General features: G+C 53.6%; 2 protein-coding genes across 2 annotated transcripts; both read right to left on the reverse strand.

Annotated features, from left to right (window-relative positions):
• Positions 1-4286: 4286 nt before the first annotated feature.
• LOC127587180 (protein FAM187B-like) lies at positions 4287-5513 on the reverse strand. The gene has a single exon (XM_052045373.1). The coding sequence runs from the start codon at positions 5511-5513 to the stop codon at positions 4287-4289; it is 1227 nt and encodes a 408-aa protein (XP_051901333.1).
• A 23778-nt stretch (positions 5514-29291) lies between these two features.
• On the reverse strand, positions 29292-59324 carry lsr (lipolysis stimulated lipoprotein receptor). The gene is made up of 9 exons (XM_052045374.1): positions 58949-59324; positions 49735-49854; positions 46606-46662; positions 43214-43360; positions 42662-42841; positions 36889-36942; positions 33577-33705; positions 31595-32253; positions 29292-29728 (listed from the first exon to the last, which is right to left on the reverse strand). Exons 1-9 carry the CDS (start codon positions 59322-59324, stop codon positions 29693-29695), a joined length of 1758 nt encoding a protein of 585 aa, XP_051901334.1. The 3' UTR covers positions 29292-29692.
• Between the last annotated feature and the right edge of the window lie 8779 nt (positions 59325-68103).

A 68103-nucleotide genomic window follows, 5' to 3' on the forward strand; every position in this document is an offset into this window, starting at 1 on the left:
AGATTTCCAGCGGCCAATTAACCCACCGACCCCGTTCGTCTTTTTCCAGGATGTGGGAGGGAACTGAAACACCCCCGGGGGGGGATCCCGTGGGGTCACGGGGGAGCGTGCAGACTCCACACACACACACACACACACACACACACACACACAGAGCTCCAGAGACCTGGATTCAATCCTAAGCGCAGGAGGTCAGGATCGAACCCCCGTCTCCAGAGCTGGGAGGCAGCGGCCCTACTCGCTGCGCCACTGGGCCACCCAGAATAGAATAGGCCAAGTCCCATCATGGGCACACCTCTCCCCAACGCTGAGAACGTCTTCAAGAGGCGGTGCCTCAAGAAGGCGGCATCCATCACTGAGGACACTCACCACCCGGGACACGTCCTCTTCTCATTACCACCACTGGGGAGGAGGTACAGGAGCCTGAAGACCCACACTCAACGATTCAGGAACAGCTTCTTCCCCTCCGCCATCAGATTCCTGAACGGTCCATGAACCCATGAACCCTCCCTCGTTTTTGCACAATTTACTTATTTTTGTAATTGATAGTGATTTTTATGTCTTGAGCTGTACTGCGGCCGCAAAACAACACATTTCACGTCATCTAAGTCGGTGATAATAAACCTGATTCCGATTCCGATTATGATCGAATGAGTATGTCAAGGGGAAACTGGCTTATGCTGCAGTTCGTATGATTTCTTTTGTTACATTAATGGCCAAGCGATCCATCCTATTTAAATGGAAGGACCCTACACCCCGTACTACATTTCAATGGTTCTCTCAAACTATAACATGTTTAAACTTTGAAAAAATTAGGAGGGCACTGTTGATCCTTCGCTTAAATTTGAGGAAGTTTGGAGTCCATTTATTCAATATTTCCATACGATGTGAGCAGACCTTTTTCAAATCCCCTTCAATAAACTTTGAATACAGAGGAGCGCAGCTGACAACATAAGAATGTTTTTCTTTAACCAAAGAAAGATGTCCAGTTTTTTTTTCAAGTTTTTGGTTTGCTTTGGTTATTAGTATATTTTTTTTGATTTGGGGGTTTTCTTTTCATATAATCAAATTTCTTTTGAATTTCTTTTTTTCTCTGTATCATGTTCACTTAGCAAGAGAGCGGGAGGTCCAGATTACATGTTTTACTCCTTGTGAGTACAAATCAAGTTATGATTGCTATCCTGATCTCTCTGCACCATAATTACTAATGTCGTGTATATTAATTTGATATTCAATAAAAAGAATTAAAAAAGAAAGACATGTTGCAGCTGTACAAGGCATTGGTGAGGCTGCACTTGGAGTATTGTGTTCAGTTTTGGCTGCCCTGTTATAGGAAAGATGTCACTGAGCTGGAACGAGAGCGGAGGAAATTTCTGAGGATGTTTCCAGGAATCAAGGGACAGTTACAGAGAGAGGTCGGGCAGGTTGGGACTTTATTGCTTAGAGCGTAAGAACCATAGAACCATAGAAAGCTACAGCACAGGAAACAGGCCATTCGGCCCTTCTAGTCTATGCCGAAACATTATTCTGCTGGTCCCATTTACCCCAGCCCATACCCCTCCAGACCTCTCTCATCCATGTATCTATCCAATTTACTCTTAAAAGTCAAGAGCGAGCCCACATTTACCACGTCAGACGGCAGCCCCTTCCACACTCCCACCGATCTCTGAGTGAAGAAGTTCCCCCTAATGTTCCCCCTAAACCTTTCCCCTTTCACCCTAAAGCCGTGTCCTCTCGTACTTATCTCTCCTAATCTAGGTGGAAAGAGCCTGCTTGCATTAACTCTGTCTATGCCCCTCATCATTTTGTAAACCTCTATCAAATCTCCCCTCATTCTTCTACGCTCCAGGGAATAAAGTCCTAACATGCTCAGTCTTTCCCTGTAACTCAACTCCTGAAGACCCGGCAACATTCTTGTAAATCTCCTCTGAACTCTTTCAATCTTACTGACATCCTTCCTGTAGTTCGGCGACCAGAACTGCACACAATATTCTAAATTTGGTCTCACCAGTGACTTACACAACCTCACCAAAACATTCCAACTCCTATACTCAATACTTTGATTTGTAAATGCCAGGTTGCCAAAAGCCATTTTTACAACCCTGTCTACCTGTGACGCCTCTTTCAGGGAATTATGTATCTGAACTCTCAGATCCCTTTGTTCCTCCGCACTCCTCAGTGCCCTACCATTTACTGTGTATGTCCTACCTTGATTTGTCCTTCCAAAATGCAACACCTCACACTTATGGAGGTGACATTGATAATGTTATCAGACTGAGGGGTGAGCTTATCGAGGTGTATAAAATCACGAGGGGCATCGATAATGTGAATGCACACAGTCTTTCTCCCCCAGGGGTTGTGGAATCAAGAACCAGAGGGCACAGGTTTAAGTTGAGAGGGGGGAAAGAGATTTAAAAGGAACCTGAAGGGGCAACTTCTTCACCCAGAGGGTGGTCCGTGTGTGGAACGAGCTGCCAGAGGCAGTAGGTGAGGCAGGTACATTAACGACATTTAAAAGACACTCGGACAGGTACAGGGAGCACGGTAGTGTAGCGGTTAGTGCGACATTATTACAGCGCCAGCGATCGGGGTTCGATTCCCGTCGCTGTCTGTAAGGAGTTTGTACGTTCTCTTGTGTCTGCGTGGGTTTCCTCCGGGTGCCCCGGTTTCCTCCCACATTCCAAAATAAATGTACGGGTAGGTTAATTTGGGTTTAAAATGGGTGGCACGGACTCATTGGGCCAGAAGGGCCTGTTACTACACAGTAAGTAAAATTTGAAAATATAAGGTTCAGGGGGATATGGGCCAAACACGGGCAAATGGGGCTGGCTTGGATGGGAATCTTGGTCGGCAGGGACCAGTCGGGCTGAAGGGTCTGTTTCTGTGCTGTGTGACTCTGTGACATTTATATTCCCTGATTCCTTGCTGTACCTGCTCACTAGCTTCTGGTGAATTATGCACTGGGACACCCAAACATCACTCATATCCCATGCCGTCTGAAAAGTTTATCATTAACAACTTTCCCTACCGAAATGGCTCATCACACCTTTTCCAGCATTATCCTCCACTTGCTGGATCTTTGCCCACTTGCTTATCCCATCCATGTGTAGTTGTGAAACGTCATGGCTGTCATATGAGAGCAACACCACTGTCAAGCAGGGTTTTGCTCCACCCCTGCCCCTCTGAGCACACCTCACCATTGGCTTTTGTCAAACACCTTTGCACCTGGCCCCGAGCGAATGGCTTGTAAATCACCTGGATGGATCCACCCCACCAGCCCTCCAGCAGTTTAAAAAGTGCCGCAGGTTGGCTTGCTGCCTCTTTGTCTCTGAGGATGTGGAGGTAAGCTGTGCACTACATAAGGGTAATTAGTTAAGGATTCTTGGGACCACCAAAGAGCCGATGCTTGCACTGAGTCAAGGAGAGTGGCAGGGGTCGTATTGTTTCATCCTTGATTTGTTTGTACCCAGTTTGGGGTGTGTGCGTGTGTGTGTGTGTGTGTGCGTGCGTGCGTGCTTGCATGCGTATGCGCGTATCTCACCCCTGTTGTGATTTCCACCATGTTTCGCGATCACCCGTGTGCGTACGTGTGCGTACGCATCCGTTCCCTTTCATTCTGTTCTGGCATTTATCTTTGTGAATGAATCATTTTTAAAATTCCAAGGACATGTCCAGAGTCCTCTACTTTTAAGACCTCAAAGAAGCTTTTCTCACAACACCACATCCCCCATCTTGACTGGCAGGGACCAGTTGGGCCGAAGGGCCTGTTTCCTTGCTGTGTGACTCTGTGGTCCTGAAGGGTGAATGCCTTCCTTCTGACTTATTTCTTAGTTTCATGCAGTGAATAGAAGAGTAAATTCTCTATTAACCACGTAAGACAACTTTAATAAAAAATAGAGAGCACTAATTCTTAAATAAGACCATCCTGGGACAAGAGTTGAACGTGGTCTGTAAAATCCCCACACATTGAGTTCATGGCTCTTCAAAAGAAGGAAGGGGTTTGACGTGGTAGAGCAGTGGGTAGGGTCGCTGCCTCTCAGCCCCAGAGACCTGGGTTCAATCCTGACAAGGGGCACCGCGTTCCCTCCCCCTCTCCCCCCCCTCCGTTTCCCCCCACGTCCCAGTGACAGGTGACTTGTCCTCTGTATGTTACCCCTCGGGGTATGTGAGTGAGTGGGGTAGGTGTGTGTGTGAGTGAGTAAAAAAAAAGTTTATTGGGTGTCGCTGCCCTGAGGGCGAGCAGGAACTCAAATGGGCCGAATTCCTCCCCTGTTCGCGGGTGGCTGCTACCAGTGCACGACCTGGTGCCGCCGCACTTGGCTGCAGTAAGTGTACAGGAAACTTAAGAAAACAAGAACCGCTGAGGTTATGGAGATGGCAGCCAAGAGATCCCACACCGCGCCCATGGCATTGCTCCCCGCCGCCGCCGCTCCTCCTCTCCCGTAAGGGTCCAAGACCCTCAAGTGGAAAGATCCGGCCAGTCCCTGAGCCACGTAGCACCTGTAGACCCCCTGGTCACTCTTCTGCACCCCGGCGATTCTGTAGACGCTGCCCCCGGTGAGATCGTCCAAGGAGTGAGCGCTCCCCCGCCGTGCGGACAGTTCCCCCCGCGTCACGTAAGTGGAGTTTCTTTGCCAGGACACCGGGGTGTAGACCGAGGCGCCGGGACACTTGAGACTCACGTTGCCGTTGACGTTCACCAAGTAGGTCTCGATCAAGAGCGTCCCGGGATTGTCCAACGGGACGAATTTTCGACCCGGGTATTCCAAGAGCCGGGGGTGCTTTCCGTAAGGCGAGTCGGTGGGACACGGGACCCGGCAGGACTCCAGTGCGATCTCGGGACCCCGGGCGGGGTGTTGCTGGCCCCTGGCAGCCGAGAGGCCACAGGGCGCGGGTGGCTGGTATCCCGAGACGGGACGGGCGTAGCAGAAACCCAAGCGCCTCCTCTCTCCCGGGACCCCGCACCGATTGCAACCTTCCCAAGCATTCCAGAGGGTGAAGAGTTCCCAGTGCTGGCCTCCTACTTCTTGGAAGGCGCTGGGCAGGGGGGAGACGCCGATGGACTTGCCGGAGAGGTGAGCCTTGTCTACAGCTTGGACGTCCGCCTCGTAGTACGCCAGGGTGTTGTGACCCACTTGGCAGATATAGACGCCGGAGTCCCGCACGGTGGCGGGTCGGATGGAGAGGTGCGGCGGGGACAAGCCGCAACGCGACTGCAGGTCGCCCAGGGACCCTCCGCTGAGCGGGACGGCTCCTCGTCCCACCAACAGAACCGCTTTGGAACCGGGCTCCGAGCTGTTGATGTAGGTCCAGGTCACCCGGCCGGGCTGGGACGGGGCGTTAGGACAGATCAGTGTGGCCGGATTGCGGCTCAGGAGTGGGATCTGGCACGGCCGGTTGGGGTAACAAGCGACTGGGGTCCCAGGAGACGCCGGGTAGACGCAACTCAACAGCGGGGCGAGGAGAAGAATCGTGGCCAATTCCAAAGGCGCCCAGGAGGAGCGAGGCTCCATCGACCCGGTGTCCAAAAGAGAGAGAGAGAGGGGGTCTAGTTTTACTTGCCCCCCCCCCTCCCCTCCCCTCCCCTCCCCTCCCAACCCATCTCCTAGAGACGGCAGTAAGGTGAACAATGGTCCGTCAACTCAACAATAGAACCGGGGCGCACGGTTCTACGAGGTCCCAGGACGGTACCAGAGGCAGGAAACTTGCCCTGCACATGTCCCGAACGGGGAGGGTGGGGGAGGGGCTAAATCTGCCCCGTTTTCGGCCTGCCCCTTCCAAATTTACAGTGGGGAACATTTGGAACATACCACACACAACTCGACCTATATATAGAAAAACAGGTCCCAGGGAGTGGGTTACAGGCTGGGATCTAATCCAGGGGTCGGGGGGATGGTTTATATATAGAATAACAGATCCCTGGGAGTGGGTTACAGGGTAGGATCTAATCCGGGGGTTCTGGGGGTTTATATATAGAATAACAGATCCCCGGGAGTGTTACAGGCTGGGATCTAATCCAGGGGTTTGGGGGATTTATATATAGAATAACAGATTCCTGGGAGTGGGTTACAGGCTGGGATCTAATCCAGGGGTTCGGGGGATTTATATATAGAATAACAGATTCCTGGGAGTGGGTTACAGGCTGGGATCTAATCCAGGGGTTGATATATAGAATAGCAGATCCCTGGTAGTGGGTTACAGGCTGGGATCTAATCCAGGGGTTCGGGGGTTTTATGTATAGAATAACATTTCCCCAGGAGTGATTTGCAAGCTGGAATCTAAACTGGGAGTTTGGGTGGGTATATACATACATATATAGAATAACAGGCTCCTGGGAGTGGGTTACAGGCTGGGATCTAATCCAGGGGTTTGGGGGGGTTTATATATAGAATAACAGATCCCCAGGAGTGGGTTACAGGCTGGGATCTAATCCAGGGGTTCGGGGAGGTTTATATATAGAATAACAGATCCCTGGGAGTGGGTTACAGGCTGGGATCTAATCCAGGGGTTCGGGGGTTTTATGTATAGAATAACATTTCCCCAGGAGTGATTTGCAAGCTGGAATCTAAACTGGGAGTTTGGGTGGGTATATACATACATATATAGAATAACAGGCTCCTGGGAGTGGGTTACGGGCTGGGATCTAATCCAGGGGTTTGGGGGGTTTATATATAGAATAACAGATCCCCAGGAGTGGGTTACAGGCTGGGATCTAATCCAGGGGTTTGGGGGGTTTATATATAGAATAACAGATCCCCAGGAGTGGGTTACAGGCTGGGATCTAATCCAGGGGTTCGGGGAGTTTATATATAGAATAACAGGTCCCCGGGAGTGGGTTACAGGCTGGGATCTAATCCAGGCGTTTGGGGGGTTTATATATAGAATAACAGATCCCCAGGAGTGGGTTACAGGCTGGGATCTAATCCAGGGGTTTGGGGGGTTTATATATAGAATAACAGATCCCCAGGAGTGGGTTACAGGCTGGGATCTAATCCAGGGGTTCGGGGGGTTTATATATAGAATAACAGATCCCTGGGAGTGGGTTACAGGCTGGGATCTAATCCAGGGGTTCAGGGTTATATATATGTACGGAATAGCAGGCAACCCCATTTCTAGAGGTTAATGTGTGGAGTTTCAGATACTGGGACTGAGTCCCGGGCTGGAATCTAATTTTGGGAAGTCGGGGAGGTGTGACCCTGGTGCTGTCACTCAGGAACATATCTCCAGCAGTGGGAAACTGGAACCTGAGATGTTTCGCTTGGTCTAGGTAGTGTTGTGGAGGAGAAATCTTCTGACTGCTGGCAATACTTCCGTGAGTCTGCTGCCTGCCGCTGTCTCCTCCCACTGAAATCTCGGGCTTGTGGGGTATTCGAGGCATCTCCTCGAGTTCCAGGTCTATTTCACTACAGCGCAGACAGGGGCATTGAAATAGCAATCGATCCACCACAACCTCTCTGGACATCCGTTCCGATGATTAGATATCTGAGGGGGTTGTGAGGTTCCGAGGGGCTTTATTTTGAATCACTCTATTTCCGTCTAAAAATATCTAACTCAGCTCAATATCCAGAACCAAATACTCGTAACTTGACTGTTGAGCATAGAATACCACATGTCATCACTCTGGGAGATCTCTCTCTTGTCACCGAACACTCTAACAAATTTCTGCAGATGTGCTGTTGGAAGTGTACTGACCGGTTGCGTCACGGTCTGGGACGGCGATTCGAATGCGCAGGAACTTAAGAGGCTGCAGGGAGTAGTGGACTCAGCCCCAATATATCACGGGCACATCCCTCCCCACCGTCGGTGGTATCTACAGGAGGTGCTGCCTCAAGAAGGCAACGTCCGTCGTCAAAGATCCCCCCACCATCTGGGCCGTGCCGTCTTCTCGCAGCTCCCATCGGGCAGGAGGTACAGAAGCCTGAAGTCCCCACACCACCAGGTTCAGGGACGGCGACTTCCCTTCAACCATTCGGTTCTTGAACCGACCGGCACAACCCTAATCACTGCCTCAGTACAGCAACACTGGGAGCACTTTGCACTACAGTGGACTTATTTTGGTTCTAATTGTGTTCTTGTAAAAATTTTGTATAATTTATGTTTAATTTATGTTTTTCTTGTGAATGTTGTGTCTCTGAGGCTCTGTGCCTGTGATGCTGCTGCAAGTAAGTTTTTCATTGCAACCGTGCACACACGGACTTGTGCGTCTGACAGTAAACTTGACTTTGACTTTCTCTCCTATATGCCTCATCGCACACCTTCTGTGCATGAGTTGCAAAAACAGCCAGCCAGTCAACACCAATGAGTTTCCAAAGATATTAAAGAGGTATCTGGTTTACTATTGTAACTTGTACTAAGGTACAGTGAAAAACTTGTCTTGCATACCGTCTGTACAGGTCAATTCATCACACAGTGCATCAAGGTTGTACAGGGTAAAACAATAACAGAATGTGGAATAAAGTGTTGCAGTGACAGAGAAAATGCAGTGCAGGCTCTCTCCTCAAAAACTCTGGGACAAGAACTGGGAAATAAGACCAACCAAATGCCTGTTCTTGGCTGGCACATACGATGGTGCAGTGGGTATAGCCGATGCCTCCTTGCCCCAGTGACCCAGGTTCGATTCCAACCTCCGGCACTGTGTGTGTGTGTGTGTGTGTGTGTGTGTGTGTGTGTGTGTGTGTGTGTGTGTGTGTGTGTGTGCGGAGGGGGTGGGTCTGTGTGTGTGTGTGGGGAGGGGTGGGTCTGTGTGTGTGTGTGTGTGTGTGTGCACGCATGGGGATGTGTGTGTTAGTGGGGGGTGGGTCTGTGTGTGTGTGTGTGTGTGTGGGGGGGGTGGGTCTGTGGGTCTGTGTGTGTGGGGGGGTGGGTGTGTGTGTGCGCATGGGAGTGTGTGTTGGGGGGGTGTCTGTGTGTGTGTGTTGGGGGGGGTGGGTCTGTGTGTGTGTGTGTGTGTGTGTGCGTGCGCATGGGTGTGTGTGTGTGTGGGGGGGTGGGTCTGTGTGTGTGTGTGTGTGTGTGTGTGTGTTTGTGTGTATGCGCACGTCCCGTGTGGATGTATGTGTGGGGGTGGGTCTGTGTTTGCGTGTGCGTGTCCCGTGTGGATGCGTGTATGAGTGTGGCGTTTGCACCCTCTCCCTGTGACCGCATGGGTTTCCCCCGGGTGCTCCGGTTTCCTCCTGCATCCCGAATCAAGACTTGCGGGGATGGACGAGTTAACCGTCTGCTGTGAATTGCCCCCCCCCCCCCGGTATGTGGGTGAGGGGTAGAATCTGGAGGCGGAGGAGGGAGGGTAGTCGGTGGGAACGTGGGGGAGTATGAAATGGGACGGATGTAAATGGGTGGTTGGCGGACAGCAGGAACTCGATGGGCCGATGGGGCTGTTTGCATGCTGCATGCTCCAGAACATTGCATTAAATAATGCAAAGGCAAAAACAGGCCATTCAGCCCCTCTGCTTCCTTGCCTCCATTCACCCTTTCCACTTTGATCATTTTTGTCCCTCCTCAGCCCATCCCAATCACTTCCCGACAGGAGTATGTTCCGCCTTCTCCTGACTGGTATTGGTATTGGTTTATTATTGTCACTTGTACCGAGGTACAGTGAAAAACGTGTCTTGCAAACCGATCGTACAGGTCAATTCATTACACAGTGCAGTTACATTGGGTTAGTACAGAGTGCATTGAGGTAGTACAGGTAAAAACAATAACAGTACAGAGTAAAGTGTCACAGCTACAGAGAAAGTGCAGTGCAATAAGGTGCAAGGTCACAACAAGGTAGATCCTGAGGTCAGAGTCCATCTCATCGTATAAGGGAACCGTTCAATAGTCTTATCACAGTGGGGTAGAAGCTGTCCTTGAGTCTGGTGGTACGTGCCCTCAGGCTCCTGTATCTTCTGCCTGATGGGAGAGGAGAGGAGAGAGAACGTCCGGGGTGGGTGGGGTCTTTGATTATTCTGGCTGCTACACCAAGGCAGCGAGAGGTAAAGACAGAGTCCAAGGAGGGGAGGCTGGTGTCCGTGATGCGCTGGGCTGTGTCTGCAACTCTCTGCAGTTTCTTGCGGTCCTGGGCAGAGCAGTTGCTGTACCAAGCCGCGATACATCCAGATCGGATGCTTTCTATGGTGCATCGATAAAAGTTGGTGAGGGTCGACGGGGGCGTGCGAATTTCTTTAGCCTCCTGAGGAAGTAGAGGCGCTGGTGAGCTTTCTTGGCCATGGCGTCTATGTGTTTGGACCAGGACAGGCTGTTGGTGATGTTCACTCCCAGGAACTTGAAGCTCTCAACCCTCTCGACCTCAGCACCGTTGATGTAGCCAGGTGCATGTACACCGCCCCCTGGGCAGGATGGGGCAGTTCTTCCTGAAATCCGGATGGGAGACACTGTCCAGAGCTACACTGCATAGAAACAGGCCCTTCGGCCCAAACTGTACGTGCTAACCTCTGCCCACCTGCACTAATCCCATTTCCTGGCACTCGGTCCGTACCCTTCCCTACCTCGGCCGTTCAAGTGCCCATCCGGATACTCCTTCAGCGCTGTGAGAGTCTCTACCTCCCCCACCCCTCAGACAGTCTGTTCCAGATCCCACCCTCCCCCCCACCCCGCCCCAGGGAAAAGAATTCCCCCCTCAGCCCCCCTCCACTCCAGGAAGAACAGACCCAGACGCTCCAGTCTCTCCTCGTACCTGGAACGCTCCGTCCCAGGCCAACTCTCTGGTGTCACAGAGTCCCACAGCACGGAAGCAGGCCCTTCGGCCCAACTGGTCCGTGCCGACCAAGCTTCCCATCCAAGTTAGTTCCATTGGCCCACATCCCTCTGAACCTTTCCCATCAGTGGACCTGTCCTAGTGTCTTTAATGTACCTGCCTCACCCACTTCCTCTGGCAGCTCGTTCCACACACGGACCACCCTCTGGGTGAAAAATTGGCCTCCTCAGGTTCCTATTAAATCTCTCCCCTCTCACTCTAAACCTGTGCCCTCTTGATTCCCCAACACTGGGGAAAAGACTGTACGCATTCACCCTATCGATACCCCACATGATTTTATACACCTCTATAAGGTCACCCTTATGCTCCAAGGAATAAGGTCCCAACCTGCCCAACCTCTCTCCATAACTCAGTCCCTCGAGTCCCGGCAACATCCTCGTAAATCTCCCTCTGCGCTCTTTCCGGCTTAACGGCATCTTTCCCACAGCAGGGTCACAACATAACGTCCAAACTCCTGTACTCAGTGCCAGCGTGTTGAACGCCTTCTGCGACACCACTTTCAGGGGACCACGTACCTATACTCCTCTGCAGACTCCCTTCTCCCCTCTCCCATCAGGCAGAAGATACGAAAGCCTGAAAGCACGTACCACCAGGTTCAAGGACAGCTTCTGTCCCGCTGTTATCAGAATCTTGAATGGACCTGTCATACGCTAAAAGATGAACTGTTGATCTCCCAATCTACCTCGTCGTGGCCCTTGAACTTTATTGTCTACTCTGCACTTCACCTTCTGAATACTCTTGCAACAGTGGATTCTGTTTCTCTCTTTCCGACCTCGATGTACTTATGTACGGAATGATCTGTCTGGATGGTACGCAAACAAAAGCTTTTCACGGAACAGGTGACAATAACAAAGCAATATCAAAATAATCAATGGATTGGTGTACAAAACCTGTGACACTTTACTCTGTATTCTGTTATTGGTTTTACCCTGCACTACCTCAATGCACTGTGTAATGAATTGACCTGTATGATCGGTACGCAAGACAAGTTTTTCACTGTACCTCGGTACAAGTGACAATAATAAACCAATTCCAATTCCAAGACCAAATCCCTGAAGAAGAGAGCGCAGATAGATAGGGTTGTAAGGACGGCATGTGGTGTGCTTGCCTCCAGTACCTAGACCATAGAACAGTACAGCACTGAACAGACCATTCGGCCCACAATGTTGTGCCGATCTTGATGCCGATTTATACTATATGTCCTCCTCCTGTTTATCGATGCGCCACAGAAAGCATCCTATCCGGATGCACCCCGGCTTGGTACGGGAACTGCTCTGCCCGGGACCGCAAGAAACCGCAGAGAGTTGTGGACACAGCCCAGCGTGTCACGGAAACCAGCTTCTCCTCCGTGGACTCTGTCTATACCTCTCGCTGCCTCGGTAGAGCAGCCAGCATAATCAAAGACCCCCACCCACCCGGGTCATTCTCTCTTCTCCCCTCTCCCATCAGGCAGAAGATACAGGAGCCTGAAAGCACGTACCACCAGGCTCAAGGACAGCTTCTATCCCATGGTGATAAGACTATTGAACGGTTCCCTTGTACGAGGAGATGGACTCTGACCTCATGATCTACCTTGTTGTGACCTTGCACCTTATTGCACTGCACTTTCTCTGTAGCTGTGACACTTTACTCTGTACTGTTATTGTTTTTACCTGTACTACCTCAATGCACTCTGTACTAACCCAATGTAACTGCACTGTGTAATGAACTGACCTGTACGATCGGTTTGCAAGACAAGTTTTTCCCTGTACCTTGGTACAAGTGACAATAATAAACCAATCCCAATACCAATCTTCCCTATCCCTCCATTCCTTTCATACTCATGTGTCTATCTACAAGCCTCTTAAACTCTACCAAACTGCTTCTACTACTACCCCTGGTAACCCATTCCAGACACCCACCACTCTCTGCGTAAAAACCTGCCCCTGACGTCACCTTTAAACATCCCCCCTCTGACCTTAAAAGCATGTCCTCTGGTGTTTGACATTTCTACCCTTGGGGGAGAAGATTCTACCCTACCTATGCCTCTCATAGTTTTAAAAACCTCTCCCCTCAGCCTCCGACACTCCAGGGAGAAAACAACCCAAGTTTGTCCAACCTCTCCTTATAGCTCATAGACTATTGCTTGAATGGTTCCCTTATACGATGAGATGGACTCTTGACCTCACAATCTACCTTGTTGTGACCTCGCACCTTGTTGTCTACCTGCACTGCACTTCCCTGTAGCTGTGACACTTGACTCTGTACCTCAATGCACTGTGTAATGAATTGACCTGTATGATCGGTATGCAAGACAAGTTTTTCACTGTACCTCGGTACAAGTGACAATAATAAACCAATTCCAATGCTCTCTAATCCAGGCAGCCTCCTGGTGAACCTCTCCAAAGCCCCCACACCCTTCCTGTAACGGGGGCGACCAGCACTGCACACAATACTCCAAGTGCAGGCTGACCAGAGTTTTATAAAGCTGCAACGTGACTTCCCGACTCTTATACTCAATGCCCCGACTGATGAAGGAAGCATGCCGTACGGTCTCTTTATCATACCTGATAACCTTATAAACCTCTATTAGGCCTCCGCCGCTCCAGAGAGAACAACCCAAGTTTGTCCAACCTCTCCTTATAGCTCATGCTCTCTAATCCAGGCAGCGTCCTGGTGAACCTCTCCTGCACCCTCTCCAAAGCCCCCCACACCCTTCCTGTAACGGGGGCGACCAGAACTGCACACAATAGCCCAAGTGCGGTCTGACTAAAGTTTTATACGGCTGCAATGTGACTTCCCGACTTTTATACTCCACACCCCTACCAATGAAGGCAAAGATGCCACATGCCTTCTTTACCTTTTATCCACTTGTGTAGCTACTTTCACTGAACGCCAGACCTGGATCATAGTCCAGGGGTATTGAGTATCAGCAGAGATGTTATGATCCAGTTTATAAAACATTAGTTAAGGCCACATCACACAGGCAGAATCTGGTCACCACAGTGTAGAATTGTTGTGGCACAGGCTGAGGGGAAACACCCTGGGTAGTGTCGTAGAACAGGAGGTCCTCGATTATGTCGGCTGCTTTCCCGAGGCAGCGGGAAGTGTAGACGGAGTCCGCGGAGGGGAGGCTGGTTTCCGTTCTGTGTCCGCAACTCTCTGCGGTTTCTTGCGGCCCCGGGCAGAGCGGTTGCCGTCCCGTGCCGGGATGCATCCGGATAGGATGCTTTCTGTGGCACATCAGTAAAAATTGGTGATGGTCATCGGGGACATGCCAAATCTCCTTTGCCTTCTGGGGAAACATAGAAAATCTACAGCACAATACAGGCCCTTCGGCCCACAAAGCTGTGCCGAACATGTCCCTACCTTAGAAATTACTAGGTTCTATTTTTCTCAGCTCCGTGTACCTATCTAACAGTCTCTTAAAGGACCCTATCGTATCCGCCTCCACCACCGTTGCCGGCAGCCCATTCCACGCACTCACCACTCTCTGAGTAAAAAACTTACCCCTGACATCTCCTCTGTACCTACTCCCCAGCACCTTAAACCTGTGTCCTCTTGTGGCCACCATTTCAGCCCTGGGGAAAAGCCTCTGACTATCCACACGATCAATGCGTCTCATCATCTTCTTTACCTCTATCAGGTCCCCCCTCATCCTCCGTCGCTCCAAGGAGTAAAGGCCGAGTTCCCTCAACCTGTTTTCGTAAGGCATGCTCCCCAATCCAGGCAGCATCCTTGTAAATCTCCTCTGCATCCTCTCTATGGCTTCCACATCCTTCCTGCAGTGAGGCGACCAGAACTGAGCAAGTGGGGTCTGACCAGGGTCCTATATAGCTGCAACATTACCTCTCGGCTCCTAAATTCAATCCCACAGTTGATGAAGGACAATACACCGTATGCCTTCTTAACCACAGTCAACCTGTGCAGCTGCTTTGAGCGTCCTATGGACTCGGACCCTAAGACCCCTCTGATCCTCCACACTGCCAAGAGTCTTACCATTAATACTATATTCTGCATCTTTTTTGGCATCTTTCTTGGTCGTTGCGTCTACATGTTTGGACCAGGGCAAGTTATTGGTGATATTTACACCTGGGACCCTGAGGCTCTCAACCACCCCCACCTCAGCACAGCTGATAGGGGCGTGTTTGAGGATCTGGCTTTTAATGGACAAGTCAGCATTTGTTGTCTGTAATGAGGGGGTCTTATAGAAACATATAAAATTATGAAAGGGATGGATAAGATACAGGAAGGTTGCTCCCTGAGCAAGTGGTCGTAGGGATAATATTGTTGCAACTGAATTGATTGTACATACAAATGTTAATGTACAGAGGGATCTTGGGATCCAAGTCCATAGCTCTGTGAAATTAGGTGCACAAATCGATAGGGCAGTAAAGGAGGTATCGAGGTACTGTGTCCAAGAGTCGGGAAGTTATGTTGCAGCTTTTTAAGACTCTGGTCAGGCTGCATCTGGAGTATTGCATCCAGTCTGGTCGCCCCCATTACAGGAAGGGTGCGGGGGCTTTGGAGAGGGTGCAGAAGAGGTTCGCCGGGACGCTGCCTGGATTAGAGAGCATGTGCTCTGAGGAGAGGTCGGACAAACTTGGGTTGTTTTCTCTGGATATCAAGAAGGCAGGTGGAACGTTGGTCTTCATTGCCAGAAGGATTGAATTTAAGAGCAGGGAGAGTGCTGCAACTGTACAGGGTACTGGTGAGACCGTACCTGGAGTGCTGAGTGCTGTTCTGGTCTCCTTACTTGAGGAAGGATACACTGGCTTTGGAGGTGGTGCAGAGGAGGTTCACCAGGTTGATTCCGGAGGTGAGGGGGTTAGACTATGGGACTATACTTAAGATTTCTTTATTAGTCACACGTACATCGAAACACACAGTGAAATACATCTTTTGCGTAGAGTGTTCTGGGGGGCAGCCCGCAAGTGTCGTCAAGCTTCCAGCGCCAACATAGCACGCCCACAACTTCCTAACCCGTACGTCGTTGGAATGTGGGAGGAAGCCGGAGCACCCGGAGGAAACCCACGCAGACACGGGGAGAACGTACAAACTCCTTACCGGAATTGAACCCGGGTCGCTGGCGCTGTAAAAGCATTACACTAACCGCTACGCTACCGTGCCTAAATGGGAGGGGATCTTATAGAAACATAAAATTATGAAAGGGAGAGATAAGGCAGAGGCAGGAAGGTTGTTTTCACTGGTAGGCGAGACTAGAACCAGGGGACATGGCCTCAAGATTTGGGGGAGTAGATTTAGGACGGAGATGAGGAGAGTTTCTCAGAAAATAGTGAATCTGTGGAATTCTCTGCCCAGGGAAGCAGTCGAGAGGCTACCTCATTAAATATATTTAAGACGCAGTTAGATAGATTTTTGGCGGGTAGGGGAATTAAGAGTTCTGGGGAAAAGGCAGGTGAGGCCACGGACAGATCAGTCATAAGCTTATTCAATGGCGGAGCAGTCTCGACGGGCCAAATGGCCTCCTCCTGCTTGTGTTGTTGTGGTGGTTTAGTCTGACTGGAAGCTTGAGAAGGGGTTGGAGGGAATCCCAGCTGAACAGCTGGTGGACGCCAGGTCACCAGCTGTTGCCGCTTGTTTGCAGTTGAACTAAGTTTAACAGTACCGATAGTGGGCTTGTGGGGAGAGAGGCAGGGTTAGGGAGGGAGGAGGGGAGAGAAAGGAGGACGAGAGGGGGAGAGGGGACCGGGGAGGGACAGAATGGGGGGAGGGGGGGAGAGAGAGAAAAGGGGGGAGGTTGAAAAGGGGGAGGGAGTAGTAGAGCAAGGGGAGGGAGGGAGCGGGAAGGAGAGGAGAGGGAGGGACGGAGAGAGAGAGAGGGCGTGGAGGGAGGTGGGTGTTGTGTGAAATGGTCCTCTACTGTCTTCAGAAGATCACAAGACAAGGGAGCAGAAGTCGGCCATTCGGCCCATCAAGTCTGCTCCAAGGAACAGGGAAAAAAGAAATGAAAAATTGTGTGGGGGGGGGGTAGGTGCAAAAAAACACTATTCTAACCCCAATTTCTGGCCTTAACCCCATATCCCTTGATGCCCTGACTATTTAGATATCTTTCTATCTCTTCCTTAAACGCCTCCAATGATCGGGCCTCCACTGCTGTACCTGGCAAGGAGTTCCACAAATTCATCACCCTCTGGCTAAAGAAATGTCTCCTCATCTCTGTTTTAAACCTGTACCCTCTAATTCTAAGATTGTGCCCTCTGGTCCTGGACTCACCCACCAAGGGAAACAGCTTGACCACATCTACTCCGTCCAGTCCTTTCAACATTTTAAATGTCTCGACGAGGTCCCCTCCCATTCTTCTGTACTCCAATGGGTACAGTCCAAGAGCCGTCAAACGCTCATCAGACGTAAGCCCTTTCATTCCGGGAATCATCCTTGTAAATCTCCTCTGAACTTAAGGATCAAGGACTCTGGACACGAGCTTTGTAGACCAAAACTAGTTTAATCACAAAGGCAAATACGGGGCAGAATGGATGGGAACAGACACACGCTCACTCATGCACAGGATACCACGAACACGAGAGGGGATTGCAACTGGGGTAAAGCACACACACACTGATACACACAAGTACACAATAACAATGTACAACTTCAGGATATAACACTTCAATGCCCGTCCCACACCAGCATTGGACCTTAACGCTGAGTCTGAGTGTAACGCTCCCTGACCATGTGGTGATGCACTCTCACCAATGATCTCTGCAGCGTTGTCTCACTACTCCTAGGGCGGTCAAAAGAGGAAGGGCTAGTGGATGCAGCCCTTTTTATGGTGCTAGGAGGCTGGGTGGAGTCTCACTGTTGTGATTTGAACAAGCCCATGGTGTGGGAGTCAAAGACAAAGGTTCCTGCCACGGCCAATGGTCAGGCAGGTTCAGGGACAAAGGGTACTGGTCAGGCAAGTTCAGAGGCAAAAGGTACTCCCACACCTGAGGGCTGGGTGGAGCCACGCCTTGATTGACAGTGGTATCACTTCCGATCCGAGGAGCAATGTTGTCTTCCGGTCAGCGGGAGTTATTGTCGTTACTGTCAGGTGACAGCCATGTGGATTTATCACAACAGTGGGAGAGAGGGCAAGAGATCGGGACACAGGCAGAACAAGAAGAGGTGTTGAAAAGGCGCGTGGAGGGCTGGGTGATGACTTGAGGGTGTGTGCCACCATGACTGCACCACGTCAAGGTCTGTCGGCCCATCTACACCAACCCCGTTTCCCGGCACTCGGTCCGTCCCCCTTCTCCGTCCCCGGCCCTTCAGGTGCCCCTCCAGTTCTGTGCCTCCCCCGCCCCCCCCCCTCAGGCACGCCGTTCCGGACCCCAACCCCGCCCTGGGGGGAGGAGGGGGGGAGATAATTCCTGCTCAGATGCCCTCGGAATATCTTCCCCCTCACTCTGAACCTATGCCCTCTAGATTTAGACACCTCTGCTGTTGGCAAAAGATTCCCACCCTTTCTACCTGCCCTATCTACCCCCTCACAATGTTGTCCACCTCTATCGGGGACCCCCCCCCCCAGTCTCCCTTTGCTCCGGGGAGAACAGACCTAGTCTCTCCTGTCTCGGTGCAGTCACCTCCTTCCCACAGTGTAGGGTCCCAGGAATGCAGGCATACTCCCACTGTGGACTGACCAATCCTTTATAAAGTTGTACCGTGAACTCCCTACTTGTGTATTTTTTAATATAAGATGTTTTTATCAGTCACATGTACATCAAAACACACAGTGAAATGCGTCCTTTTGCGTCGTGTTCTGGGGGGAAGCCCGCAAGTGTCGCCACGCTTCCGGCGCCAACATAGCACGCCCGCAACTTCCTAACCCGTACGCCTTTCGGAATGTGGGAGGAAACTGGAGCACCCGGAGGAAACCCACGCAGACACATGGGGAGAACGTACAAACTCCCTTAACAGACAGCGGCGGGAATTGAACTCAGGTCGCTGGCGCCGTAATAGCATTACGCTAACTGCACCTGCCCTGGCCAACGGACACTCGGACTCCTGCAGATGGACTGTTTGAGGTGGCTGCGTCACGGTCTGGGATGGCGATTGGAACGCGCAGGAACGGAAGAAGCTGCAGAGAGTAGTGGACTCAGCCCCAGTACATCGCGGGCACAACCATAGAAAGCATCCTCTCTGGATGTATCGCGGCTTGGGACGGCAACTGCTCTGCCCGGGACCACAAGAAACTGCAGAGAGTTTTGGACACAGCCCAGCGCATCACGGACACCAGCCTCCCCTCCTTGGACTCTGTCTTGACCTCTCGCTGTCTTGGTGAAGCAGCCGGCATAATCAAAGACCCCACCCACCCGGGTCATTCTCCCTTCTCTCCTCTTCCATCAGGTAGAAGATACAGGAGCCTGAGGGCACGGACCACCAGACATAAGGGCAGCTTCTATCCCACTGTGATAAAACTATTGAACGGTTCCCTTATACGATGAGATGGACTCTGACCTCACGATCTACCTTGTTGTGACCTCGCACCTTATTGCACTGCACTTTCTCTGTAGCTGTGACACTTTACCCTGTACTGTTATTGTTTTTACCTGTACTACCTCAATGGACTCTGTACTAACCCAATGTAACCGCACTGTGTAATGAATTGACCAGTACGATCGGTATGCAAGACAAGCTTTTCACTGTACCTCGGTACAAGTGACAATAATAAACCAATACCTCCCTACCATCGGTGTTAGGGATTCAGGAGTTATTGAATTATGTGAATATAGCAGATATTAATTCAAATGAGAATGAGTCTTCAGTTCTTAATGTAAATTGCAAGCAGTGACCAGTTTGATATTTAAAGAACAGCTTTGCAAACAGAGAGCACGGCATGGGACTGGCTGCTCGAGAGAGTAGGTTTGCAAGGTGAAATGATTATGAGACGTTCTCACCTACATCAGCGAAACACATGACAATGGGGTTACGTCAATTCGCCGATGTCAGTTGGAATCAGGTTCCTTATCACTGACGTACATTGCATTGGGGAAATCCCTATTCAGATCGGGGGACGGTTACGTCAGGCACCTTTACTCCAACCGCCGCAACAGCCAGGATCTCCCGGTGGCCGCCCACTTCAATTCCACATCCCACCCACACACCGACATGTCTCCTCTACTGCCACGTCGAGGCCAGACACAGATTGGAGGAACAACACCTCACGTTCCTCCTTGGGAATCTCCAACCTGACGGCCTCAACATCGATTTCTCGAATGCCGGTCACCCCTTTCCCTCTTCTCCTCACCCCCCGCCATTGTCTTCCCGCATTCCTGTGGCCCTCTTCCCCCTTCCCCGCTCTCATGACATAGAACATCCGCATGACCTTTCCCCCATCTGCAAGGCGAGAGTGTGACGGGACACTCCCCACTTGCCTGGGTGGCGTTAGTCCATGCACTCCACATCCGCCACATTACCTCTCCCCCATCTACAAGGCAAGAGTGTGACGGGACACTCCCCACTTGCCTGGGTGGCGTTAGTCCATGCACTCCACATCCGCCACATTACCTCTCCCCCATCTACAAGGCAAGAGTGTGACGGGACACTCCCCACTTGCCTGGGTGGCGTTAGTCCATGCACTCCACATCCGCCACATTACCTCTCCCCCATCTACAAGGCAGGAGTGTGACGGGACACTCCCCACTTGCCTGGGTGGAGTTAGTCCATGCACTCCACATCCGCCACATTACCTTTTCCCCCATCTGCAAGGCAGGAGTGTGATGGGACACTCCCCACTTGCCTGGGTGGAGTTAGTCCATGCACTTCACATCCGCCACATTACCTCTCCCCCATCTACAAGGCCGGAGTGTGACGGGACACTCCCCACTTGCCTGGGTGGAGTTAGTCCATGCACTCCACATCCGCCACATTACCTCTCCCCCATCTACAAGGCAGAAGTGTGACGGAACACTCCCCACTTGCCTGGGGTGGAATTAGTCCATGCACTCCACATCACCTCTTCCCCATCTACAAGGCAGGAGTGTGACGGGACACTCCCCACTTGCCTGGGTGGAGTTAGTCCATGCACTCCACATCCGCCACATTACCTTTTCCCCCATCTGCAAGTCAGGAGTGTGACGGGACACTCCCCACTTCATAGAAGACTACAGCACAGTACAGGCCCTTCGGCCCACAATGTTGTGCCGACATTTTATCCTGCTCTATTTAACCCTCCCCTCCCACATAGTCCCCATTTCTCTATCATTCATGTGTCGATCGAAGTCTCTTAAATGTCCCTAATGTATTTGCCCCCACAACCTCTGCCGGCAGTGCGTTCCACATACCCACCACTCTCTGTGTAAAAAAACTTACCCCTGACATCCCCCTTATACCTTCCTCCAACCACCTTAAAATTATGTCCCCTGTATTATAGATGACTTGCCCGTCTATTCCCCACCTCCTTTATTCCATGGTCCACTGCCCTCTCCCACTGGATTCCTCCTTCTTCGGCCCTTTGCCTCTCCTAACACCTCTCAGCTTCTTTCACCACTGCCTTTCACCTCACCCCTCTCCCCCTTCCCCCACCCCTCTACCAGCCGGCATAATCAAAGACCCCACCCCCCTCCCCCCCGGGTCATTCTCTCTTCTCCCCTCTCCCATCGGGTGGAAGATACAGGAGCCTGAGGGCACGTCCCACCAGGCTCAAGGACAGCTTCTACCCCACTGTGATAAGACCATTGAACTGTTCCCTTATACGATGAGATGGACTCTGACCTCACGATCTACCTTGTGACCTTGCACCTTATTGCACTGCACTTCCTCTGTAGCTGTGACACTTCACTCTGTACTGTTATTATTTACCTGTACTACCTCAATGCACTTACCCCTGACATCTCCTCTATACCTACTCCCCAGCACCTTAAACCTGTGTCCTCTTGTGGCCACCATTTCAGCCCCGGGGAAAAGCCTCTATCTACCCGATCAATATGTCTCATCTTATACACCTCTATCAGGTCCCCCCTCATCCTCCGTTGCTCCAAGGAGAAAAGGCCGAGTTCCCTGAACCTGCTTTCATAAGGCATGCTCCCCAATCCAGGCAACATCCTTGTAAATCTCCTCTGCACCCTCTCTATGGCTTCCACATCCTTCCTGTAGTGAGGTGACCAGAACTGAGCACAGTACTCCAAGTGGGGTCTGACCAGGGTCCTATATAGCTGCAACAATACCTCTCGGCTCCTAAATTCAATTCCCCGATTGATGAAGGACAATACACCGCATGCCTTCTTTGTCCAACTCGGTTTTGCACTAATTTTGTACTCTGTATAAACCATATTTTGCACTATTTGTATCTGCACAATTTTTCTGTCTGCGTTTATGGTATGTCCTCTGTTCTTTGTATGCCCTCTGTTGTGTGAGTCTGGGGGAAACGACATTTTGTTCCTCTGTGTGTTTAATAGCATATAGGTGAATGGCAGTATAACTTAACTTCTCCCAATAATACAGACAAGGTGCTCGCATATGTAAATGGACCTTAAGAGTCATTTTAATCTTATAGGAGGTATTGCAGCCTTGTACAGACCCTCCCTTGTCTCTGCGGTTGGCTGTGCAGAATCTTGAAATCTCTCTTGTCGTCGTTCAAGGTGCCGTGATTTCTAAGTCGACGACGTTAATGCGGTCCAGCCGGCTAAAGTCTACAATAAAATCTTCAATGAGGGCTCGGGGCACAGTCGCCAGTGCAAGGAAGGTCTCAGGGATGACTCCCGTGTGCTCCGGCTGGGATTGTGCGTGGTGCCCACGAATTTGAGTCAGTCGTCGCATGTGGTGCATTTGAACCCGGGGCGGGGGGTGGCCAGGAATCTCCAATCGCGGTGTTTCCCTGGGACTGGGACCTCCGCTGCACCCGCGCATGGGGTTTTCCGATGCCTCGCCGACAATGTAGACCGCTGAGGCATCAGCCCTCGTCTGGCACCCCCCCCCCCCCCATGCGACTTGCCTAGCGTGGGCCAGACCCGTTGCTGCTAGTGCATTTCAGCTCAAGAGACCTGCTCTGCCAATGCATATCATCCCCCGCCAATGCATGCAATCTCGGCGCCTCCGATGCAGCTCAGTCGAGGTTCCCCCATTGCATCTCGGCCTCGGTGCTTGCAGTGTGACACAGAGTGTCCAATATAGCTCAGGCGCACTCCCACCAATGCATCCGCAGCTGTCTCACCCCTGCAATGCAGCAGAGGGCCAGTGGGCACAATATGGCGTTGTCTCAAGTCCTACCATTGAGTCCGATGTGTCGCTCAGTCGCATTGCTGCCAATGCAACCCAGTGGCTTGCCTGCAGCACTCTCTCTCCCACCAATGCAGCTAAATGCAATTTATTCATCGCAGCTTAATCACAGTTTCAGTGCCTCCAATACAATTCAGTGGCAGTTGTTGTTTCTCCGGTCCAGCTGCACTGCAGCAGTGACCCATTACTGTGGCTCAAATGCAGCGTCCAGTGCAGCAGTCCCAACCATGCTGCAAAATCTGTGTCTCCAATGTAGTTCAATGGTAGAGTACTGAGGCCAGCTCAGATCCTTTAATCCAAGAGTAACGTTCTTCCAAAGCAGCTCAATGTTGGTGTCTCATATGCAGCCCGCTGCATCTACTGCTCCAGTTGCATTGGAGCTTTTTCCCTGGAATAAAGTGCAGCTCTTCTAATTTAACTGAGTCCAGCTCAGTGTGTCGACAAAGCACCACTGCAACTATGCACAATGCAATGTAGTCCCTCCAGTGCAGCTCAGCACAATTCTTCCAATGCAAGCCACTTGCATTGCATCTAATGCCGCCCAGTCTCACCGATGCAGTTCAGTGGCAGTGTTCCCAATGCAGTTCCGTGTCGCAAGTGCAACTCAGTGTTAGTGTGCTCAATGCACTCTGGTCTCCAGAAGAGAACAGTCGCACCAATGTAGCTCAGTAGCAGTCTGTTAATAAGAACATGTTCTCTCCAATCCAGCTCTGTTGCAGCCAGTTCATTCATGCTGCATTGGTGCCTCCAGTGCAGAAAACTCACACCAATGCATCTCGGTGGTAATGTGTCCCATGCAGTTCTCTCCCTGCTCCCAATGTGATGTGCTCCAGTGCAGCGGCCTTGCCAACGCCGCACAGCTGCGCCAACGCAGTTGGTCCCCCTCCAACGCAGCCGGTGCCTCTCAATCCGGGGTGCGCCTTTCCCAGTGCAGCCCGGTCGCGCCAGCGCAGCCAGGCCTCTCCAATGCACGCCGGCCGCCACCCCAACCACACCCCCCCCCCACACGCCCAATGTAACGCAGTCGTGCACCTCCAGATGCACTCCACCCCCACCCCCGATGCAACCCAGCCCAGGGCCACGCGGCTCAGGTGCACGCCCGCCTCCTCCCACCAATGCAACGCAGTGGTGCAGCTGCAGATGCACGCCACCCCACCCCTCCCCCAATGCAACCCAGCTGCATGCCCGACCTCTGCAAATGCACCCATTGCAAAAAAAAAAACCCATTCCCTCCCCCCCTTACCAGTTGCAATCCTCCCTCCCCCTCTGGGGGTGCGGGGACCCCCAATTGCAACCCACCCTCTTTGCAAACCCACCCACCACCACCCACCTTTTACAGCACCTCGCACCAGCAAGCGTGCAGCAGTTCGGCCAGCGCGCCCACCACGAACACCAGGGCGAAGGAGCCCAGCAGGGCGCGCAGGGCGGCGAGCAGCTGCCGGGCTCGCCGGCGGCGCCCGGGCGGCGGCACCTCGGGCAGCTCCAGGTGGAAGGCGGCGGCGTTCCGTCCCCGCACCCGGCAGCGGTAGACGCCGCGGTCGGAGGCCCGCACGCCGGCGATGCGGTAGACGGCGCCGCCGGTGGCGTCCTCTAGCCGGTGGCTGCCGTTGCAGCGGCGCAGCAGCTCCAGCCGGGTGAGCGGGGCGGCGTCCCGCTGCCAGGACACCGGCGTGTAGACCGAGGCGCCCGGGCACTCCAGCCGCGCCTCCTCGTACGGCTCCAGCAGCAGCGTCTCCAGCAGCAGCGCCCGGGGCTCCAGCCAGTCGGCGGCGGAGGCGGCTGCCCCGGGCAACCCCGGGCTGCAGGGGCGCCGGCAGGTCTCGTAGCGGAGCTCGGGGCCGCGCCGGGGCAGCGCTTGCCCTAGTTGCAGCTGCATCAGCCCGCAGGGGAGGGCTTCCTCCAGCCCCCGAACCCCCTCCGCCCCTTGCATCCCATGCACCCCCTTCCTCTGCACCCCCTGCACCCCATGCACCCCCTTCCCCTGCACCCCCTCCGTCCCTTGCATCCCCTGCATCCCCTCCCCTTCCTCCTCCTCCTCGTCCTCCTCCACCCCCTCCAGCGCCGCGTAGCAGAAGCCCAGCCGCTTGCGCTCGCCCGTCGCCCCGCAGCGGTCGCAGTCCTGCCAGGGCGCCCAGCGGGTGTGCAGGCGGAGGCGGAGGCGGCGGTGGGCGCCGGTCAGCCGGACGCTCTGGTTGCCCAGCGGCGCCTGGAACAGCGCCCGGTGCGAGACGTGCAGCAGCGCCGCGTCCTGCACCTCCACCCGGTAGGCGGCCAGGGTGGCGGCGGCGGGGGCGCCCGCCTTGCACAGGTAGAGGCCCGAGTCGGCGGGCCGGGCCCCCGACAGCTGCAGCAGCGAGCCGCCGGCCCGCAGCGTGACCCGGCCGCCCAGCTGGCCCAGCGGGCCCCGCAGGGCGCGCAGCCCGCGGGGCCCGGCGAAGGTGCGGGGCTGGGCCCCCGCTCCCGCCGGGCTCAGGTTGAGGTACTGCCAGTGCACCGTGCCCTCCTCGGCCTCGGCCGCCCCCGGGCAGCGCAGGCTCAGCGGGTTCTGCGAGAGGAAGGGCAGGGCGCAGGGCCCCCCGCCGCCGGCCGGGCACTCGGCCTCGCCCCCGCCCCCGCCCCGCTGCAGCAGGCGGGGCAGGCCGCCCATCAGCGCCAGCAGGCCGAGCGACAGTAGCAGCGGCGTGTGTCCGTACATCGGGGCGGCCGGGCGGGACCCGGTCAATGGGGGATCCCGCTGACGTCAGGGACAATGGGGCGGGGCCCTGACCTCATCAATGGGGATCCCGCTGACGTCAGGGACAATGGGCCCTGACCTCATCAATGGGGATCCCGCTGACGTCAGGGACAATGGGCCCTGACCTCATCAATGGGGATCCCGCTGATGTCGGGGACAATGGGGCGGGGCCCTGACCTCAGCAATGGGGGATCCCGCTGACCTCAGGGACAATGGGCCCTGACCTCATCAATGGGGGATCCCGCTGACCTCAGGGACAATGGGCCCTGACCTCATCAATGGGGATCCCGCTGACGTCAGGGACAATGGGCCCTGACCTCATCAATGGGGATCCCGCTGACCTCAGGGACAATGGGCCCTGACCTCATCAATGGGGATCCCGCTGACGTCAGGGACAATGGGCCCTGACCTCATCAATGGGGATCCCGCTGATGTCGGGGACAATGGGGCGGGGCCCTGACCTCATCAATGGGGGATCCCGCTGACCTCAGGGACAATGGGCCCTGACCTCATCAATGGGGGATCCCGCTGACCTCAGGGACAATGGGCCCTGACCTCATCAATGGGGATCCCGCTGACGTCAGGGACAATGGGCCCTGACCTCATCAATGGGGATCCCGCTGACCTCAGGGACAATGGGCCCTGACCTCATCAATGGGGATCCCGCTGACGTCAGGGACAATGGGCCCTGACCTCATCAATGGGGATCCCGCTGATGTCGGGGACAATGGGGCGGGGCCCTGACCTCATCAATGGGGGATCCCGCTGACCTCAGGGACAATGGGCCCTGACCTCATCAATGGGGATCCCGCTGACCTCAGGGACAATGGGCGGGGTCCTGACCTCATCAATGGGGGATCCCACTGACGTCAGGGACAATGGGGCACTGTGACGTCAGTGGTGGGGGCGGGGCAGCCCTGTGGCTCAGTGAATGGATCGGCTGACGTCGCTGTGGAAACAGGTGATGTCATCGAGGGGCTCAGTGACGTGGCGGCAGTGGGGGAACCTCCACAATGACACAGCCCAGCAGCGTGTAACGTCAGCGGGTCAGGTGACGCCGTGGGTGGGCACCAGGCCTGTGACGTGTGTGATGTCATGGTAGGGGCGCTTCCGTAATGTGACATCACAGCAGGGCTCTGTGACGTCATCAATGGGGCACTGGTGACATCACAGCAGGGCGGTGACATCACATCAGGGCACTGTGACAGCAGGTGAGGTGACATCACAGCAGGGCACTGCCACGATTGGTGCACCGTGACATCATCAATGGGGTGCTGGTGACATCACATCAGGGCACTGTGACGTCAATAGGTGAGGTGACATCACAGCAAGGCACTGCCACGATTGGTGCACCGTGACATCATCGATGGGGTGCTGGTGACATCACTGCAGAGATCGGGGAGGCGGAGACTCACCGCACTGCAGCCGTATCCGGACGGGCACAGGACCGAGTGCCGGGAAATGGGCTCGGCCTGGATGGGCCAGCAGGGACACTGCGGGCCGAAGGGCCCACTTCTGGGCTGCACGCAGACGACACAGCAAGATCCCACCTCCGCGCAGTCGGCGCCAGCTTCCCGCTGGGCAGCAGACCTGCCCGGAACCCCACGGCCAGTGAGCCCCGCGCCCCCACTACCCCCCTCGCCCCAGTCAACAGACCCGGAGATCACCAGCCGATACATGTCCCCTTTTTATTCCCAGTTCTACAGTGAATCAGGAAAGCTACTTTGTACAAACTCATTTGAAATAAAATACAGCGTTAAAATGTTGCACTCTCCAGCCTCCAGTCACTTGTTTGACGGTTTCAGGGGGAACGCCAGCCTGTGGTACAACAGTTGGCTGACATTTACTCACATTCCCCAACGCCCTGGGCTCTGACACACACCCAACCCCACACAGCCATACACACACACCCAACCCATCCTGTACACACACCACCCCCCCAACCCCACACACCTATACACACACACCCCCAACTCCTGTCCCATACACACACATCCCCCCAACCCATCCCGTACACACACCCCCCAACCCCACACAGCTACACACACACACACCCCCAACCCTACACAGCTATACACACACCCCCGCAACCCCACACAGCTATACACACACCCACCCCCAACCCCTGTCCCGTACACACACACACCCAAGCCCACACAGCCACACACACACACACACACACAACCACCCCCAACCCCTGGCCCGTACACATACACGAACCCTGGTGCGCATACACGCAAACACGCACGCAAACGCCAACACACAAAACACACACGTCCCCCAACTCCTGGCCCAACCAAACACACTGACCACCCCCCCCCCCCCCCACCAGCGAGCAAGTGCCGACCCAAGGCGACCACACGCACACCCACCCAACCCTCAGTCGGCGGGTGTACAGAGAGATACACACATACACGTACAACACCACCCACCCCAAAACACACACCCAGATCCAGCCAGCCACAGGGGCACATCTGCCTCCAACACCCACACTCCCCCCCACACACACACACACACAGCAGCCCAGACCCAACTCCATCCTCCTGTGAGTCCATCCCCTTGCAGTCCACCCCTCCACACGCTAGGACCTTCATGCGTTCCAGAATTCCCTTAAAGTTGGGGGAAAGGGGAGCTACAAACACGGCCTCTGGCCAGTGACAAATCTGCTGGTCCCACCACAACCCAGCCAGTGGGCAGTGGACAGTGGACACTCTCCACCACCCCGCCGGGCTCAGTCGCACCATCCCACTGCCTCTCGCAATACAAGGAACTCCCCTGGATCACATTCCCCCCCCCGGTCTCTGTTAGAAACGGATAAACTCAGCCCTTGGAGAGAATGCAAAGGAACCAGCAGTCATTACTGTACATTTAAAAAAAAATTAGACAAGTTTTTCTTTCTTTAAAAAATTCAAAACATTTACAAGAGAAAAAAAAGGAAAACTTTAGTAATCTCACTGATCTGCTCAAGTCTTTGAAGTTGAATGTCGGCACAGGAGTCTCCGGACTCTCTCGGTCCGAGAGTGCGGATCGTATCTCAGAACAGCATTGGCATTTGGGAATGGCCACGGGAAGTTAAATCCCTTGGGATGTTGCTCCGGCATCTTGGCCGTGCATCGTCGAGAGGGCGTCGCATTGTGACCTCGGGGAGGGCAGGGGGCTGCGGGTTGAGGCGCTGCCTCTCGAGTCCGGAATCCTGGGTTCGATCCCGACCTCCGGCGCTGTCTTTGCGGGGTTTTCCTGGAGGAGGGGGGGGGTGGGGGGGGGGAGGGGGGAGAGAGAGAGAAGGGGGAAAGGGGAGAGAGAGAGAAGGGGGAAGGGGGAGAGAGAGAGAAGGGGGAAGGGGAGAGAGAGAGAAGGGGGAAGGGGAGAGAGAGAGAAGGGGGAAGGGGAGAGAGAGAGAAGGGGGAAGGGGAGAGAGAGAGAAGGAAGGGAGAGAGAGAGAAGGAAGGGGGAGAGAGAGAGGGAAGGGGGAGAGAGAGAGAGAGAAGGGGGAGAGAGAGAGAAGGGGGAGAGAGAGAGAAGGGCGCGAGAGGGAGAAGGGAGACAGAGAGAGAGGGAGAGACGGGCAGACAGAGGGGGAGAGAGAGAGAGACGGGGGAGAGAGAGAGAGACAGGGGAGAGAGAGAGAAGGGGGGGAGAGAGAGAAGGGGGGGAGAGAGAGAAGGGGGGGAGAGAGAGAAGGGGGAGAGAGAGAGAAGGGGGAGAGAGAGTGTGGGGAGGGTGGGGGAGGGAGGGCAGTCAAATAGGGAGGGCAGTCCGTGCACAGTGGATTCGGGACCCAGTTAGAGGTGTCCAGCTCGAGTGCAATTAAATCCTGGCAAACGCCCTCGCTGGGATTGAGGGAACGGACCTTGCTTCTGGCAGGAAGGGCTGGTGCGGTCGGGAGCCGGATCGTCGGATTCCGACAGGGATCCCGCAGCTCACACAAACGATCGAGTCCGACTGAAGCTTCCTCCCCCGGAGGTTCCCCTCGGTCCAAGGGGCGAGACACCCTCGACTGCTCACTAAACCACCAAACTCTCGCGGCTAACCGCGTCATTCTGCGAACAGAAAGGACCATCTCTGAGCCGTGCAGGTGACAGATTATCTGCCCGACCCCTGGCTGGGTGGAGACTCCCTGCTCCCCTCCCCGTAAGAGAGAGGGGGACGCAGCACAGAAACGGGCCCTTCGGCCCATCGAGTCCATGCCGACCCTCAACCACCCATCCCGTTTCATTCTCCCCACATTCTCATCAACTCCCTGCTCCCACCCAGACTCGACCCCTTGCCCACACACCGGAGGGGGGAGGAGAGGGGGGGGGGTATTGTGGAGGGCTGTCACGTGGCAACACTCTCATCTGTTCGGAGGACAGCACTGTACCTACTTGGTCGGAAGGCACACCAACTGTCAATCAAATGCCACTGTCAATCAAGGTTTGGCTCCACCCCCACCCATCCTGGCACACTTGACCATTGGTCCCTTTAAGCACCTGTGTACCTGGCACACTTGGGCGATTGGCCTGTTTGAACGACCTGGGCTGGAACCCCCCCCCACCCCCCAGCAGTATAAAGAGTGCCACATGCTTGGTTCTGCCTCTTTTGTCTCCGAGGGACGCCGAGGTAAGCTGGGCACTGCTTAAGAGAAATTAGTTAGGATATCCCTCTAGCGTAGAGCCATGTCTGCACTGAATCGAGGGGTGGCAGGTATCGAATTGACTGTTCCTTGACTGTATGTACCCAGTTCATTGTGTGTGTATCTTACCCTTGTTGTGAGTCCCCCATGCTCGCTATCACTGTCATCATCACCTTTTCCCCGCGTTTGCCTTTGTAGATAAATCATTCAAAGACTGTGTCCAGAGCCCTTGCCCTTCGAGACCTTTCGAACTTGTCTCACAACAGGGGGTGGGGGTGGGGGGGGGGGGCGGGGATGGGATGCACAACGGCCAATTAACCCACCGACCCCGCGCGTCTTTCTTTTGGGATGTGGGAGAGATCCCGAGCGCCAGGGGGGTGGGGTGCGGGGTGGGTGGAACTCATGGTGGGGTCAGCGTGCAGACTCCACGCATGCACAGCGCCAGAGATCGGGATCGAACCTGGGGTCGCTGGAGCTGGGAGGCACTGTGTAAGCCCAAGTGTCCCAGGTCTCCCCCACCCACCAACTCCCGCCAGGTGATCTTGGCCCCAACACCCGTCCCGTCCGTAACCCCGACCCCCATCCACGAAACCGCGACCCCATTCCGAATCCCACCAGCCCCAACTGTAACCCTACATCCATGAATGCCAATGTCAACCCTAAATTCCCAACCCCAATGCTGGCCCCTCTCCCAACTCCAACCCCTTTCCCAACCCAATTCCCAATGGTCAACCCCATTCCCATCCCAATGCCAATCCCATTCCTAATGTCAATTCCCAACCTGATTCCCATTCTTAAATCCAACCCCGTCGCCAATGTCAACCCAATTTCCAAAGCCAACTTCAGTCCGAATGCCAACCCCAATCCCATTCCCAAACCCAAACACAACCGCAAACATCAACCCCATTCTCAACTCTCAAACACAACCGCCAAATTCAACCCAACTCCCATTCCAAATCCCAACTCAACCTGATTCCCAACCCCATGAATCCAATTCCCAACGCCAAGCTAATTCCCAAACCCAACCCATCAACCCCATTCCCAACACCAAGCTAATTCCCAAACCCACTATTCCCGACTACCATCAACTCAATTCCCAGACCCAAGCACATTCCTAACCACCAACGTCAACCCAATTCCCAACGTCAACCCAATTCCATCAACCCAAACCAATTCCCAACCGCCAACGTCAACCCTATTGCCAACGTCAACCCAACTCCAAAACCTAACCCCATTCCCAATCCTGTCAACCCAATTCCCAAACCCAACCACCCCATCAGGCCAAGATTCTCACCTTCCTCAGCCTCTTCTCGTTCCTTCCCCTGGCAGAGGATGACACCGACTCGGTCTCGGTGTAGGGCGGGGGCAGCGGCAAGTCCTCCTCCTCCTCGCCACCCCTCGGCTTCTTCCGGTTCCCGGACCGGGCAGTGGAGACACTGCTGCTCTCTGAGCCCCCTCTCCCCCCTTTCCTGCGCAGCACCTCGTCCAGGAAGGAGTCGTCATCGTAGCGGGACGGCGGGTAGCGGCCGCGATCCCGCCCCAGCTCGGTCAGGTCGTCCCGGCTCCGGCTCCGGCGCTGGTAGGGGGATCGGCGTTCCGGGGAGCGGTCCCGGCCTCGCCTGTCTCGCTCCCGGTCCGAGCGCCAGCCACCAGACTCGCTGTCCGATTCCCGCCGGCCACGGCCCCTCTCCCAGTCCCGGTCCCGGCGATAGGGGTAGTCCCGCCTGCCCACGTCGTCCAGGCTCTCCATTGAGCGTGCCCGCTGGCGGCTGGCGCCGGGCCAGTCATAGTCCCGGCGTGGAGGCTGGCGCGAGACGCTGCTGACCGCGCTCTCCTCGTCCAGGTCCCGGATGGCGGGCAGAGCCTGCTGACGCATCCGGCCCAGGTGGTCCCGCAGGTTGCCCCGGCCGGGGGGGTCCTCGTGGAGGGATGAGATCTCGCTCATGGCAGATGCTGAGGGAGAGGGAGGGGGGGAGATCTGGTCAGTGACTGTGTCTGACGGGACGGTGCGGAGGGAGCTTCACCCTGTGTCTGATCCTGGGAGTGTGTGACGGGACGGTGCAGAGGGAGCTTCACCCTGTGTCTGACCCCGGGACTGTGTGACGGGACAGTGTGGAGGGACCTTCACCCTGTGTCTGACCCCGGAAGTGTGTGACGGGACAGTGTGGAGGGAGCTTCACCCTGTGTCTGACCCCGGGAGTGTGTGACGGGACGGTGCGGAGTGAATTTACTCCTAGTTTACCTTCTCTCCACTTTCTCTGTAACTGTAACATTTTATTCTGCATTCTGTTTCCCTGTACTACCTCGATGGACATGTACGGAATGATCTGTTTGGATGGCACACAGACAAAAGCTTTTCACTGTATCTCGGTACTTGTGACAATTATAAACCAATGAAGAGAGTTGTCTAAGATTACAGTGGGATCTAAATCAATTGGGGAGGTGAGCCAAGGAATGGCAGATTGAATTTAACTGAGACAAATGCGAAGAGATGCATTTTGTGAAGTTAAACCAGGGCAGGACTTAACACAGTGAACGGCAGGGCCCTGGGGAGTGTTGTAGAATAGAGACACCTTGGGGTTCAGGTACATGGTTCCCTGAAAGTGGAGACACAGGTAGACAGGGCGGTGAAGAAGGCGTTCGGCACGCTGGCCTTCATCGGACGGGGCGCTGAGTACAGGAGTTGGGACGTCCTGTTACAGCCGTACAAGGCGTCGGTGAGACCACACTTGGAGCACTGTGTGCAGTTCCGGTCGTCCAGCTATGGGAAGGATGTCACTGAGCTGGAGAGGGGGCAGGAAAGATTCATGGGGACGTTCCCGTGACTGGAGAGCTCGAGTTATAAGGAGAGGTTGGACAGGCCGGGACTGTTTTCCCTGGAGCGAAGGAGGCTGAGGGGGTGACCTTATGGAGATTTATAAAACCACAAGGGATGTAGATAAGGTGGACGGTCACAGTCTTTTCTCCCCAGGGTGGGGGAGTTTAAAACTCTACACAAAGAGCGCAGACGGAAGGTGAGATGTTCCTCTTGCCTACGTCACATTACAACTGTACAAGGCGTCGGTGAGACCGCACTTGGAGCACTGTGCGCAGTTCTGGTCACCCAGCTAAAGGAAGGACGTCACTGAGCTGGAGAGGGGGCAGGAAAGATTCACGGGGACGTTCCCAGGAGGGGGGGGGGAGGAGGAGGTGGTGGGAAGGGGGAGGGGGAGGAGATACCTGTCACCGTGCCCACTAGAGATGCCCACCACACTCCTCACCTCGTTGACCACTCACCATTCTCGTATTTACTGCCGGGGTCCCCGGGCGAGCGCGGGTCAAAATGCGCCAGCTCCTTCTCCACGTAATACAGCACACGCATGTCGTCACTCTCCTGGTTGGCCTGGATCCGGTACCCACTCCGCACTGTGGGGGGGGGGGGGGGGAACAGGGCAGGTCAGACCCATCCCACAGGGCGGGGGTGGGGGTGGTGGAGGGGGGGGAGGTGGAAGGGAGCGAGGGGGGGGAAGGAGGCAGAGGGAGGGAGGGGGGAGGGAGGGAGCGAGTGGGAGGTGTTGGCGGGGGGTGGTGAGAAGGTGTGCACGGGATAGGGATGGGGGGCTTTGAGGGTGGGACGGGGGAGAGATAAGAGCCCCCTTCCCCCACCCCACCCCAACCACCGGCGTCCCTCCCAGCCTCACGGGGGCAGGGTGGACTAACCCTCTCACGCACCACATTACTGGCAGCCACTGCGACCCTCCACCTGACCCACCCGGCCCCCTTCCTCACAGATCGGTGTCAGCACCCATGACTCCACTCCGGACACGCGACTCCCAACACCTGGACTGATGTGGCTCCCCCATGTCCCGGCCCCCTGATCCAACCGCTTCCTCATTGGCAGCGGGAACTGAGAGCAGTGTCGTCAACAAGAATGTTGGCTGTGGACACGCACTGGGTCCCTGCACCTGCCTCCTCATTGGGCCTCCAGGCATGTGTGTACACACACACACACACACACACACACACACACACACACACACACGCACGCAGAGCCTCAGCGTGCACTCTCTCACGCAAAGAATCAGTCACTCACATGCCCAGAGTCACACACACAGCCTCTCTCTCTCTCTCACACATTGTGACCTAGACACAGTCTCTCACACACACACAGACACGATCTCTCACACATACACTGTGACAGTCTCTCTCTCCCACACACAATCACAGTGACAGACAGTTGTGTCTCACACACACAGTGACACAAACCTCTCTCTGTCTCACATGCAGGAACAGACTCTCACATAATATCAGTCGCTCTCTCTCACACACACACACACACAGAGTTGCTCTTTATTCTCTCACACACACAGCCTCCCTCACAAACACACACCAGTCTCACTCAGAGTATCAGTCTCTCTCACAGTGACACAGACACAAAGACACAGACTCTTCTCTTTCACACACACTACCTCACACACAGTCTCTCTCACAGTGACACAGACTCACGCACATAGTATCTCACAGACTCTCTCACACACAGCGTATCAGTCTCTCTCACAGTGACAGACACAAACAGACAGTCTCTCTCAGACACACACGCAGTCTCTCTCAGTTGCTCTCTCACACGCACACAGTCTCTCTGTCACACACACAGAGTTGTTCTCTCTCTCTCTCACACACAGTCTCTCTCTCTTTCTCACACACACACACACACACACACACACAGAGGGAGGAGGGGAGAGAGAGACACACACACTCTCTTTTCGGACAGGAGAGAGCACTGCCTCACTGAGCAGAAACTGAGGGCATGTCGCCCAGCTGTTAGGGGGGGCGGCGGGCGGGGAGGGGGGTGAAGAGAGTGTCCTGTGGGATCTTGCTGTGCAGCGGCCAGCTGCCGTATTCCCAGCACCTCAATTACAGCCGCCCCAGAATGTTTCAGGAATGCCTCCCCTACCCCCCCCCCCCCCCCCCCCCCCCAGGAATCTCCCTCGCCGGGGAGGCACCCTGCAGCTGGGCTCAGTACAACCTCAGCGGATAGCAGAAACAGGGAAGTGGGAACGGCAGTTTCCAATGAGGAATCGGTCCTCAGACACAGACCTGAGGTGCTGGAAGGGAAGTTCGTAACTGGGCCGAACTGGTGCGCATGGGGCAGGAGAGGTGGCGAGGGTGGGTACGCAGCGATTGGTCCCTCACACTGTGCTAGAGACCCGGAGATCTTGTGCTGGGGGGGTGGGGGGGGGGTAGCGAGGGGTTAAGAACTGTGCTTGCAGTGGTTGCTCTACGCAAACGCGGACTGTGCATCACGCTGCAGTCGTACGAGACGCTGGCGAAGCCACCTGTGGAGTATCGCGTTCAGTTCTGGTCGCCCCTGCTTGTGGGAAAGATGCCATTAAGCTGGAAAGAGGGAGATTTACGGGGATGTTGCCGGGACTGAGTTACGGAGAGAGGTCGAGCAGGCTGGGACTTTATTCCTTGGAGCGTGAGGGGTGACCTTATAGAGGTGTATAAATCATGAGGGGCATCGATTGTGCGCATTCACCCTGTCTTCCCCCCCCCCCCCCCCCCCCCCCCCAGGGTCGGGGAATTAAGAACTAGAGGGCACAGGTTTAAGGTGAGAGGGGGGACCCGAGGGGCAACTTTTTCACCCAGAGGGTGGTCTGTATGTGGAACGAGCTGCCAGAGGAAGTGGGTGAGGCAGGTACATTAACAAAAGACACTCGGACGGGTCCACGGATGGGAACGGTTCAGAGGGATACGGGCCAAACGCGGACAAATGGGAGTGGGTTGGATGGGGATCTTGGTCGGCAGGGACCAGTTGGACCGAAGGGCCTGTCTCCGTGCTGCGTGACTCTGTGCCTGACACGGAAACGCAGCACAGTGTCCTTGTATACACAGACGCACGCCTATATGGAGTCCAGTGCACGCACACAACCTCACGCCGACATGTGGCCCAGCGTAATGCAACCTCACTCCAATACGTGACCTGATATAACGCAGTCTCATTCCAATACGCGGCCTGGCTTACATGCAGCATCACTCCCATACACAGCCCAGTATACCTTACTCCAATATGCGGCCCGGCGTAATGCAACCTCATTCCGATACGCGGCCCAGCATATCACAATCTCACTCCAATACACGCCCTGACATAACGCAATCTTAGACCAATATACCGCCCAGTTTATGCACGGCCTTACTTCAATAGCAGAATGCAACTTCACTCTAATACGCAGCCCGACAAAACGCAATCCTATACCAATATGCGGCCCGGTTTATACGCAGCCTCACTCCGATACACAGAACAGCATAACGCAACCTCACTCCAATACACGGCCCAACAAAACACAACCCTATACCAATACGCAACCTCACTCCGATATGCGGAACAGCATAACGCAACCCCATTCCAATACGTGGTCTGACAATACGCAACCCTATACCAATACACGGCCAGGTTTACATGCAGCCTCACTCCGATACACAGAACAGTGTAACGCAACCGCAATCCAACAAGAAGCGCGACACCACCACCCCACCCCCACACACAACTTCACCCCAGTGCGCGGTCCAATGCGCACGCGCGCGCAATTCCCGCCACCATGAACTCACCCGAACTCGCGGCGTCCTGGTCATGGAGCAGGGGTACGCGACTGTGGTTTCCAACTGAGGGGTGCGGAGTCAGAAGAGGAGAGAAGCAGTCAGCGCACAAACGCAAATGCAAAGCGCCGTCCGGCGAGGAGGGACCTGCCCCCAGACCACCACCATCAGCGCTCCCCAACTTCCCCAACACCCCACCCCCTCTCGGGACCCTCCCCAACGACGGGTGGGTTCCAAACCACCCCCCGCCCCCAGGGGTCAGAAAAGCCACCCACACTCTGGAGCTGCCAGATGCAGGAAAACCGCGGCCGGCGCCCCGAAATAAAACGTGGCCCCCTTCTGCCGGAACGGGTGTCTCCGCGACGCGAGCCGGTCGCGACGCGGGTCGGAGGTGTGGGGCAACTGTCCATTTTGCGCGTCCCACGCCGGACTGCCACATGGTCGGGGAAACCCCTGCTTACCCCTGTGCTTTTAGGCAGAGTACAAAGTTAACGGCAGGATTCTGGGTAGTGCGGAGGAGCAGAGGGATCTGGGGGTCCATATCCACAGATCCCTGAAAGTTCCCTCACAGGTGGAGAGGGTAGTTAAGAAAGCTGATGGGGTGTTAGCTTTCATAAGTCAAGGGATCGAGTTTAAGAGCCACGAGGTAATGATGCAGCTCTACAAAACTCTGGTTAGACCACACTTGGAGTACTGCGTCCACTTCTGGTCGCCTCATTATAGGAAGGGTGTGGAGGTGTTGGAAACGGTGCAGAGGAGATTTACCAGGATGCTGCCTGGTTTAGAGAGGATGCATTATGAGGAGAGACTAAGGGAGCTAGGGCTTTACTCTTTGGAGAAAAGGAGGATGAGAGGAGACATGATAGAGGTGCACAAAATATTAAGAGGAATAGATAGAGTGGACAGCCAGCGCCTCTATCCCAGGGCACCAATGCTCAATACAAGAGGACATGGCTTTAAAGTAATGGGTGGGAAGTTCAAGGGAGATATCAGAGGAAGGTTTTTTTTACCCAGAGAGCGGTTGGGGCATGGAATGTGCTGCCTGGGGTGGCGGTGGAGGCAGGTACATTGGTCAAATTCAAGAGATTGCTGGATAAGCAGATGGACAAAGTTAAAATAGAGGGATATGTGGGAGGAAGGGGTTAGGTAGTCTTAGGCGAGGTTTAAAGGTTTAAATTTGCCCACGTTAAGGGGGCAAATTTAAACCATTAATCTCTGCCTTAATGCGGGCAAGTGGGACCGGCTGATACAGGCACCTCAGCCAGTCTGAAGGGGGCGTTTTTCGCACTGTGTCCCCTGCCTCCGCGACACAAGATCACTAGACAAGGAAACAGAAGGCGGCCATTCGGTCCAATGAGTACAAAGGGACTTGGGGGTACTCGTGCAGGATTCCCTAAAGGTTAACCACCAGGTCGGATCGGTGGTAAAGAAAGCGAATGCTATGTTGGCATTCATTTCGAGAGATATAGTGTATAAAAGTAGGGAAGTGTTGATGAGGCTCTACGGGGCACTAGTGAGGCCTCATTTGGAATACTGTGTGCAGTTTTGGGCCCCTTATCTTAGGAAAGATGTGCTGATGTTGGAGAGGGTTCAGAGGAGATATACGAGGATGATTCCCGGAATGAAAGGGCTTACATACGATGAGCGATTGTCGGCTCTTGGACTGTACTCGCTGGAGTACAGAAGAATGAGAGGGGACCTCATAGAAACATTTCGAATGTTGAAAAGGACTGGACAGAGTAGGTGTGGCCAAGCTGTTTTCCTTGGTGGGTGAGTCCAGGACTAGAGGGCACAATCTTAGAATTAGAGTGGTTTCAAAACAGAGATGAGGAGAAATTTCTTTAGTCAGAGGGTCAGGGATTTATGGAATCCTTTGTCACGTACAGCTGTGGAGGCCCGATCATTGGGGGTGTTAGAGGAAGAGATAGATAGGTATCTAATTAGTCAAGGTATCAAGGGATATGGGGACAAGGCCGGAAATTGGGGCTAGATAGGAATAGTATTCAGTGTAGCTCATGGAGCAGACTCGACGGGCCGAATGGCCTACTTCTGCTCCTTTGTCCTGTGAACTCGTGATCAAGTCTGCTCCGCTACCTCACCATGAGTGAAACTATTCCCATCTAGCCCCAATTCCCAGCCTTTTCCCCATATCCCTTAATACCCTGACTAATTAGATACCTATCAATCTCCTCCTTAAATGCCCCCAAGTAATCGGGCCTCCACAGCTGTACATGGCAACGAATTCCATAAATCCACGACCCTCTGGCTAAAGAAATTTCTCCTCATTTCTGTTCAAAATGGGTAACCCTCTAATTCTAAGACTGTGCCCTCCAGTCCTGGACTCACCCACCAAGGGAAACAGCCACATCTACTCTGCCAGTCCTTTAAACATTCGATACAGGAAAGGCCGGTGCTGCCATGGGGGGTGGCTCACACCGGGAAGAATTCGGTCGGGATACAGGGAGCGAGTTTTCGGGGGGGCTTGGGGGATTTCGATTACCGAGCCTTGAGGACTGCGACGTGCCCAGACGGGAGACGAGGTGTCGTTCTTCGAGCTTGCGAGAGGTCCTTACTGCAGGGGAGCGTGACCTGACCATACACCGTACCTCAAGACCGACTTGCCTTCCTCCCTCAGGAGACGCAAGGCTCTCGGACAATGCAAGCTCGAAGAACACCTTGCGTTCCGCATGGGTTGCCTGTCCCTCCCCTCTCTCCTCCTGATCAACCTACGCCCACCCACCCCCCCCCCAGTCCCCACCCCATCACCATCTCTCCCCCTTCCCCCCCCTCGATTTCTCGTCGTAACAGTGACGCAGCCCACAAGCAGGGAGGCGGGCAATGGGACGGGGGAATTAAAGTGGTAGGGAACACAGGAATCTTGGGGGGGCAGGTCACAGAATTCAAAGCAGTCACCCAATCTGTCTCTGTTTCCTCCAGGACTCGAAGGCCTGAGTTATAGGGAGAGGTCAGCCAGGCTAGGTCTTTATTCCTTGGAGCATAGCATAACGCTTTACAACACCAGCGACCCGGGTTCAATTCTGGCCGCTGTCTGCAAGGAGTTTGTATGTTCTCCCTGTGTGTCTGTGTGGGTTTCCTCCGGGTGCTCCGGTTTCCTCCCACATTCCAGAGACATACGGGTTAGGAAGTTGTGGGCCATGCTATGTTGGCGCCGGAAGCGTGGCGACACTTGCGGGCTGCCCCCAGAACACTACGCAAAAGACGCATCTCACCGTGTGTTTCGATGTACATGTGACTAATAAAGAAATCTTATCGTACAGAGGTGTTTAAAATCCTGAGGGGCATAGATAAGGTGGACAGTCTTTTCCTCAGGGAAGGGGAGCCCAAAACTAGGGGGTGTAGGTTTAGGATGAGAGGGGAAAGATTTAAAAGGGGTCTGAGGGGCAACTTTTTCACCCAGAGGGTGGTGAGTCTATGGAACGAGCTGCCAGAGGAAGTGGGTGAGGCAGGTACAGCAGGATCATTGGAGAAGCACTTGGATAGGTACATGGAGGGGCGGGGCTTGGAGGGATATGGGCCGAACGCAGGAAATCGGGACTGGCTGGGTGGGCTCCGTGGTGGGCACGGACTGGTTGGGCCGAAGGGCCTGTATCTGTGTTGTGTTGCTCTGTGACTCTCGCTCCAGCTCTTGCCCTCCGCCTGTTCATACCGCCTATAAACTCCCCGCTCTCCTTCCAGTCTGGAGGAAGGGTCTCGACTCTCGACTGTCCATTCCCTCCACAGATGCTGACTGACCCACTAGGAACATAGAACACTACAGCACAGTACAGGCCCTTCGGCCCACAATGTTGTGCCGACATTTTATCCTGCTCTAAGATCTATCTAACCCTTCCCTCCCACATAGCCCCCCATTTCTCTATCATTCATGTGTCTATCTAAGAGTCTCTTAAATGCCCCTAATGTATCAGCCCACACAACCTCTGCCGGCAGTGCGTTCCACGCACCCACCACTCTCTGTGTAAAAAAACTTACCCCTGACATCCCCCTTATACCTTCCTCCAATCACCTTAAAATTATGCCCCTCGTGTTAGCCATTGTCGCCCTGGGAAAAAGTCTCTGACTGTCCACTCGATCTATGCCTCTTGTACACCTCTATCAAGTCACCTCTCACCCTCCTTCTCTCCAAAGGGAAAAGCCCCAGCTTGCTCAACCTATCCTCATAAGACATGCTCTCCAATCCAGGCAGCATCCTGGTAAATCTCCTCTGCACCCTCTCTATAGCTTCCACATCCTTCCTATAATGAGGCGACCAGAACTGAACACAATACTCCTCAAGTGTGGTCTGACCAGAGATCTACAGAGCTGCAAACAATGCGCTGGAGGAACTCAGCCGGTCGGGCAGCATCAGTTGAGTAGGAGGTGGGTTGTGGGGTTTGTGGGGAGGACACCAGGAACTGTCAATGTCCCAGGTCGACAGGCTCCGTCGGGACTGGAGGATACAGAACGTCCAAAAGTACAGGACAGAGAACAGGACCTTCAGCCCACCACGTATGCCAAACTAATTAAACACCGGACAAAAGTAATTAGTTCAATGTCCAACCCTCCCTCAAAGGGCAACCCTCCCACACCAAGGATTGGTCCAGTGAAACCTTCTCTGACCTGCTCCCAACGCCTTGACGTCCTCCCTTAAATTCGGGAGCTTGACTCTGTACAGATGTGGGTGTCACCAGTGATCCATACCCTCCCGTTCCAGATACAGGTCAGTCCCTCGGTTACAAACACCCTACATACAGACACCCAAACATCCCAACGAGCTACCACAATATTAAGTTCAGAAGACTATCATTCATGCACTATTGCGTTTTTCATCTAGACTCCAGCATCTGCAGTCCTTTATTTCTCCGTTCCTTCGAACAACAGAACGAGGTTCCTCTCTGTCCCCCCACCGTAATTGTCCTTTCTACTCTGCCTTGTGCTCTTGATGCCATTTACTACAGCGACTGCAGAAATGAAACTTCGTTGTTCCATTTCACGATGCCGTGCTGAACTAATTAAACGTCTTAACTAACCCAATCCCTTCTGCCTACACAATGTCTGCATCCCTCCATCCCCTGCACATCCACGTGTCTGTCTAACAGCCTCTTAACCCCCTCTATCGTATCTGCCTCCACCCCCACCCCTGGCAGCACATTCCAGGCACCCACTGCTCTCCGTGTAAAAAAAAACTTGCCCCGCACATCTCCTTTGAACTTACCCCCTCTCACCTTAAATGCACGTCCTTTGGTATTAGACATTTCGACCCCGGGGGGGGTGGTTGGAGAAGAGATCCCGGCTGTCTACTCTATCCATGCCTCTCATAATCTTATAAACCTCTATCAGGTCTCCCCTCAGCCTCCGCCGCTCCTGAGAAAACAACCCAAGTCTGTCCGACCTCTCCTTACAGCTCATGCTCTCTAATCCAGGCAGCGTCCTGGTGAACCTCTCCTGCACCCTCTCCGAAGCCCCCCCACACCCTTCCTGTAACGGGGGCGACCAGAACTTCACGCTTCAGAGGTGACAACATTTACGTGGTTCGTCACCAAATTCAGTGAGAAAAGGGTTTGCTTCTGTAGCTAAGATTTTTGGGTCGTGCATGAGGGGGAATTCCTGTCACACAGTCTTCAGTAACGCAGTGGTCACCCGCACAGAGGTCGCGATGGGACTGTATGGGTGGTGTACGGAGAGGGAGGCGCAGCGTTTGGAACCAGCGGTGAGAAGGAACGGCAATGATTACGCGACGTGGGCTCATCGACCACCCACGCACTGTCCGCAGTCGCCAGTCTGTTACCTGAGCTGGCTCCGTCGAAGTCCGAGCCGTAACTGCCGTTGAACTGAGTCATGGGAACCATGACAGGATGGGGGGCCGGCACCTTCATCTGGCTGGGGTGTGAGAAGGCACTGGCGGCGTAGGAGCTGGGGGCGTAGAGGCTGGGTACACCCGCCGTGGCTGCCTTACCCGCATGGTACACTGGAGGGGGGGGAGAGGGAGAGGGGCGAGGAGGAAGGGGAGGAGGGGAGATGGGGGTGGGAGGACGAGGAGGAGGAAGGGGGGAGAGAAAATTAGAACAACATCACCCGACGAGCAGACGCCTCCTTCACACCGGGACAGGCTGTTCGGCCCATTGAGTCTGTACGCCGCATCGCCAGACCCCACACCCGACCCCTCCCTGGGTCCGGAAAGCAGCTCGGATCAGAGCCCCCGCCCCCCCTCGATCCGCCCCCGCGCCAGATCCAACCTGATGAGCACTTCTCCCCCTACTATCCCCCCCACCGTCTCCCCCCCCCCCCCCCACCACCACCCCCGGCCGCGTTCGGGCGCACAGCAAGAGGTCCTACTCACGTGCGTACGGGCAGCAGCACCTCTCGGGACAACAGGGACAGCGGACATAACAGCAGCAGGTGTGAGGGCAGCACTGGCACCAGCACACCCCGATCAGGATCAGCAGCACGAGGGCACCCAGCAACACCAGCACCACAAACAGCCAGTCTGCAGGGGGATAGGAGACAAGGGGCCGAAGGTCAGTCACTGCGGTGAAGGCGTCCTGCATTCTATAACCCCAACCCCCGAGGTCCCTTTCCCCCCTCCCCCAACCTAGGTCTCCTTCCCTCTCCCTCCTCACCCCTACTTCCCCCTCCCCTCCCTCCTACCCCACTCACTCACTCCCTCCCCTCTCCTCTCCTTCCCCCTCTCTCCCCTCCCACTCACTCACTCCCTCCCCTCTCCCTCCTCTCCTTCCCCCCTCTCTCCCCTCCCACTCACTCACTCCCTCCCCTCCCCTCTCTCTCCTCTCCTTCCCCCCTCTCTCCTACCCCACTCACTCCCTCCCCTCCCCTCTCTCCTCTCCTTCCCCCCTCCCTCCCCTCCCCTCTCTCTCCTCTGCTTCCCCCCTCTCTCCTACCCCACTCACTCCCTCCCCTCCCCTCTCTCCTCTCCTTCTCCCCCTCTCCCCTCCCTCCTACCCCACTCACTCACTCCCTCCCCTCTCTCCTCTCCTTCTCCCTCTCTCCCCTCCCTCCTACCCCACACTCACTCCCTCCTCTCCTTCCCCCCTCTCCCCTCCCTCCTACCCCACTCACTCACTCCCTCCCCTCCCTCCTCTCCTTCTCCCCCTCTCCCCTCCCTCCTACCCCACTCACTCACTCCCTCCCCTCCCCTCTCTCCTTCTCCCTCTCTCCCACCCCACACTCACTCCCTCCCTCCCCTCTCTCTCCTCTCCCCCCTCACTCCCTCCCCTCCCCCCTCTCTCCCCCTCTCCTACCCCACTCACCCTCCCCTCTCTCCTCTCCTTCCCCCCTCTCCCCTCCCTCCTACCCCACACTCACTCCCTCCCCCTCCCCTCTCTCTCCTCTCCTTCCCCCCCTCTCCCCTCTCCTTCCCCCCTCTCTCCCCTCTCTCCTACCCCACTCACTCCCTCCCCTCTCCTTCCCCCCTCTCTCCCCTCCCTCCTACCCCACTCACTCTCTCCCCTCTCCCTCTCACCCCACTCATTCCCTCCCCTCCCCTCTCTCCTCTCCTTCCCCACCCCCCCCCAACTCACTAGGTCCCCTCTCCCCTCCCTACTACCTCCCTCCTACACCCCTCCCTCTCTCTCTCTCCCCCCCTCCCCCATTTCCTAACCTTCCTTCCCCCCCCTCCCCAACCCACACAGTCCCCTTCCCTCCCTCCCCCTCTCTCGCCCCTCCTTCCCCCCCCTCCTTGCACCCCCACCCTTCCCCTCCCTCCTTCCCCCTCCCTCTCTCTGCCCTCCCCCCTCCTTCCCAACACGACCCCACGGACTGTACAGTGAGCTCCCAGTCCCGCGTTCCACGTACTTCTGGGGACGGGCGCTGGACACAAGCTGCCCGCAGCCCTGCGCGCGCCTTGGTCGGACGCCCAACGCCTGCTCCATTGCTCGCACGCGGGTGGGTGTTAGGCTTCCCCTCCACCACCCCCCAACCCCTGCCGAACGCGGGCCTTTTCAGGACCCGCGTGTGGGTGGGTTGCAGGGCTGCGCGCCAGACGCAGGCCGACGCGAGAAGGTGCGGGTTAGGCGCTGCACCTGGGCCGCGCGTGGGGAGGCGGTTCGTGTGGACAGTACGCCGCCCCAGGTGCACGTGGGCTAGACGCTGTGTGCCGTCTCGTGCGTACGCGGTTCGTCGCTACACATGTCCTGCACATGGCGACATTTGACACTATACACAGGCTGCAGCGCACCCCTTTAGGTACTGCACATGGCCTGCAGTTCATCCACACACACACACACAAACACACACACAGTCGTGTCCGAATCCACCCACGTGCACACAGTCCCCACCAACGATCACTCTCAATCCCTGCTGAACTGCTCCACAGCTCATGGGGGGCGCACGGTAGAGACACTGCCACACAGCTCCAGAGACCCAGGTTCGATCCCGACCTCCGGGGCTGTGTGCGCGAAGGAGAGGGAGGGGGAGAGAGAGACGGGGGAGGGACAGAGGGAGGGGGAGGGGGAAGAGAGAGAGATAGGACGGGGGGTGGGGACGGGGGGGACAGAGGGAGAGAGGGGGACAGAGGGAGAGAGAGATGGAGAGAAAGTGTGTGGTGTGCATGTGTGTGGAGTTTGCACGTTCTCCCTGTGACCCACCCCCAGTGGGGTTTCCCCCGGGTGCTCCAGTTTCCTCTCACATCCCAAAAGCTCGGTGGGCTAATCGGCCGCTGTAAATCTAGCCCCCCCCATCCCCTGCCTCCAATGGTTGGGTGGAGAAGTTGGTGGGAAGGTGGGAAAAGGGCTAGTTCTGACCGGCAGCACAGTATAGAGGGGTCCCCACCTGCTTCCCACTATGTAATGAGACAATACGGTACAAGAACTATTAGATCACGTGGCTGATTCCCAGATGGATCACTGCAGGATCAGCGAGACGTTTTTGCAATAACATTTCGTCCCTCTCCCTACCAACCCTTATATTGCCTTCATCGGTCGGGGCGTCGAGTACAAGAGTCCGGAAGTCACGTTGCAGCTGTATAAAACTCTGGTCAGGCTGCACTTGTGCGCAGTTCTGGTCACCCTCATTACAGGAAGGGTGTGGGGGCTTTGGAGAGGTTCACCAGGATGCTGCCTGGATTAGAGAGCATGAGCTGTAAGGAGAGGTCGGAGAAACTTGGGTTGTTTTCTCTGGAGCGGCAGAGGCTGAGGGGAGACCTGATAGAGGTTTATAACATTATGAGAGGCACAGATAGAGTAGACAGCCGGGATCTTTATCCCCAGGGTCGAAATGTCTCACACTAGAGGGGATGCATTTAAGAGGGGGTAAGTTCAAAGGAGATGTGCGGGGCAAGTGTTTTTACACACAGAGCGGTGGGTGCCTGGACTGTGCTGCCAGGGGTAGGGGTGCAGGCAGATACGATAGTGGGGGTTAAGAGGCTGTTGGATAGACACGTGGATGTGCGGGGAATGGAGGGAGATGGACCAGAAGGGATCTAGTTTAATCCGGCATTGTGTTCAGAGCAGGTGAAAGTCCCTTTCCTGTCTGTAGCTGTGACACTTTACTCTGTACTGTTACTGTTTTAACCTGTACTACCTCAATGCACTCTGTACTAACTCAATGTAACTGCACTGTGTAATGAATTGACCTGTACGATCGGTTTGCAAGACAAGCTTTTCACTGTACCTCGGTACAAGTGACAATAATAAACCAATACGATCTACATTCACTACTCTACATCCTCCCAGAACCCAGGTTCTTCCCTGACTTGGCCAATCGAAGGTTCTGTACCTTGCATGTCCCCTATCTGTACACCTGGTAAAAAGTCAGAGGTCCCTCCTGTTCTACCTAGAGAGCAAAAGAGAGGACAACTCGGTTACCAATGGCAACTGGCCAGGAAAGTCGACCAAACCCCGGGGCTTCGCGCGCCCCCTGCACCCAGTTCCCCCTCAACCCCATCTACCCCTTTCCCGATTCCTCACGTGTCTGAAACATCTGGATCCCAAGCCTCAGAAGACCCTCCACGCACACAGCACCGGAGGCCAGGATCGAACCTGGGTCACTGGAGCTTGGAGTCAGCGGCTCTACCCGCTGCCTTTATTACAAAGGTCCAACTGGTCCCTGCTGACCAAGTTGTCCACCTGAGTTAGCCCCACTTGCCAGCGTTTGGCCCATATCCCTCTGAACCTTTCCTATCTGTGTACCTGTCCGAGTGTCTTTTAAACGTAACTGTAACCCCCTCTGCCACTTCCTCTGGCAGCTCGTTCCATACATCCACCACCCTCTGTGTGGAAAAACTTGCCCCTCAGGTCCTTGTTAAATCTTTTCCCTCTCACCTTAATCATGTGCCCTCTAGTTTTAGACTCCCCCTACCCTGGGGAAAGTGAGAATCCACCTTATCTACACCCCTCATGGTTTTATAAACCTCTATCAGGTCACCCCTCAGCCTCCTCCGCTCCAGGGAAAACAATCCCAGCCTGTCCAGCCGCTCCTTATAACTCCATCCCTCCAGTCCCGGGAACGTCCCCGTGAATCTTTCCTGCCCCCTCTCCAGCTCAGTGACGTCCTTCCTATAGCTGGGCGACCAGAGCTGCGCACGGTGCTCCCAAGTGCGGCCTCACCGACGTCTTGTACAGTTGTTCTCACTCTGGTACCAGATACATTCTCTCCACTTTCATTCCCCTCAATGTCAGCAAGACAACAGAGCTGGTCGTTGACTTCCGGAAGTGGTGCAGAGATCACAAGATCACAAGATCACAAGACAAGGGAGCAGAAGCAGGCCATTCAGCCCATCGAGTCTGCTCCAAGGAAAAGGGAAAAAGAAATGGGGTGGGGAAAAAAAAACTATTCTAATCCCATTTTCCAGCCTTATCCCCATATCCCTTGATACCCTGACTATTTAGATATCTGTCTATCTCCTCCTTGAACACCCCCACTGATCTGGCCTCCACGCTGTGCGTGGCAAGGAGTTCCACAATTTCACCACCCTCTGGGTAAAGAAATTTCTCCTCATCTCTGTTTTGAAACTGTACCCTCTAATTCTAAGATTGTGCCCTCTGGTCCTGGACTCGCCCACCAAGAGAAACAGCCTAGCCACATCTACTCTATCCTTACCTGTCAACATTTTAAATGTCGCTACGAGGTCCCCTCTCATCCTTCTGTACTCCAGTGAGTACAGTCCAAGAGCCGACAAACGCTCATCATACTTAAGCCCTTTCATTCCCGGAATCATTCTCGTAAATCTCCTCTGAACCCTCTCCAACGTCAGCACATCCTTCCTAAGATGTGGGGCCCAAAACTGCGCACAGTATTCCAAATGAGGCCTCACTAGTGCCCCGTAGAGCCTCATCAACACTTCCTTACTTTTATACACTATACCTCTCGAGATGAATGCCAACATAGCATTCGCTTTCTTAACCACCGATCCAACCTGGTGGTTAACTTTTAAGGTATCCTGTACGAGTACCCCCAAGTCCCTTTGTACTACCGTACTATCAATCTTCTCTCCTTCTAGATAATAATCTACCCGCTTATTTCTGCTTCCAAAGTGTACAACTGCACATTTCTCAACATTGAATCTCATCTGCCATTTCCTTGCCCATTCTCCTAAACTATCTAGGTCCCTCTGCATCCTTTCTATTTCCTCCATGCTCCCTACTCCTCCACTTATCTTGGTGTCATACAGGACAGCACACGCCCCTGTCTGTATCAACGGTGATGAGGTCTAGAGCTTCAAGTCCTGAGGTGCAAACATCACCAACTTGTCCTCGTCCAACCACGTAGACGCCACGGCCAAGAAAGCTCACCAGCGCCTCCACTTCCTCAGGAGGTAAAGAAAATTTGGCACGCCCCAATAACCCTCACCGATTTTTACAGGTGCATCATAGAAAGCATCCTATCTGGATGCACCCCAGCTTGGGACGGCAACTGCTCTTCCTGGGACCGCAACAAACTGCAGAGAGTTGTGGACACAGCCCAGCGCGTCACGGAAACCAGCCTCCCCTCCGCGGACTCTGTCTACACTTCCCGCTGCCTCGGGAAAGCAGCCGGCATAATCAAAGACCCCCCCCCACCCCAGACATTCTCTCTTCTCCCCCCTTCCCATTGGGCAGAAGATACAAAAGCCTGAAAGCACGTACCACCAGGCTCAAGGACAGCTCTGTAGATAAGACCATTGAACGGTCCCCTAGTACGATAAAGTGGACTCTTGACCTCACAATCTCCCTCATCGTGGCCCTTGCACCTTATTGTCTGCCTGCACTGCACGTTCTCTGTAACTGTGACACTTTATTCTGCATTCTGTTATTGTTTTACCCTGTACTACCTCAATGCACTGTGTAATGAATTGACCTGTATGAACTGTATGCAAGACAAGTTTTTCACTGCACCTCGGTACAAGTGACAATAATAAACCAATACCAATTCTGTTTTCCTTTTATACTACCTCGATGTACTGATGTATGGAATAATCTGTCTGGACGGCATGCAGACAAAGTTTTTCACTGTATCTCGGCACAAGTAACAATAATGAAAACTTTTAAACTTTATTTACACAACATGGTCACAGGGCCTTCCAGCCCAACAAGCCTGCGCCGCCCATTTACACAGCATGCCTCTGGAATGTGGGAGGAAACCGGAGCACCCGGAGGAAACCCACGCAGTCACGGGGAGAACGTACAAACTCCTTACAGACAGCGGCGGGAATTGAACCCCAGTCGCTGGCGCTGTGATAGCGTTGTGCTAACGTGTCGCTACCCCCCCCCCCAACCACCCCCCCAAAACCAATTACAAATCAGTGGTCGTTCCTGTGTAACACCGTCAGGAAAACGATAGGTGGTCTTACATCGATAGGATTCGGGGCGAGGGGGAGCCCACAGACCAGGGATTCCCGGTGAGAGTTTGCGCGCGAAGGACACTTACCCAGCACGAGTAGTTCGACGTAAGCTTCGTTGTTCCCCGAGAGGTCTTGGAAAGCGGTCACGGTGCAGTAGTACACCCCACTGTCTCCCCAGGCAGTCTGTTCAATGCTGAGATCAGCATCTGAGAAGGAAACACATCAGCTGAATCGCCCAGGCATTTCTTTTTAAGCGTCTCAGCGCACGAGGCCTCAAGAGTCAGACAGCTCGAAAGCAGCCACGACCATCAACCACCCTTGCACACCAATCCCATTTTACTCCCCCCGCATTGCCGGTTGTTTGTGATACGTCTAAGTGACTTGAGAGGAAGATGGATGGGTCCATAAGTTGGCAGACAACACAAAGATTGGAGGAGTCGTGGGCAGTCAAGATGGTCATTGAATCTTACAGCGGGATTCAGATCGGTTATAGACACGGGCAGGGGAACGGCAGATGGAGTTCAATCCGGGCAAGTGTGAGGTGTGGGGAGGTCTGATGTAAAGAGACAGGATGCAGGACCCCCAACAAAACTGATGTACAGAGGGATCCTGGGGTCCAACTCCCTAAGTCCCTGAAAGTGGCCGCGCTAGAAGACAGAATGGTAAAGAAGGCGTACAGCACGCTCGCCTTCATCGGTTGAGTATAAGAGTCGGAAACAATGCACAAAGCGCTGAAGGAACTCAGCGGGTCAGGTAGCATCGACGGAGGGGAGTGGACAGTCGATGTTTCAGGTCGAGACCCTTCATCTGGATTCAGGGAGTCACGTTGCAGCTTTATAAAACTCTGGTCAGGCCGCACTTGGGATATATGCGTGCAGTTTTGTTCGCGCCCCCCCCCCCCCCCCCCCCCCGTTACAGAAAGGGTGTGGGGGGCTTTGGAGAGGGTGCGGGAGAGGTTCACCAGGACGCTGCCTGGATTAGAGGGCATGAGCTATAAGGAGAGGTCGGACAGACTTGGGTTGTTTTCTCTGGAGCGGGGGAGGCTGAAGGGAGACCTCAGAAGGTTATAAAATTATGAGAAGGATAGACAGTCAGAATCTGTTCCCCAGGGTAGAAATGTCAAGTACTAGAGAGCATAGCTTGAAGGTGAGAGGGGGAAAGTTTAAAGATGTGCGGGGTAAGTTTTTTTTTACACAGAGAGCAGTGGGTGCCTGGAACGTGCTGCCAGGGGTGGGGATGGAGGCAGATACGATAGAGGGGTTTAAGAGGCTGTTAGACAGGCACATGGACGTGCAGGGGATAGAGGGATGTGGATCATGTGCAGGCAGAAGGGATTTAGTTTAATTTGGCATCGTGTTTGGCACAGACATGGCGGGCTGAAGGGCCTGTTCCTGTGCTGTACTGTTCCATGTTCTAGGTTCCATTCCCATCGCCCCCCCAATTCTATCCCTCACCCACACACTGGGGGGGGGGTTGCGATTCACAGCGGCCGATTAACCCACCGACCCCACGCATAATTTTTTTGGGACATGGGAGGAAACCGGAGCACCCAGGGTAGACCCACGGGGTCACGGGCAGAGTGTGCAGACTTAACACACACGCACACACACACAGCGCCTGAGGTCAGGATCGAACCCGGGTCTCCAGAGCTGTGAGGAACCGGTTCTACACACTCTGCCCCAGTGTTCAGGAAAGGAAACAGAGTGTTATCTGTCCATCGTGAAGGGAATTGAGCACAAAAGTCAGGAGGTTGTGCTTAAGTTACACAGGGTGTCAGTGAACTGTTATAAGACTATTGAACGGTCCCCTCGTACGATAAGACGGACTCTTGACCTCACAATCTACCTCGTCGTGGCCCTTGCACCTTATTGTCTGCCTGCACTGCACTTTCTCTGTAACTGGAACACTTCATTCTGCATTCTGTTATTGCTTTTCCCTTGTACGACCATCAAAGACCCCCACCCACCCCGGACATTCTCTCTTCTCCCCGCTCCCATCAGGCAGAAGATACAAAAGCCTGAAAGCACGTACCACCAGGCTCAAGGACAGCTTCTATCCCACTGTTATAAGACTATCGAACGATAAGATGGACTCTTGACCTCACAATCTACCTCATCGTGGCCCTTGCACCTTATTGTCTGCCTGCACTGCACTTTCTCTGCAACTGTGACACTTTATTCTGCATTCTGTATTGTTTTCCCTCGTACTACCTTGATGCACTGTGTAATGAATTGACCTGTACGATCGGTACACAAGACAAGTTTTTCACTGTACCTCGGTACAAGTGACAATAATAAACCAATACCAGATCTGGAGCACGGTGTGCCGTAGTGGTCTCAGTTGAGGAAGGCTGTCAATGCGTCTGGAGCAGTTCAGAGAACGGGAGGGGAAAGGTCAGAACAGGCTGGGATTGTATCCGTGGAGTTCAGCAGAGCGAGACGTGACTTAAGTGAAACTCAAGATCCTGAGGGGTCTTGAGAGGGTGGGTGTGGAGTGGATGTTTCCTCCTGGGGCAGAATCTAGCTGTGGTCACTCTCTAAAAATAAGACTGAGGTAAGGTGATATTTTCTCTCTCTCTCTCTCGAAGGGCTGTGAGTCTTTGGAACTCTCTAGAGGATGTCTGCAGATAGTCAAGAGTTTTTAATCCCTCAGGATAGAAACATCAAATACTACAACATATCACTCTCCGCAACTTCCGCCACCTCCAACGGGATCCCACCAGCAGGCACATCCTCCCCTCTTCCCCACCCCTCTGCTCTCCGCAGGGATCGCTCCCTCTGTGACTCCCTTGTCCACTCGTCCCTCCCCACCGATGACCCTCCCATGGAGAGATTAAGACCACGTGCAATTTAAATTGACGTCACAGTCAGCGCAGACATCGTGGGCCGAAGGGCCTGTTCCTGTGCTGTACTGATCTACATATCCTGACCAGTTGCGTCACGGTCTGGGACGGTGATTCAAACGCGCAGGAACGCAAGAAGCTGCAGAGAGTCGTGGACTCAGCCCCAATACATCACGGGCACATCCCTCCCCACCGTCGGTGGTATCTACAGGAGGGGCTGCCTCAAGAAGGCAACGTCCGTCGTCAAAGATCCCCCCACCATCTGGGCCGTGCCGTCTTCTCACAGCTCCCATCGGGCAGGAGGTACAGAAGCCTGAATTCCCCACACCACCAGATCAGAATCAGATTTATTAACACTGAATTATATGTGCAAAGACATAGAAGTTACTATAAGTAAATAGTGCAAACAAAAAGGAATAACAAGGGAGTGTTCATGGGTTTGTGGACCGTTCAGGAATCTGATGGCGGAGGGGAAGAAGCTGTTCCTGAATCGTTGAGTGTGGGTCTTCAGGCTCCTGTACCCCCTCCCCGATGGTAGTAACTGGAAGAGGGCATGTCCCGGGTGGTGAGGGTCCTCAAGTGACGGATGCCGCCTTCTTGAGGCACCGCCTCTCGAAGATGTCCTCGGTGGTCGGGGAGGGTTGTGCCCGTGATGGAGCTGGGCTGGTTCTACAACAATATCAGCTACTTCCCTTCAACCATTCGGTTCTTAAACCAACCAGCACAACCTTAATCACTGCCTCAGTACAGCGACACTATTTCCACTAAAATAACCTTTTTTTTGTTCAAATTGTGTCCTTTCTTGTAAAAATTGTGCAGAATTTCTTGTGAATGTTGTGTCTCTGATGCTCTGTGCCTGTGATGCTGCTGCAAGCAAGTTTTTCATTGCATCTGTGGACATGTGGATTTGTGCATCTGACAATAAACTCGACTTTGACTTTCTCTGAATATTTTTAAGTGCCGTGGGCCAGGGATGAAAGGTTACACAGAATTGAGGCCCCAAGCCGATCGGGAACGATGTCACCGAGCAAGACCACAGATGTGTAGGGAATTAATTACCTAGCGATGGGTCAGCTACTGATTGCTCACTAGCAAGCTGTCCTGGTTCCAGCTAACTTACACCACCGACGCAGATAGCAAGTGCTTACAACATCCCTCTCACTGTTACAAACAAGTCTAAGTAAGTCACAAGATGTTATTCTGGGCACCGGTTGAAATTTGAGAGCAGTTCTCGGCTCTAAGCATCGGGGAAAGTATTCCGAATCCTCGGGCCCAATTTCAGAGGCGAGAGGGCGAGAGGTTGTCTGACAGTGGACCTTAAAGGCACAAGGGGCTGTCTAGAAGCGGAGAGGTCTCAACTTGTGGGATGGACGAGAATTTGGGGTCCCTTAACAAATAGATATTCATAAATCCCTTCAGGATTAGGGAGAACTGGGAACACTCTCCAAGGAGGAAGGGTTGGGGGGGGGGGGGGCAAAATGTTTTGTGGATAATTAGCTTGCTTGGCACCCAAGTCTAACACTTGGCAGACTTCATGTTTACGGAGATCGACTGCCAAAGGGAGCTTGAGAAAAGTTGGAGCTGGGCTGCGGGCAGTGGTCTCACAGCTCCAGAGACCCGGGTTCAATCCCCACCTCTGGCACTCTGTGTGAGAGTGAGCGAGAGAGCGAGAGAGTGAGAGAGAGCCTGTGTTTGGCCCACATCCCTCTAAACCCTTCCTAAATCAATTACCTGTCCGAATGTCCTTTAACCATTGTAACTGTATCCACCTCTCCCACTTCCTCTGGCAGCTCGTTCCACACACCCACCACCCTGTGTGTGTGAAAAACTTGCCCCTTTAAATCTCTCCCCTCTCACCTTAAACCTGTGCCCTCTAGTTTCAGACTCCCCGACCCTGGGGGGAAAAGACGGTGACCGTCCACCTTATCTATGCCCCTCGTGGTTTTATAAACTTCCATAAGTTCACCCCTCAGCCTCCTTCACTCCAGGGAAAACAGTCCCGGCCTGTCCAGCCTCTCCTTATAATTCCAGCGCTACAGTCCCAGGACCGTCGTGAATCTTTCCTGCCCCCTCTCCAGCTTATGATTTATGTATAATGCACGATTTGTGTATAATTTATGTTTTTCTTGTGAGTGTTGTGTCTCTGATGCTCTGTGCCTGTGATGCTGCTGCAAGTAAGTTTTTCATTGCACCCGTGCACACACGGACTTGTGCGTCTGACAATAAACCTGACTTTGACTTTTGGCTTGATGACGTCCTTCCTATAGCTGGGCGACCAGAACTGTACACCAAGTGTGGTCTCACCGACGGTTTTTACAGCTGTAACGGAACGTCCCAACTCCTGTACTCAGTGCCCTGACCGATGAAGGCCGGCGTGCCGAACGCCTTCTTCACCGCCCTGTCTACCTGCGACGCCACTCTCAGGGGACCCTGCCCCTGTATCCCGAGATCTCTCTGTTCTACAACATGCTCCAGGACCCTGCAGTTCACTGTTTTACATTCTGCCCTGGCTTATCTTCCCAAGACTTAACACTTTGCCCTTATCTGAGTTAAACTCCATGCATCATTTCTTGGGTCACTTTACCAGTTGAACCAGATCTCTGCTGTGATCTTAAGACAACCTTTTCTGTGGGGAGAGGTGACGTCAGAGTGAGCTGTGTCCTTGCCTGTGTTTCTACCCAGTTTGGAAAAGGTGTGAGGCATCCCGTCGTCCCCCCAACACAACGACCTTCTCCAAATGTCTCACCAAATCAATGCACCATAGAAAGCATCCTATCTGGATACACCATGTCTTGGTACGGCAACTGCTCTGCCCAGAACCGCAATAAACCACAGAGAGTTGTGGACACAGCCCAGCGCATTACGGACACCAGCCTCCCCTCCATGGACTCGGTGAAGCAGCCAGCATAATCAAAGACCCCACCCACCCCGGACATTCTCTCTTCTCCGCTCTCCCATCAGGTAGAAGATACAGGAGCCTGAGGGCACGTACCACCAGGCTCAAGGACAGCTTCTATCCCACTGTGATAAGACTATTGAACGGTTCCCTTATACGATGAGATGGACTCTTGACCTCACAATCTACCTTCTTGTGACCTTGCACCTTATTGTCTACCTGCACTGCACTTCCCTGTAGCTGTGACACTTTACTCTGTATTCTGTTATAGTTTTTACCCTGTACTACCTCAATGCACTCTGTACTAACCCAATGTAACTGCACTGTGTAATGAATTGATCTGTACGATCGGTATGCAAGACAAGTTTTTCACTGTACCTCGGTACAAGTGACAATAATAAACCAATACCAACAAAATCTCCGTGCACACCCTCACCTCGTGAGCCAACTCCTAAGGAGTTCATAGAGTAGAGTCACGGAGCACAGAAACAGTCCCTTCGGCCCAACTGGTCCATGCTGACCAAGATGCCCCATCCAAGCCTGTCCCATTTGCCCACGTTTGGCCCATATCCATCTGAACCTTTCCCATCCGTGGACCTGTCCAAATGCCTTGTAAATGTTGTTAGTGTACCTATCCCAACCACTTGTTCCATATACGGACCGCCCTCTACATAAAGTAGTTACCCCTCAGGCTTCTATTAAATCTCTCCCCTCACCTTAAACCTGTGCCCTCTAGTTCTTGATTCCCCAACCCTGGGGAAAAACTGTGTGCATTCACCCTATCTATGCCCCTCATGATGTTATCCACCTCTATAAGGTCACCCCCTCAAGTCTTCTACACTCCAAGGAATAAAATCCTAGCCTGTGCAACCTCTCAGTCCCTCAAGTCCAGGCAACGTTCCCGTAAATCTTCTCTGTGCTCTTTCCAGCTTAATGACGCTTTCCTACAGCAGGGGGAACAAAACTAAACACACTACTCCAAAGTGTGGCTCACCAACGTCCTGTACAACTGCAACGTAACCTCCCAACTCCTGTACTCAGTGCCCTGACTGATGAAGGCCAGCATGCCGAACGCCTTCTTCACCACCCAGTCTGCCTGTGACGCCACTTTCAGGGAACCATGTACTTGTACCCCTAGGTCCCTCTGTTCTACAACACTCAGTTTATTGTCAGATGCACAAGTCCACATGTGCACAGGTGCAATGAAAAACTTACTTGCAACAGCCACATAGTATTCAGTTCTGGTCGCCTCATTATAGGAAGGATGTGGAAGCTTTCGAGAGGGTGCAGAGGAGATTTACCAGGATGTTGCCTGGATTGGAGAGCATGTCTTATGAGGATAGGTTGAGTGAGCTAGGGCTTTTCTCTTTGGAGAGGAGGAGGAGGAGAGGTGACTTGATAGAGGTGTACAAGATGATAAAAGGCATAGATCGAGTGGACAGTCAGAGACTCTTTCCCAGGGTGACAATGGCGAACCCGAGGGGACAGAATTTTAAGGTGATTGGAGGAAGGTATAAGGGGGATGTCAGGGGTAAGTTTTTTTACACAGAGAGTGGTGGGTGTGTGGAACACACTGCCGGCAGTGGTTGTGGGGGCAGATACATTAGGGACATTTAAGAGACTCTTAGATAGACACATGAATGATAGAAAAATAGGGGGCTATGTGGGAGGGAAGGGTTAGATAGATCTCAGAGCAGGATAAAATATCGGCACAACATTGTGGGCCGAAGGGCCTGTAGAGTTCTATGTTCTCCAGTTCCCAGCATCTGCCGGCTCTTGTACCATGTGGTCTGTTCAACAACAGCTCTCTGAAGGCAGTGAAGCAACCGTGTGTGTGTGTGTGTGTCTCACTGAGAGATCAAAGCAAGCTGACAAACAGGTTTCAATGCAGTTGTTTCGTTGGTAACCCGTGCCCAGATTCCTGCCCACAGTTAAGGTGCTGTAGGTACACCCGAACAAAGTCGACTGTAAGAAGCAGGAATGTCACAAGGCCTGCTGTTGGGAACCCGGTTGTTGTTGTTGTCAAGCGGGGAACATCAATGAGAAAAAACAAGAAACACAGACACCGCTCGTCTGAGGTAAAGTGCCGGGAATGCTCCGCAGTTCAAGCAGGGGATGAGGAGGGAGAAACAGGACTCAGCGGTTGAGGTTGGAAACCCTTCATCAGAACTCGAAAGGGGAAGGAGTGGTGGGGTGGGGGGGGGGGGGGTCCATACTAGCTGGTGGAGGGGCTATGTGGGAGGGAAGGGTTAGATAGATCTCGGAGCAGGATAAAATGTCGGCACAACGTTGTGGGCCGAAGGGCCTGTACTGTGCTGTAGTGTTCTACGTACACCGTAAAAGTCCTACCCTGATTTGGCTTCCCAAAATACAGTCGCCCTGCTGTGGAAGAGATGTTACAAAACTGGGAAGGAGTGCGGAAAAGCCAGGGCTCGAGAGACCGAGTTATAGGGAGAGGTCGGACAGGCTAGGACTTTATTCCTTGGGAGCGTAGGGTCAAGACTGTGGAAGTCAACCCACGCTGTAATAAATCAGATAACAGCAGAACCAAAGAATGTACGATCAATGCTTTTTTTATTTTAACGCTAGCGGGAGTGAGGGATATAGAGAAAGAGTAAAGAGTGTAACCCGAGCTCCGTACTGATCCGGTTAGCGTCCCTACTTTTATACTTAATCTGTGGGAAGCCTCCGTGGGGAAGTTGCACATACTCAAGCAGTTGCTTACAGCAAGCTTTTAGCAGAACAAGGTATGTCTTAAGGACTTCTTTGTTTCTCACCAGCACCCGGACATTTTACAATCATAACTATAGTCACCCCACGGTTGAGGCAGTATCACGCCATGGATGCACACCGTTAACCCTTACCATAGAACCATACAGCACAATGCAGGCCCTTCGGCCCACAATGTTGTGCCAACCCTCAAACGACTATCTAACCCCTTCCTCCCACATATCCCTCTATCTTAAATTCCTCCATATGCTTATCTAGCAATCTCTTGAATTTGACCAATGTACCTGCCACCATCACCGCCCCAGGCAGCGCATTCCATGGCCCAACCACTCTCTGAGTGAAAAAACCTCCCTCTGACATCTCCCTTGAACTTCCCACCCATTACTTTAAAGCCATGCCCTCTTGTATTAAGCATTGGTGCCCTGGGAAAGAGGCGCTGGCTGTCCACTCTATCTATTCCTCTTAATATTTTGTACACCTCTATCATGTCTCCTCTCATCCTCCTCCTCTCCAAAGAGTAAAGCCCTAGCTCCCTTAGTCTCTCCCCATAATGCATACCCTCTAAACCAGGCCGCATCCTGGTAAATCTCCTCTGCACCCTTTCCAATGCCTCCACGTCCTTCCTATAATGAGGCGACCAGAACTGGACACAGTACTCTAAGTGTGGTCCAACCAGAGCTCTGTAGAGCTGCATCATTACTTCACGAGTAATTACTTACATTTCCAGCTTAACCCTTTCATTACCTTTTACAAGACCAGCCCCCCCCCAACCACCCCTCGTAACAACTGATGACTTTTTCCACCGTCACCCATCCCAGTCTCACCAACTTACCCCCGATTATGGTGATCTTTCTCCCCTGATAGTAATTATCCAACGTCACGGCCTTGCCCTGCTTGGAGGCCACGATCCGCACGGTGCGGGACGCGTCGGGGCAGTTGACGTAGGGGTCGTAGTTGGGATCGGCCTGCTGGAGCTGGTCGTTGACCTGGTTGGTGCTGCTGCTGGGGTTGAAGGCGTCCAGGAGGCGGTCCCGACAGAACGACTTGTACTTCCAGACCACGGTGGGCGGCTGGGTGGCGGACGTATCGTACTGACATTTCAGCACCACCGGCTGGAAGAGGAGAGCCACCTGCCACGGGTTCGGAGTGGTGACCTGGATCGCGGTGGAGATACCTGGCCCAGAGAAAACGCAAAGAGGCAAGAACATAAGACAAACTCCAAGAGTACAAAGTTAATGGCAGGATTCTGGGCAGTGTGGAGGAGCGGAGGGATCTGGGGGTCCATATCCACAGATCCCTGAAAGTTTCCTCACAGGTGGAGAGGGTAGTTAAGAAAGCTTATGGGGTGTTAGATTTCATGAGTCAAGGGATCAAGTTTAAGAGCCGGGGGGGTAATGATGCAGCTCTACAAAACTCTGGTTAGACCACACTTGGAGTACTGTGTCCAGTTCTGGTCACCTCATTATAGGAAGGATGTGGAGGTGTTTGGAAAGGGTACAGAGGAGATTTACCAGGATGCTGCCTGGTTTGGAGAGGATGCATTATGAGGAGAAACTAAGGGGGCTAGGGCTTTACTCTTTGGAGAGGAGGAGGATGAGAGGAGACATGATAGAGGTGTACAAAATATTAAGAGGAATAGATAGAGTGGACAGCCAGCGCCTCTTTCCCAGGGCACCAAAGCTCAATACAAGAGGGCATGGCTTTAAAGTAATGGGTGGGAAGTTCAAGGGAGATGTCAGAGGGAGGTTTTTCACCCAGAGAGTGGTTGGGGCGTGGAATGCGCTGCCTGGGGCGGTGGTGGAGGCAGGTACATTGGTCAAATTCAAGAGATTGCTAGATAAGCATATGGAGGAATTTAAAATAGAGGGATATGTGGGAGGAAGGGGTTTGATAGTCTTAGGCGAGGTTTAAAGGTCGGCACGACATTGTGGGCCAAAGGGCCTGTATTGTGCTGTACTGTTCTATGAAACAGGAGCAAGAGGCCATCCGGCCCGTCGAGCCTACCCCGCCATTCAATAAGATGGCGGCTGATCTGGCCGCGGACTCACCTACCCTTTTCCTCAGAACCCTTCGTTCCCCTACGATGCAAAAATCTTAAATATACGGAGAGAGGAGGGTAGGGAGGATCAGTGCGTGTTGGGACCAAATTCATTCCCCTCCTCTCCGCCTCTCTCCTCCAACTGAGATGTTCAAAGGGGTCAACATAAAGAATGCTTGCCGTATGTTTGTGGACTACTTCCACATGTTCCTGGATCAAGCTGCCGTGTGCGTTTTCTCACCTTCTCCCGCGATCCGAGGATTTGCTCACCCCCTTCCCTAACTCGCGGTGGGGTGGTACTTGGGGGCAGGAGGTGGGAGGGCGCAACAGCAGTGAACCCTTTCGTTGAGCCAGATACGGGCAGAGAAGTGGCAGACGGAGTTTAATCCGGACAAGACTGGGGTTGGGACGTCACGTATGAGGGGAGAGTATACAGTAAATGGTAGGCCCCTAAATAGCACTGAGGTACGGAGGGATCTTGGGGTCCAAGTCCACAGTTCACTGAAGGTGGCCACGCATGTAGATCAGGTGGTAAAGAAGGAGTGCATGAGAACTTAAGAAATAGGAGCAGGAGGAGACCATCTGGCCCGTCGAGACTGCTCCGCCATTCAATAAGGTCATGGCGGAATTCCACAGATTCACTATCCTCTGGGAAAAGCAGTTCCTCCCCATCTCCGTCCTAATTCTACTCCCCTGAATCTTGAGGCTACGTCCCCTAGTTCTACTCTCACCTCCCAGTGGAAACAACCTTCCTGCCTCTGCCTTATCTCTCCCTTTCATAATTTTATATGTGATTTCTTTATTAGTCAGATGTACATCAAAACACAGAGTGAAATGCACCTTTTGAGTAGAGTGATCTGGGGGCAGCCCGCAAGTGTCGCCAACATAGCACGCCTACAACTTCCTAACCCGTATGTCTTTTGGAATGTGGGAGGAAACCGGAGCACCCGGTGGAAACCCACGCAGACACATGGGGAGAACGTACAAACTAATCACAGACAGCGGCCAGAATTGAACTCGGGTCGTTGGCTCTGTAATAGCGTTACGCTAACCGTTTACCGATAAGATCCCCTCTCGTTCTTCTGAATTCCAGCGAGTATGGTCCCATCTCTCCTCAGAGGCTAAACCCTCTCATCTCCGGAATCAACCTGGTGAACCTCCTCTGCACCGTCTCCAAAGCCAGGATATCTTTCCTCAAGTAAGGAGAGCAGAACAGCACGCAATACTCCAGGTGGGGCCTCACCGGTACCCTGTACAGTTGCAGCGTAACCTCCCTGCTCTTAAATTCAATCCCTCCGGCAATGAAGGCCAACATTCCGTCTACCTTCTTGATAACCTGTTGCACCTGCAAACCAACCTTTTGCGATGTGCGATTTGACCATTAGTGCGGAACAATTAAGGCCATAAGACACAGGAGCAGAATTAAGGCCGTTTGGCCCATCGAGTCCACTCCGCCATTCGATCGTGGCTGATTTATTTTTCCTCTCAACTCCATTCTCCTGCCTTCTCCCCGTGACCTTTGATGCTCTTACTAATCAAGAACCTATCAACCTCTGCCTTAGACACACCCAATGAGTTGGCCTCCACCGCCCTCTGTGGCAACGGATTCCACAGATTCGCCGCCCTCTGGCTGGAGAAATTCCTCCTCATCTCAGTTCTAAAGGGACGTCCCTTCATTCAGAGGCTGTGCCCTCAGATCCCGGACTCTCCCACTGACGGGAACATCCTCTCCGCGTCCGCTCTATCCGGGCCTTTCAGTATCCTGTAGGACGTGGAGAGGACGTTTCCATTCAGTGGGAGGGAAGGCGTAGAAGGACACAGTACAAATGCAAACGCGCACACACTCAGACGGGGGCGCGCGCGCACGCACACACAGGCGCGCACACACATATGCGCACACACAGACAGACAGACGCGCGCACACACACAGACTTGGCTAGACATACCTTCACACTCACTAATGCCAGAGGTCAGGATCGAACCCAGGTCTCTGGAGCTGTTAGCCAGTGGCTCTACTCTGCGCCACTGTGCCAGCCATTAACATTTGCATCAAAACGTCCCTACTTCTTAACCCCTTGCAATAAACAGCACACAAACCGCTGGGGGAACTCAGCGGGTTGGGCACCATCTCTGGAGGGAAGTGGACAATCAATGTTTTGGGCTGAGACCCTTCATCAGGACTGGGAAGAAAGAGGGTACAAGCCAGAATAAAAGGGGGGGGGGGGGGGGGGGGAGGTGAAACAAGCGCAGGCAGGTGAAGGGTTCCAATGAACATCAATGTTCTCTGCCTACTTACTGTCCCTCCCCACTCCACCACTCCCCGAATACACGGACTATGTGGGAGTCACTCAGTTACACAGCACAGAAACAGGCCCTTCAACCCATCACCTCCGTACTAACCTTTTTTTTGCCCACCTACGCTAACCCCATACGCCTGCATTTGGACCGTATCCTTCTATGCCTCGCCTGACCGGTTGCGTCACGGTCTGGGACTGTGATTCAAACGCGCAGGAACGTAAGAAGCTGCAGAGAGTCGTGGACTCAGCCCCAATACATCACGGGCACATCCCTCCCCCACCGTCGGTGGTATCTACAGGAGGAGCTGCCTCAAGAAGGCAACCTCCGTCGTCAAAGATCCCCCCACCACCCGGGCCATGCCATCTTCTCACAGCTCCCATCGGGCAGGAGGTACAGAAGCCTGAAGTCCCCACACCACCAGGTTCAGGAACAGTGACTTCCCTTCAACCATTCGGTTCTCGAACCGACCGGCACAACCCTAATCACTGCCTCAGTACAGCAACACTGGGACCACTTTGCACTACAGTGGACTGCGTTTTTTGTTCTAATTGTGTTCTTTCTTGTAAAAATTGTGTATAATTTATCTTCAGTTTTCTTGTGAATGTTGTGTCCCTGATGCTCTGTGCCTGTGATACTGCTGCAAGTAAGTTTTTCATTGCACCTGTGCACACACGGACTTGTGCGTCTGACAATAAACTGGACCAACTATTTAAGTGGATATCGATTGCTTAAATTTAGTGACTGTATCTGATCCCACCACGTCCTCTGGCAGCGTGTTCCAGGTATCAACCACTGTGTACAAAAAAAAACCCTCAGATCGCCTTCCTCTCAATTTAAACCTCTGCCCTTTTGATACCCCAACCATGGGGGGGGGGGGGGGGGGGGGAGGAAACATTTCTGGCTATCTACCCTAATCCTACATACCAGTAAATTCGCCAAAAGTCATTTCCGATTCCTCCTTAGAACGCGCAGTTGTGTGTATCACAAAATGGTGGTTGCAAGACAAAATGGTGTCAGCTCGGAATGTGGGAACGTTTTGACATTTTGAGAACTTACGGGAGCACTGATGCACATCCTTGAGATTAGATACTGGAAAAAAAATGGTTTTTTTTTGCGGACCTATTGTTTCTGTTTCTAAGGTGTTTAGGCTGAAGGTCACAAGTGGTAAGAAGGTGCAGGCTGCGACCCCTAAGGATTGGAAAAGTACTGGGGTAAAGGTTGTGGTAAGTTTATGAGGGGTATAAAAGAGGGACCATCTTCTTCATGCAAATCGGGACCTTCCCTTGGGCTGGGTTACGACTGATACTAATACACAGAGAGGAGGCTGTGTGAAAAGCTTTCAGACACCTGAGGTTCCCTCCAGGATTATGTAGGTCAGTTCATCGATTGGTTGTCGAGCGTTATTTTGCTTTCTTCTGTATTTTATTCTTCATATAAATCTAATAAAGTAGTTTCTATAACATGTGTACAATGCCTCCTTTGTTTGCAAATACCTCTAGCTGCTGAATCAGGAAAGAACGAGGAACGAGTTTTAAAATATTTTCGTCACAATACCTCTGTCAGGTCACCTCTTCAGCTGCCGCTGATCCAGGGAAAACCCAATCTCTCCCCATAAATGGAGTCCTCCAATCCAGGGAACACCCAAGACAAAAATCAGGTTGTCTTCCCTGGAGCGGCAGAGGCTGAGGGTAGACTTGAGAGAGGTTTATGAGAGGCACAGATAGAGCAGACAGCATCTCTTTCCCCCAGGGTCGAAAGATCTAATACTAGAGGGTGTGGATTTAAGGTGGGGGGGGGGAGTTCAAAGGAGATGTGCGGGGCAAGTTTATTTTACACACAGAGAGCAGTGGGTGCCTGGAATGTGCTGCCAGGGGTGGTGGTGGAGGCATGTACGATAGAGGTGTTTAAGAGGCTCGTAGGCAGGCACATGGATGTGCAGGGAAAGGAGGGAGTGAACCTTGCGCAGGCAGAAGGGAAGAGTTTAATTGAGCATTTAATTAATTTGGCACATCGTGGACTGAATGGCCCGTTCCCATGCTGTACCGTCCCAAGTCCTAAGCCGGTGAATTTCCTCTCGTCTCACTCCAAGGCAGTCACACTCTCTCCAGTGTGAGCAAGGACTCTCTGCGATTTTCTGATGCTAATCCAACCTCTCATTTAGGCGCCTTCCGCGTCAGAGTAATAGGGTGGAACAAAGTTTGGATTGCAGACTGCACAGTGTCTCAAAATAGTGACTCAGAATGTTGAAACTTGCCCGTCTGAGTCATAAGACCAAGCAAAGACATTCTTGGTGTCGGTATCACCCAGGGGAGATTTTGGAAAATGAAAGCATCGGTGCAGGGAGCAAACAGTCCAACATGGCGTGTCATGGAAAACCAGCGCACACATGTAGGAAGTCATCAAGGCGGTGGGTGAACCCCTCTCTTGAAGACGGAGACCAGAACCCTGGCAGGCACGGTCAGCATGACGTTATCACAGCGCCAGCGGCCCCGGGGTTCAATTCCGGCCGCTGCCTGCAAGGAGTTTGTACGTTCTCCCCGTGGGTTTCCTCCGGGTGCTCCGGTTTCCTCCCACATTCCAAAGACGTATGGGTTAGGAAGTTGCGGGCTTGCTATGTTGGCTGGCCCCCCCCCCCCCCAAAACACTCGATGCAAAAGATGCATTTCACCGTGTGTTTCGATGTAGACCTGACTGATAACGATATCTCATATGCAACAGTCTCACGACTGCAAGATCTAAACATGCAAAAGACCATTTGGCCCGTTGACGTTGGTGCTAGCCACAATTCCAATCTAACTCGTACCATCTGCTGGAGGGACTCATCAGGTCGAGCATCACCTGTGGGGTGGTGGGGGGACGTTGGTGGGGAAGGAGTTGTCAGCTTTTCGGGTCCCGAGGCAGGGTTTCAACCCGACGGTCCTTCTCTCTTCGCCTCCCCCACAGATGCTGCCTGACCCACTGAGTTCCTCCAGCAGATTGTGTGTTGCTCTGGATGCCAACATCTGTAGACTCTTGTGTATCTAACTAATCGCATCTGTCCAAATGGCTTTTAAACGTTGCTATCATCAGAGATTTAGAGAGTCATCCAGTATAACGGCCCAACTCGTCCATGCTGACCTGAGCCAGTCCCATTTGCCTGCATTTGGGACATCTCTCTCTAAACCTTTCCCATCCATGAATCTGCCCAAATCTCTTAAACATTGCAATTGTACCTGCCTCTGCCACTTCCCCTGGCAGCTCGTTCCACACAACCACCACCGTGTGTGAAAAAACTTGCCCCTCAAGTCCCCTTTAAATCTTTCCCCTCTCACCTTAAACTTGTGCCCTCAAGTTCTAGATATTTTAGATGTTTCATTATTAGCCACATGCACATCGAAACACACAGTGAGATGCATCTTTTGTGTAGAGTGTTCTGGGGGCAGCCCGCAAGTGTCGCCACGCTTCTGGCGCCAATAGAGCACGCCCGCAACTTCCTAACCCGTACGTCTTCGGAATGTGGGAGGAAACCGGAGTACCCGGAGGAAACCCACGCAGACACACGGGGGAGAACGTACAAACTCCTTACAGGCAGCGGCCAGAATTGAACCCGGGTCTCTAGCGCTGTAATACTCTGCTGCCCCAGACTACCATATTTGCCTCCACCAGCACCCCTGACAGCCCTTTCCAGGCACCCACCACTCTCTCTGTAAAAAATCTGGCCTTGTAAACCTCCTTTGAACTTGCCCCTCCCCTCCTCACAAACCTGTGCCCTCCAGTATGAGGGATGTCCACGCTGGGGAGAGAGATTCTGATGGTCTACCTCATCTATGCCTCTCATAATCTTATAAACCTCCATCAGATCTCCCCTCAGCCTCCGCTGCTCCAGAGAAAACAACCCAAGTTTGTCCGGCCTCTCCTTATAGCACATGCTCTCTAATCCAGGCAGCATCCTGGTGAACCTCTCCTGCACCCTCTCCAAAGCCCCCACACCCTTCCTGTTGCGTGGTGACCAGAACTGCACGCAATACTCCAAGTGCAGCCTAACAAATCCTCGTCAACATACTACAATAAAACTCCGATAATCTGGGAACTTTTTTTAGTGCCAGTCCAAGCAATTTTTGGGACTATTGGATGTTCCTCACCTGGAGTGTTATGTACAGTTTTGGTCATCCTGTTATAGGAAATACACCACTGAACTGGAAAGAGTGCAGAGGAGATTTACGAGGATGTTGCCAGGACTTGAGGGCCTGAGTCATAGGGAGAGGTCAGCCAGGCTAGGACTTTATTCCTTGAAATGGAGGGATGGCCTTATTGACGTGTATAAAACCATGAGGGACATACATTGAATGAACACACAGTCTTTCGCCCAGGAAAGGGGAACCAAAAACTAGAGGGCGTAGGTTGAAAGCGAGAGGGGAGAGATTTAAAAGGGACCCGATGGGCAACTTCTTCACCCAGAGGGTGGTCTGTATATGGAACGAGCTGCCAGAGGAAGTGGTTGAGGCAGGTACATTAACAACATTTAAGAGACATTTGGATCCTTGACTTTCTGACCAACAGACCGCAATCAGTGAGGATAGGCAGCAATACCTCCGGCACGATTATTCTCAACACTGATGCCCCACAAAGCTGCGTCCTCAGCCCCCTACTCCACTCCATATACACTCATGACTGTGTGGCCAGATTCTGCTCTAACTCCATCTACAAGTTTGCAGATGATACCACTGTTGTATGCCGTATCTCAAACAGCGATGAGTCGGAGTATAGGAAGGAGACAGAGAACTTAGTGACATGGTGTCATGACAACAACCTTTCCCTCAATGTCAGCAAGAGCTGGTCATTGACTTCAGGAAAGGGGGCGGTGTACATGCACCTGTCTACGTCAACGGTGCTGAGGTCGAGAGGGTTGGGAGCTTCAAGTTGCCAGGAGTGAACATCACCAACAGCCTGTCCCGGTCCAACCACGTAGACGCCACGGCCAAGAAAGCTCACCAGCGCCTCTACTTCCTCAGGAGGCTAAAGAAATTCGGCACGCCCCCGTCGACCCTCACCAATTTTTACCGATGCACCACAGAAAGCATCCTATCCGGATGCATCCGGGCTTGGTACGGCAACTGCTCTGCCCGGGACCACAAGAAACCGTAGAGTTGTAGACACAGCCCAGCGCGTCACGGAAACCAGCCTCCCCTCCGCGGACTCCGTCGACACTCCCCGCTGCCTCAATGAAGCAGCTGGCATAATCAAAGACCCCCACCCACCCCGGACATTCTCTCTTCTCCCCCCTCCCATCGGGCAGAAGGTACAAAAGCCTGAAAGCACGTACCACCAGGCTCAAGGACAGCTCTGTTCTAAGACTGTTGAACAGTCGCCTAGTACGATAAGATGGACTCTTGACCTCACAATCTACCTCGTCGTGGCCCTTGCACCTTATTGTCTGCCTGCACTGCACGTTCTCTGTAACTGAGACACTTTCTGCTTTTACTTGTTCCTGTGTCTAACCTCTCCCCCTCCCCTGTCCTCAGCTGTTCTACTCTTCTTCTCCCCACCATCCCCTCCCTCCCCCCGACTCTCCGATTTCTCTCTCCCTCCCCCTCTCCCCCTCCCTCCCCTCCTCCCCCCCACCCCCCTCCTCGTGCCTCCCCCCCACCCCGGCTCCCCCCCTCCCTCCTCCC

The sequence above is a fragment of the Pristis pectinata genome, chromosome 39 (assembly GCF_009764475.1).
Source record: "Pristis pectinata isolate sPriPec2 chromosome 39, sPriPec2.1.pri, whole genome shotgun sequence".
Classification (NCBI taxonomy): Eukaryota; Metazoa; Chordata; class Chondrichthyes; order Rhinopristiformes; family Pristidae; genus Pristis; species Pristis pectinata.

What these genes read in the sequence shown, in the direction of transcription:
- LOC127587180 (XM_052045373.1), bottom strand. Translation starts at nt 5,513, where the DNA reads ATGGAGCCTCGCTCCTCCTGGGCGCCTTTGGAATTGGCCACGATTCTT.
- lsr (XM_052045374.1), bottom strand. Translation starts at nt 59,324, where the DNA reads ATGTTCTTGCCTCTTTGCGTTTTCTCTGGGCCAGGTATCTCCACCGCG. An exon ending in AAAGATCACCATAATCGGGG is followed by an intron (nt 49,855 to 58,948) that starts GTAAGTTGGTGA and finishes TTTCCTTCTCAG; the next exon opens with ATGCTGATCTCAGCATTGAA. An exon ending in CTTCGACGGAGCCAGCTCAG is followed by an intron (nt 36,943 to 42,661) that starts GTAACAGACTGG and finishes CGCACCCCTCAG; the next exon opens with TTGGAAACCACAGTCGCGTA.